We start from the raw sequence: 72,089 nt of genomic DNA, 5'->3' as shown, positions 1-72,089 counted from the left end.
GATGTAAAAGTTAATTAGCAACAATAATAAATTTGCTAAAATTTTCACAAAAGAAAAAAGAATTTTGGTGACATCCCTACCTAATTAATTAATTGGTAATTGGTAGTAAAATATAATAGTTGAACAATTTTAAACCTAATTTATAGGAATATAAAAGTTAATTTGTAATAATAACAAATTGCTAATTTTTCAAAAAAAGCTTTCTGAGATAGACTCTAGCTACTATGTCTGACTCTACTATGTCCGAACCCAACGGTGGCGGAGATAGAATTTAGTTGTGGGTAGGATTTGAGACAGACTCTACTATGTCCTAACCCAAACACTAAGCAACAGCTTGGGTAGTCTTGGGTTAATTTATGAACTCCTAGTTAATTAACAACTTGTATATATATTATAGTTTGATTACGATTAGGGTTCTATTCTATTTATAGATCGATCAGATAAGAGTTTGTGATCAACCCACATTATCTTCGATCTTCTCATTATCTTCTTCTTCTTCTCCTTCTTCTTCTTCTGTCTCTATCATCTTGTTGACCTTTAAATCTTTATTAGCGGATATATATAACAATGGAAAGAATAACATGGGTAAACGACGAAGTGAGGGAGCTACCAGTGGGCTTCAGGTTTGCGCCCACCGATGAAGAGTTAATAACTGGCTACTTGGCTGAGAAGATCAGAGATCCGACGCTAAGAATTCATAAAATGACTGAAGTCGATATCTATCAATTCGATCCTGAGGAGCTGATAGGTACGTACGTAGCTTAATTTCTTTATAACAGTTTCTTTGTTTTCTTTGTTACGTTAGTTCTTTCTTCAATTAATCTACCGTTTTTCTTATTTTCGTTGTTCTTCTGCATATATTTGCGTCATCTCTAATTTTAAAAAATCTTCATGCGGGCATGGCCTAAAAGTAGGCAAAAAGAAAAAGAAAATCAAGGTTGAACCAGCAGTCTTGGGTTGGATCGATCGATGTGTGGTTCATACTATGCATGCATATCTTTCTTTATTGAAACCTTAATCTTTCAACTTTGGGGCATAATGGGTTCACCTTGTTTGACCGACTGCACTTCCTGATGAAAAGTTTAAGCAGAAAACTAATTAATTAATGGAGTTTGATGGGTTATATATCCGGCAAACCCTCCCTTAGAAAAAGGGAACTGTCCACCTGTATTTTAATCAGCAAAACCACCATGATTTGCTTCATGGATTAGTTTTCACATCACTAAAGAAATATTTTGCTTCTGTTTTGCCATGCATTGTACGAATTAAGCTTAGATAATAAAGGATTACAAACCAGATTTCTACCCACAGTACCAAGCTGCTTCGGTTGGGCAGATTACCAAACCTTAACCCCAATTCTGAACCAAGCCAAACTAGTTTCACACAATAACAATAGAGCATTAATTGAGTGCTCAATTAAGTGTTCTTTCTAGCTCGTTGCAAAAACTAGGCACATACAAGTAACTTTGAATGATGATAACATTTTTGCCACTTGTATATTTTGCAGCAAAATACAGATACACAGGAGAGAGAGAAGGGGAATGGTATTTTTTTACACCAAGGAGTCGAAAATATCCCAACGGTAGCAGGCCAAGGCGTGATACAACCAATGGACACTGGAAAGCAACTGGAGCTGACAAGCCTATCAAGGATAAAAATAAAAATGATATTGGTGTCAAAAAATCTCTAGTATTTTACAGTGGGTCATCATCCCAGAAAGGAAGGAAAACTAATTGGGTTATGCATGAATATAGGATTTCTGAACATCAAAGAGCTGTGAACAATGAACCAGATCGCATGAAGGTATATATGCAAATCTGGACCTTTACTTATATTTGGGATCAAGATAGAAATTAAGTCTATTATATATGTACCAATAATATTTATATATACTCCTAAATTAAGCTAAATTTTTTAGTATGAACTTATTATTGTTGCAAGAGTTTCCGTTGGGTGTTTTAATCCTAATGGATGCTTAATTCTTTCCTCGTCTAATAATAAATGTTCTTTTTTTGTTCTCCAGTTCGACGACTATGCGTTGTGTAGAATATATAAACATAATCGTGGCAATGGCAAAGGGAATGATGCTTCTTCAACTGTAGCAGCTCATCAGAGTGGTGAAGCTAGGGTTGAGGTTGAATGGGAAGGACAGGAGAGAAATCAAGGGCAATGTGAAGCAGAAAATAAAAAGGAAGAGGAAGACTTATATGAATCTCTCGAGAAGAGGATGAGTTATGATTATAAGAGATACTCGGATCCCTTAGAATCCCTTGAATTACAGTCAGATTGTGGTCCGTCTGAACCCAGGTTCTCAGACCTTAACTCAGCATATGCTTCGTTTGACATGGGCAACATGATTAAACCAGCTCCAGCAATGCCTAGGCATAATCTTCCTTCAATGGGCAACATGCTTGAACCAGTTCTTGTGATGCCTTTGCAGAGTTTTCCTCCAACAAACACCTTGCCGAATGTGGAGTTTACATCAGAATTTGGGATTCCAATGCAGAATGTGGGTGAATCTTTTACTCCTAACACAAAGAAACAAAGAATCCTCTGAGACATGGGGATACATGCATGCCGGAGGGTCTTGTCATTGATCTCAGACTGCTTGATTAATTAGGGAAAGTTGGGAATCTCTGCAGGCTTATAAAAAGTGTGGTACTCTTTTTTATATGTACTTCAAACTTTAATTTATTGTGGTCTTTTTTCATCTGATGCTAATTATCTCACTGCATCTTTTTTGAGAACTGTATTGTATTTATAAAGCTGCATATTGTAAAAATGTAAAACTTGTATTTACATTGATGAGGTTTTATATCAACTTAAGATGTAGAATTCCACTCCATGCAAATGTCCATAAATTTAAATTGGAGTGTAATTTTACATCGATTTTAATTTACACTCCATCCAAACGCCAATAAAACCAAACCGACATAAATTTTCTTCGCTACTAAAATCTCATCACTAATTAAAGGATATCATCTTCTAGCTTATATTAAATTAGGGTATGCATGGAATTTGCTACTGTACAAGGTAGTCAACGGGTCTGGGTGGATCCGACAGATCAACCGAATTGAACCGACCCAATTATATGGATGAGGGTTAACTTTGGCTGTTGGGGCCCAACAGCATGGGCTGTTGAGACAGTTTCTGAGCTAGACACGTTCTTGGCAGTTCACCTATTCACGTCCATGCTTTGATTTTTAATAAAAATAAATTAATATGTAATTACTAATTTACCCGTTCTCATGATAATGTGGCATTTCCAAAAACTGTCTCAACAGCCTAGGCGGTTGGCCTCCAACAGCTAAAGATTTTCTGGTCTGGTCTACATTTCATGTCCATAAAATAATTCGATTAATACTGGATTTGATATTATGTCCCAGTTAATATAATAAGATTGAGATTGGATTTGATTGTTCCAAAACTAGTTAAGACACATATAAAGGAAATGGTTTATTCTATGTTTATGGTTGTTTTGGTCCGTGACCTTTTAGGCGTTTAGTGTTCAACCTTCTGGTCAGTTTGCATTGCCTTGAAACTTGAAAAAATAAAATAAAATAAAGGATGTTTTTCATTTGAGGTCCATTAATTTTTCCCTTGTATAGTGCCGAAACAACAAATGAGAAATGGGTTTACTTCTAGGTGACTCTCTTCAAACCTTGAAGATGAATCTATTTGAAAATTTCAAAAGTTCTTAATCTTCCATTTCTTTTTATTTTGCTGAATGTTCTGGTCAAGAAGATGAAAGAAAGCATTAATGAAGAAATTTCCATAATTATGGTTTCAATGGAATTGAAAAGAAAATGTTAGTCTTTATTTTATTTTTTATCGTTGTATATATTGATGGAACTACACAACGGGAGGCGTTAGATTGTTGTGTTTATTTTTCTTTTATAAATTTTCATTTTTCTATACATCTGTACCAAATAGCTGGATCTGGATGAATGGGGCCAGGTAAAGAGAGTATTGTGCATAAAGAGGACTGAGACTGACCAAACCAACTTAATATTTAGCATTTTATGCATAAAATGGTAGGGGTGCAAGTCGGGCGGGTTGAGTCGGGTTTATGGTCCACCCAGGCCCAGCCCTAAAACTTGGGCTTAAGGCCCGAGCCCGAGGTTGAACCCGATTTTCCCAATCTGAGCCCATCCCATACTGTAATTTGATGCATTCGAATTGGGCTTAGGTTGGTCAATGAACTCATTCTAAATTTATACATATATAAATCCACATCCAATCCAAATATTAATTGGATGTAAGTTTTAACATCCAAACTAGACCTAGAATTAGGGGTGAGCATTTAGTTTATAATCTCTTATAATCATCACTCATCATCTTATCGAGAGATTCATATAAGCCTTCTTCTTCCTTTTTATTTTCTGTTTCACGTTGCCCTTGAATTCTCTCCTATCCTTCCCATTCAACCTCAACCCCAACTTCACCACTCTGAACAGCTGCTACAGCTGCAGAAGCATCGTTCCCTTTGCCGCTGCCCATATCACACGAGGCATATGTTGAGTTAGGGGTCAGACGAACCACAATCAGACTGCAATCCAAAGGAGTCTATGGGAACCGATCTATCAGTCCTCATCATCTTATCGAGAGCTTCATATAAGTCTTCTTCTTCCTTTTTATTTTCCACTTCATGTTGCCCTTGAATTCTCTCATGTCCTTCCCATTCAACCTCAACCCTAGCTTCACCATTCTTAGCTGCTATAGTTGCAGAAGCATCGTTCCCTTTGCCACTGCCATATCAAACAAGGCATATGTTGAGTTAGGGTTTGAGAACCAGGGGTCAGACGGACCACAATTAGACTACAATTCAAAGGAGTCTATGGGAACTGCTCTATCAGTCCACACCATCTTCTCGAGAGCTTCATATAAGTCTTCTTCTTCCTTTTTATTTTCTACTTCATGTTGCCCTTGAATTCTCTCCTGTCCTTCCCATTCAACCTCAACCCCTGTTTCACCACTCTGATCAGTTGCTACAGTTGCAGAAGCATCATTCCCATTGCCATTGCCACGACTATGTTTATATATTCTACACAACACACAGTTGTTGAACTAGAGAAAAAAAAACATTTATTATTAGATGAGGAAAGAATTAAGCATCCATGAAGATTAAAACACCCAACGGAAACTCTTGCAACAATAATAAGTTCATACTAAAAAAGTTTAGCTTAATTTAGGAGAACATAGCTTAATTTAGCTTAGTTTAGCTTATATATATATATATTATTCGTACATATATAATAGACTTAATTTCTAGCTAGCTAGCTAGACTTAATTTTATATATATTATTTTATAAAATTTTTTAAGCTAGATGTTTAGCTTAGGTTTTTTGTTAAAGTCCTATGGAATGAGTTGGGTAACTAAGTGTCTATTTGGAGATAAGGAAAAGTGTGGGTTGCAAGATGTAGATTGCAGATATGAAACAAAAAAAAAGGCTAAGAGAAAATTAAAAAAAATAAATAGTAAAAAATATAAGAAAATAATGATAAAATAATAGATTGGAAGATTCGATAGTAAGATTTCTCTTTGGGTTGAATGGAATGTATAAAAATATCAAGAATATCAAGAATTTAACCTTAAATTAGTAACTGTGAGTGGGTGATGCAATGGTCATTAGAAGGGAAAATATCAAGAATATGTAAAATCCAACTATATAACTCATCTAATGTGCAATCAACTATCTATTCCAAAAGTAAATAAGCAAATAAACAACATCGTATCTCCATCTCAAGGGTTTCTTTGTTTCTTGCTCATATGTGTAGAAGGCTGATCCACGTTCTGTGTTGGCATCCCAAATTGTGGTGCAAGACTTTGCATATTTAGTGAAGTCTGTGTTGGAGGGAGACTTTGCAAGGGCGTAGCTAGAGGTGGTGCAAAATTGTTGCCCATGTCAAATGAAGTGTATACTGAAGTTGGTGGAAGACTCCATATGGGCATTGTTTGAACTGATACAAAATTATTGTCTATGTTAAATGAGGTGCCTATTAGAGGAAGATCTTGGTAATGCATTGCTGGAATTGGTTTATAGTCATTGCCTATGTCAAATGAGGTATATGTCGAATTAAGGCTTGAGCACGATTCACCATCTATGTATTCAAAGGGGTCTGGGGAGGCAAGTAACTGTCATAGCCAGAAGCCATCATCTTGTTGATGGCTCCAAATATGTCTTCTTTCGCTTCTTCTACACTCACATAAGCTTGAGATATGCCATTCCCCACTCTCTCCACACCTTCACTAGCTTGATATATAACTTCTTCCTCTTCTTCTTTAACTTCAAACCCATCACCTTCAACATCAACCTGATCAACTTCATCACTTTCATTAGCTTCAACTGTAGGGGCATTGTTCCTATTGGAATTGTCATGATTCTTCTCATATATTCTGCATAATACATAATTGTCCAACTAAAGAAGGAAGAAACATTTATTAGATGAGAAAAAAGCATTCATGGAGATGTGTTTTACAATGGAAATACTTAAAAAAACATGCCTTCAATGAATGGATAAATGTATTTTTCAAACCTACGATTTTGACTTGATTCAAAAGCCTGTTGAATCTATACAATGTTAGGTACTGATAGTGGAATGTTGAAAAGATTACAAACATAAAATGACTTAACTAACGAATATTATTAGTTTATAGTAAACTTTTTAGGGGTAAACACCCATCCCAATATATATATTTTTACTTCATTATTCAGCAATTTAGTTAGGTTTAGAGTTGCAAAATACTGAATAATGCATTTTCAACCTGTTCAGCATTTTGCATTAAGCCCATGTTTCAACAATTAACAAAGGCCGACCAAAACTGAAAAATAAATTACAAATGCCTAAAACCTATCAAAATATATACTACAAATCATGCAAAATTGAGTCTAGTTGAGTGGCTGAAATTTTTAATTTCCTAAATTTTACTAATTTGAGTCATCTAACTTTATTATAAAAAAAAACCCATATACTTAAATTGAACCTCTAATAATTTGAATTTATCTGGTTAAATTCTGGGTTGGTTCATCCGATTCAAAAAATTCACATGTTTTTATATTTGTTGTACTAAGTTATTTAATACTCTTTAATTTGAAAACCTAAGAATATATGGGATAAATGCATGACATAGTCCAGATTTACATACCTTCATGTGATCCAGTTCATCATTTATAGCCCTTTGATGTTCTTTAATTCTGTATTCAAGCTTGATCCAATTAGTTTTTGTTCCTCTTTGGGTTAATCCTCGATAAAAGACCAAAGATTTCTTAACACCAATGTTCTTTCCATTTCCATCCTTGATATCTTTGTCTGCACCAGTTGCTTTCCAGTATCCATTGGGTGGAGAACGCTTTGGCCTATTCCCTTTTGGATATTTACGATCCCTTGGTGTATAGAAATACCACTCTTGCTCTTTCACTCCCCTGTGTGTCTATATTTTTCTACAAAATAAGTGACAATAATATTATCTAATGTGACTTGGATAAAAAATAGATAACAAAAGCAATGATTGACACACTTTGGCTTGGGCTTAAAACATGCATCAAACATTCCAAAACAACCCAACTTTCTGCAATATGTTTACGATATACTATATATGTATAAGGCATGGACGGTGATGATGATGTTATATGTATTATTAGGACTATATATTAAATTAGGGTATGCATGGAATTTGCTACTGTACAAGGCAGTCAACAGGTCTGGGTGGATCCGACAGATCAACCGAATTGAACCGACCCTATTATATGGATGAGGGTTAACTTTGTCTGTTGTGGCCCAACAGCATGGGCTGTTGAGACAGTTTCTGAGCTGGATACGTTCTTGGCAGTTCACCTATTCACGTCCATACTTTGATTTTTAATAAAAATAAATTAATATATAATTACTAATTTACCCGTTCTCATGATAATGTGGCATTTCCAAAAACTGTCTCAACAGCCTAGGCGATTGGCCCCCAACAGCTAAAGTTTTTATAGTCTGGTCTGCATTTCATGTCCATAAAATAATTCGATTAATACTGGATTTGATATTATGTCCCAGTTAATATAATAAGATTGAGATTGGATTTGATTGTTCCAAAACTAGTTAAGACACATATAAAGGAAATGGTTTATTCTATGTTTATGGTTGTTTTGGTCCGTGACCTTTTAGGCGTTTAGTGTTCAACCTTCTGGTCAGTTTGCATTGCCTTGAAACTTGAAAAAATAAAATAAAATAAAGGTTGTTTTTCATTTGAGGTCCATTAATTTTTCCCTTGTATAGTGCCGAAACAACAAATGAGAAATGGGTTTACTTCTAGGTGACTCTCTTCAAACCTTGAAGATGAATCTATTTGAAAATTTCAAAAGTTCTTAATCTTCCATTTCTTTTTATTTTGCTGAATGTTCTGGTCAAGAAGATGAAAGAAAGCATTAATGAAGAAATTTCCATAATTATGGTTTCAATGGAATTGAAAAGAAAATGTTAGTCTTTATTTTATTTTTTATCGTTGTATATATTGATGGAGCTACACAACGGGAGGCATTAGATTGTTGTGTTTATTTTTCTTTTATAAATTTTCATTTTTCTATACATCTCTGCGAAATAGCTGGATCTGGATGAATGGGGCCAGGTAAAGAGAGTACTGTGCATAAAGAAGACTGAGACTGACCAAACCAACTTAATATTTAGCATTTTAGGCATAAAATGGTAGGGGTGCAAGTCGGGCGGGTTGGGCCGGGTTTATGGTCCACCCAGGCCCATCCCTAAAACTTGGGCTTAAGGCCCGAGCCCAAGGTCGAGCCCAATTTTTCCAATACAAGCTCATCCCATACTGTAATTTGATGCTTCCGGATTGGGCTTAGGTTGGTCTGAACTCATTCTAAATTTATAAATATATAAATCTACATCCAATCCAAATATTAATTGGATGTAAGTTTTAACATCCAAATAGACCTTGAATTAGGGGTGAGCATTTGGTTTATTCGGTTAAAAACCAAAAATCCAAGCCCAACCCAGCCCGAAGACCGAAAATCCAAGCCCATCTTGTGTAAAATTCCAGGCTGCGCCTGCTCAAATTGCACCCCTTTATAAAGGTTAATTTTAGACTCCAACTTACATTCTCACTCTTGTTAGCCGAAGATTTTACCATTTCATCAAGCTAGAAATTAGATGTGATCATTTCTAGCCCAGCCCAGCTGTAAATAAAGTGAAAGTATTATAATATATGCAATTTTATTGGTGTCTATACTACTTTAAATAAGTGGGAATACCTCCCCAAGGCTTTTAGATTTTTTTTATTTTCTTATAATTATAAATATATTAAAATTGACCTGGAAATGAAACATTTTTTTAAGAGGCAGGTAAACAATTCAATCATTTAGGTCAAACAGGTCAACTCATTATGCATAATTAAATACTAAAAATTTACATAATAAAAATACAAAAATAAAGAAAATGTATAGAATAAGAAGTATTAAAAAAATAAGTATGTTAAATAAGAAGCAGTTTTATTAATGATAGAAATAGAATATAAAATTTAAAATCAACTTATAAATGAAACCATTTTCCTATCTTAGTGATAGTGGTTCCACCATTCAAGTCGAACAATGCCATAATCAAATAGAAAAAAATTTTACAGTAGATAGATATAAAAGTTTAAAAATACAAAAAAAAAAATTAAACACATCTCTAATATTATATATTAATCATATTGAACAAAAATAAGTATGATAAAAAATAATTATTTTTATTATTGATGTAAATGAAACACAAAATTAACACTGATCTAAAAATGAAACTATTTTTCTATCTAGGTTCTTAGTTAGCTGTCCAATTATCTGAATCAAATTGGTCTACCCATAATGTCATAATTAAATAATAATCTATTTCTACTATATTAGAACAAATGAAAATTTTCTTTTTCCTTTTATAACTAAAACTTTTAAACTTTTTATTGAATAGAAAGTACCTCTATGAATTTAACCTATGGATGCATGGGAAGTAGAGATGCATGGGAAGCCCACTTCCAATTTGTTAAGGAAATATAACAACTCTTTGATCAACGATCCAAATTTCTTGGATTTCTAAGCTGATTGAAGTTTGAGGATTTAGAATATATGTGCATGGATTTTCAAATTCTTATTTGTGTAATTGTCTACATCTTTTTGTATCCACAAGAAGAGGAGGAAGAGGAATTTAGTCGTCCCACTGTTTCTCACATACTTGGTTTACTTTCTCTCAGTTTCTATTTCTTAATTGCGAGCATGTTTCTTCGTGTTTTCCTCTGTTCGATCATGTTGAATTCTTTTGCTTAGATTATCAAAGAGAATATATTCAATATATGTTTAAGTTTTAGAAAATTAGACTATATTGGTTAGATTTGTAAATCTAGGGTTCTACCACGGTTCATTAGAAATTTAACACCCCTATAAATTTTTGCCCTTGGAAACTAATTAATCCTTGCATGAATACGTATTATATTGGATAAACCTGCATGGATTTGGACGGATTGGATGGACCAACAAAATATATTGGATTGAACCCCGTCCAGTCCAAAATCAATTTGGACGGATTGGATGGACCAACAAAATATATTGGATTGAACCAATCCGGTCCAAAATATTTATTAGATTGGATTGGACCCGGTCCATCCGTAACAAATTTATATTGGATTGGGTTGGATTAAGCCAATATCCAGTGCATTGGTATAAGATAAGAATATGTGTCAATGGACCGAATTTGGATTGGACAGTCGAGTCATTGAATTGGACCAGTCTAAATTGGTCCAAAACATTCATTGGATTGGATACCTGGTCCATTTATAATGGACTCACATTGGACTGGATCGGATTGGACCAAATCAAGTACAATTGACACCCCTAGACAGAGTAATGCTAGCTTGTGTCAAAATTGCACTAGCAACTTTTGCAAATAAGTGGGGACCCATAAAAAGTCACTTACAGTTTAAGGCTATGTTTGGTTTTGAAGGAAAAGGTAGAGAAAGGAAGGGAAAGATAGGAAAACCCATACAAGGTTTGTAAAGGTTTCCCTACCTTTTTCTTCAAACCAAACACTGCCTAAAAGAATGTGATTTTGTATGTTTCACAGCTTCGGCATGCATTGCTTACGCAATTAAGCTAAGACTGCTAAGCACTCTTCTCAGGGTTTATTTCATAACAACTGAAATGGATAAATTGAGTAGCTTATTGCTTTGTAATAAGTTGATAAGATATCCCGCGGGTTGTAGCAGAGATTTGGAATAGAATGCCACCTGCATCTGGGTTGGGGGTTATGGGTTTGGGGAATGGGATACCCCCAATGTGCACATTGTGTTAAATTAACTCTCTCAAAAAATAAATAAGGCACCAAATGTGTATGAAAAGCTTATATATGTGTTACTTGTGATTGGTTACGGAACAAAAGATACATAGTCATACGAACAACAAATCCTTATGATAGCCATCTCATTAGGGTCTATATATGCCAAGAGAAGACTACTAAACATTCTTCTCGAAAGGTAATTACAACAGTTTTTGATAACCGTTGAAAAAAAAAAAAAAGAAGATGCAATTAGATAATTACCATCAGATGAAAAAAATAACGGACAAGTATCGATACACATGATACAGAATTCTGAATTCCAGCCCCCCTACTACTAGCCCCCTCCCCCCTATAAACCACATCCTGCCCGTGAATTTGGCATCAATTCACGGTCAGGATGCATTTCCCCTATACTTTGGGGCTATAAAATTCTGATCTGGGCTGATTCATCATTCTCCCAAAAAATAATAGCAGACCACAATAAATTAAAGTTTCGAATACATATAAAAAATAGCACCAAACCTTCTATAGGCCTGCAAAGATTTCCAACTTTCCCTAATTACGGTCTGAAAAAATCAATGACAAGGCCCATACAATACACTCCTGCATGCATGTATCCCCATGTCTCAAAGGATTCTCTGTTTCTTTGTGTTAGGAGTATAAGATTCATCCACATTCTGCATTGGAATCCCAAATTCTGATGTAAACTCCACATTCGGTAAGGTGTTTGTTGGAGGAAATCTCTGCAAAGGCATCACTGGAAGTACTGGTTCAAACATGTTGCCCATTGAAGGAAGACTATACCTAGGCATTGCTGGAGCTGGTTTAATCATGTTGCCCATGTCAAACGAAGCATATACTGAGTTAAGGTTTTAGAACCTAGACTCAGACGGACCACAATCAGACTGCAATTCAAGGGATTCTAAAGGATCCGAGTATCTCTTATAATCATCACTCATCATCTTATCGAGAGATTCATACAAGTCTTCTTCTTCCTTTTTATTTTCTGCTTCACGTTGCCCTTGAATTCTCTCATGTCCTTCCCATTCAACCTCAACCCCAGCTTCACCACTCTGAACAGCTGCTACAGCTGCAGAAGCATCGTTCCCTTTGCCACTGCCCATATCAAACGAGGCATATGTTGAGTTAGGGTTTGAGAACCAGGGGTCAGACAGACCACAATCAGACTACAATTCAAATAAGTCTATGGGAACCGATCAATCAGTCCTCATCATCTTATCGAGAGCTTCATATAAGTCTTCTTCTTCCATTTTATTTTCCGCTTCATGTTGCCCTTGAATTCTCTCCTGTCCTTCCCATTCAACCTCAACCCTAGCTTCACCACTCTCAGCTGCTATAGTTGCAGAAGCATCGCTCCCTTTGCCACTGCCCATATCAAAGGAGGCATATGTTGAGTTAGGGTTTGAGAACCAGGGGTCAGACGGACCACAATCAGACTGCAATGCAAAGGAGTCTATGGGAACCGCTCTATCAGTCCTCACCATCTTCTCGAGAGCTTCATATAAGTCTTCTTCTTCCTTTTCATTTTCTGTTTCATGTTTCCCTTGAATTCTCTCCTGTCCTTCCCATTCAACCTCAACCCCAGCTTCACCACTCTGAACAACTGCTACAGCTACAGAAGCATCGTTCTCTTTGCCACTGCCCATATCAAACGAGGCATATGTTGAGTTAATGTGTGGTACATATATAATAGACATATATATTATTGGTACATATATAATAGACATAATTTCTAGCTAGCTAGAGAAAAACAGACATCCCAAATAGAAGTAAAATCCTATGGAATTTCTAGCTAGCTAGACTTAATTTTATATATATTCTTTAATAAAATTTTTTAAGCTAGATGTTTAACAAAGGTTTTTTGTTAAAATTCTATGGAATTAGTTGGGTAACTAAGTGTGTATTTGGAGATAAGGAAAAGTGTGGGATGTAGGGTGTTGATTGCAGATATGAAAAAAAAAAGGCTAAGAGAAAATTAAAAATAAATAAATAGTAAAAAATATAAGAAAATAATGATAAAATGATAGATTCGAAGACTCGATAGTAAGATATCTCTTTGGGTTGAATGGAATGTATAAAAAATTTTAATAAAAAAATAGAAATAGGGTTCCTTCGAAGAAAATGATTAAAAATAATAAAAATGAAAACATAGCAAAAACGTAAATAAAAAAAAAGTGTGAACAGATAGTAAGATTTCTCTTTCGTAGTAGTGTTTTTTTAAAAGTACTTTCATAAAAGTACTTTTGTAAAAGTGCTTTTGTAAAACTTTTTAATAAAGTGATTTTCTAAAAGTTCTACCACAAAAGTGCTTTAGTAAAATTACTTTTACAAAAGTAATTTCATAGAAATGTTTTTATAAAAGTACATTCGTAGAAGTGTTTTAATAAAATTACTTTCATAAAAGTGTTTTTATAAAAGTACTTTCGAAAAGTACTTTAGAAAAGTGCTTTTATGAAAGTACTTTTGCAAATGAACTTTTCGAAACGTACTTTTGCAAAAGAACTTTTCAAAAAGTACTTCCATAGACTTATAAAAGTACTTTTTCAGAAGTGCTTTCGTAAAAATATTTTTATAACAGTGATTTTCTAAAAGTGCTTCCATAAAAGTGTTTACGTAAAAGTGTTTTTATAGAGAAATTCTATAAAAGTGTTTTCATAAAAGTACTTTGTCAAAGTACTTTTGTAAATGTGTTTTTATTAAAGTGATTTTGTAAAAGTGCTTTTATAAAACTTCTATAGAAGTGCTTTCATAAAAGTACTTTTGTAAAAATGCTTTTGTAAAAGTACTTTTATAAACGTAATTTCGTAAAAATAATTTTCATAAAAAGTACATTTATAAAAGTGCTTTTATAAAATTTTTTTTGTAGAAGTGCTTTCTTAAAAGTAGTTTCATAAAAGTGATTTTATGTTGTTTTCAATTTTGATTGATTTCAAATTGGACAAGAGTTTGGCCTCATGATCGGATTATTGGAAATTTAGTTTAGGTCTAATTCAAACCAATAAGAATATGGACCAATTAATTTTGGATTGGCCCAATCCAATAATTATAATGGACCATCCAAATGCAATTTGATAAGGTTTGAATTGGATTGGATCCAAACCAAAACCAAAACCAGTCGATTGACACCCCTACGGACACGCCCTTCAAAAAATATGAATAAAGGGGTTGTACAAATATCTAAGAAAAGGGGTAAAATGGTCCTACAATGCAAAGATGTAATTAAATTTAAACAAATTAGACTTGAATTTAACCTTAAATTAGTAACAGTGAGTGGTGACGCAATGGTCATTAGAAGGGAAAATATCAAGAATATGTAAAATCCAACTATAGAACTCATCTAATGTGCAATCAACTACCTATTCCAAAAGTAAATAAACAAATAAATAACATTGTATCTCCAACTCAAGGGTTTCTTTGTTTCTTGCTCATATGTGTTGAAGGTTGATCCACGTTTTGTGTTGGCATCCCAAATTGTGGTGCAAGACTCTGCATATTCAGTGAAGTCTGTGTTGGAGGGAGACATTGCAAGGGCGTAGCTAGAGTTGGTGCAAAATTGTTGCCCTTGTCAAATGAAAGGTACACTGAAGTTGGTGGAAGACTCCGTTTGGGCATTGTTTGAGCTGATACAAAATTATTGTCTATGTTAAATGAAGTGCCTATTAGAGAAAGATCTTGGAAATGCATTGCTGGAGCTGGTTTATAGTCATTGCCTGTGTCAAATGAGGTATATGTCGAATTAAGGCTTGAGCACGATTCACCATCTATGTAATCAAAAGGATCTAGGGGAGGCAAGTAACTGTCATAGCCAGAAGCCATCATCTTGTTGATGCCTCCAAATATGTCTTCTTTCGCTTCTTCTACACCCTCGTAAGCTTGAGATATGCCATTTCCCACTATCTCCACACCTTCACTAGCTTGATATATAACTTCTTCCTCTTCTTCTTTAACTTCAAACCTATCAGCTTCAACATCAATCTGATCAACTTCAACTGTAGGGGCATTGTTCCTATTGGAATTGCCACGATTATTCTCATATATTCTACATAATACATAATCGTCCAACTAAAGAAGGAAGAAACATTTATTAGATGAGAAAAAAGCATTCATGGAGATGTGTTTTACAATGCAAATACTTAAAAAAACATGCCTTCAATGAATGGATAAATGTATTTTTCAAACCTACGATTTTGACTTGATTCCAAAGTCTGTTGAATCTATACAATGTTAGGTGCTGATAGTGGGATGCTGAAAAGATTACAAACATAAAATGACTTAACTAACGAATATTATTAGTTTATAGTAAAATTTTTCGGGGTAAACACTCATCCCAATATATATTTTTTTACTCCATTATTCAGCAATTTAGTTAGGTTTAGAGTTGCTAAATACTGAATGATGCATTTTTATCCTGTTCAGCATTTTGCATTAAGCCCATGTTTCAACAATTAACAAAGGCCAACCAAAACTGGAAAATAAATTACAAATGCCTAAAACCTATCAAAATATATACTACAAATCATGCAGAATTGAGTCTAGTTGAGTGGCTGAAATTTTAATTTCCTAAATTTTACTAATTTGAGTCATCTAACTTTATTATAAAAAAAACACATATACTTAAATCTGAACCTCTAATAAGTTGAAGTTATCTGGTTAAATTCTGGGTTGGTTCATCCAATTGAAAAAAAATCACATGTTTTAATATTTGTTGTACTTAGTTATTTAATACTCTTTAATTTGAAAAACTAAGCATATATGGTGTAAATGGATGGCATAGTCCAGATTTACATACCTTCATGTGATCTAGTTCATCATTTATAGTCCTTTGTTGTTCTTTAATTCTGTATTCATGCATGATCCAATTAGTTTTTGTTCCTCTTCGAATTGAATTGGATCCAAACCAAAACCAAAATCGGTCGATTAACAGCCTTATTGACACGCCCTTCCAAAAATATGAATAAAGGGGTTGTACAAATATCTAAGAAAAGGGGTAAAATGGTCCTACAATGCAATGATGTAATTAAATTTAAACAAATAGGACTTGAATTTAACCTTAAATTAGTAAGAGTGAGTGGGTGATGCAATGGTCATTAGAAGGGAAAATATCAAGAATATGTAAAATCCAACTATAGAACTCATCTAATGTGCAATCAACTACCTATTCCAAAAGTAAATAAACAAATAAACAACATTGTATCTCCATCTCAAGGGTTTCCTTGTTTTTTCCTCATATGTGTAAAAGGTTGATCCACGTTCTGTGTTGGCAACCCAAATTATGGTGCAAGACTCTACATATTCAGTGAAGTCTGTGTTGGAGGGAGACTTTGCAAGGGTGTAACTAGAGTTGATGCAAAAATTGTTGCCAATGTCAAATGAAGTGTATACTGAAGTTGGTGAAAGACTCCGTATGGGCATTGTTTGAGCTGATACAAAATTATTGTCTATGTTAAATGAGGTGCCTATTAGAGGAAGTCTTGGAAATGCATTGCTAGAGCTGGTTTATAGTCATTGCCTATGTCAAATGAGGTATATGTCGAATTAAGGCTTGAGCACGATTCACCATCTATGTAATCAAAGGGGACTGGGGGAGGCAAGTAACTGTCATTGACAAAAGCCATCATCATGTTGATGGCTCCAAATATGTCTTCTTTCGCTTCTTCTACACCCACATAAGCTTGAGATATGCATTCCCCACTCTCTCCACACCTTCACTAGTTTGATATATAACTTCCTCCTCTCTATTTTGTACATTGATTGAATGTTGTTATGTTAATGAATGATAGTTGATCTGATGATTTAGCATTGCTATTTAAATTGATTGAAGCATAAAATTTTTTAAGCTATTTGTTTAGCTTAGGTTTTTTGTTAAAATCCAATGAAATGAGTTGGGTAACTAAGTGTGTATTTGGAGATAAGGAAAAGTGTAAGTTGCAGGATGTAGATTGCAGATATGAAACAAAAAAAGGCTAAGAGAAAAATTAAAAATAAATAAAAAGTAAAAAATATAAGAAAATAATGATAAAATAATAGATTGGAAGACTCGATAGTAAGATTTCTCTTTGGGTTGAATGGAATGTATAAAAAATTTTAATAAAAAAATAGAAATAGGGTTCCTTCAAAGAAAATGATTAAAAATAATAAAAATGAAAACATAGCAAAAGCATAAATAAAAATAAAGTGTGAACAGATAGTAAGATTTCTCTTTTGTAGAATTGTTTTTATAAAAGTACTTTCATAAAAGTACTTTTGTAAAAGTGCTTTCGTAAAAGTTCTTTCATAAAGTTATTTTCTAAAAGTTCTTCCATAAAAGTGCTTTAGTAAAATTACTTTTATAAAAGTAATTTCATAGAAGTGTTTTTATAAAAGTACTTTCATAGAAGTGTTTTTATAAAAGTCCTTTCATAGAAGTGTTTTTATAAAATTACTTTCATAAAAGTGTTTTTATAAAAGTAATTTCGAAAAGTACTTCAGAAAAGTGCTTTTATAAAACTACTTTTGCAAATGAACTTTTCGAAAAGTACTTTTGCAAATGAACTTTTCGAAAAGTACTTTTGCAAAAGAACTTCTCGAGAGCTTCATATAAGACTTCTTCTTCCTTTTTATTTTCTGCTTCATGTTGCCCTTGAATTCTCTCCTGTCCTTCCCATTCAACCTCAACCCCAGTTTCACCACTCTGATCAGCTGCTACAGTTGCAGAAGCATCATTCCCTTTGCCATTGCCACGACTATGTTTATATATTCTACACAACATAGTCGTCAAACTGGAGAAAAAAAAACATTTATTATTAGATGAGGAAAGAATTAAGCATCCATGAAGATTAAAACACCCAACAGAAACTCTTGCAACAATAATAAGTTCATACTAAAATGTTTAGCTTAATTTAGGAGTATATATATACTATTGGTACATATATAATAGACATAATTTCTAGCTAGCTAGAGAAAAACAGACATCCCGAATAGAAGTAAAATCCTATGGAATTTCTAGCTAGCTAGACTTAATTTTATATATATTATTTTATAAAATTTTTTAAGCTAGATGTTTAAGTTAGGTTTTTTGTTAAAATCCTATGGAATGAGTTGGGTAACTAAGTGTGCATTTGGAGATAAGGAAAAGTGTGGGTTGCAGGATGTAGATTGCAGATATGAAACAAAAGAATGGCTAAGAGAAAATTAAAAATAAATAAATACTAAAAAATATAATAAAATAATGATAAAATGATAGATTCGAAGACTCGATAGTAAAATATCTCTTTGGGTTGAATGGAATGTATAAAAAATTTTAATAAAAAAATAGAAATAGGGTTCCTTCGAAGAAAATGATTAAAAATAATAAAAATGAAAACATAGCAAAAACATAAATAAAAAAAAAGTGTGAACAAATAGTAAGATTTATCTTTCGTAGTAGTGTTTTTATAAAAGTACTTTCATAAAAGTACTTTTGTAAAAGTACTTTTGTAGTAGTGTTTTTATAAAAGTACTTTCACAAAAGTACTTTCATAAAAGTACTTTCGTAGTAGTGTTTTTATAAAAGTACTTTCACAAAAGTACTTTCATAAAAGTACTTTTGTAAAAGTGCTTTCATAAAATTTTTTAATTAAGTGATTTTCTAAAAGTTCTACCACAAAAGTGCTTTAGTAAAATTACTTTTATAAATGTAATTTCATAGAAATGTTTTTATAAAAGTACTTTCGTAGAAGTGTTTTTATAAAAGACCTTTCGTAGAAGTGTTTTTATAAAATTACTTTCATAAAAGTGTTTTTAAAAAAGTACTTTCGAAAAGTACTTTAGAAAAGTGCTTTTATGAAAGTACTTTTGCAAATGAACTTTTTGAAAAGTACTTTTGCAAAAGAACTTTTCAAAAAGTACTTCCATAGACTTATAAAAGTACTTTTGTAGAAGTGCTTTCGTAAAAGTACTTTTATAAAAGTGATTTTCTAAAAGTGCTTCCATAAAAGTGTTTTCGTAAAAGTGCTTTTATAGAGAAATTCTATAAAAGTGCTTTCATAAAAGTACTTTGTAAAAGTACTTTTGTAAAAGTGTTTTTATTAAAGTAATTTTGTAAAAGTGCTTTTATAAAACTTCTATAGAAGTGCTTTCATAAAAGTATTTTTGTAAAAATGCTTTTGTAAAAGTATTTTTATTAAAGTAATTTCGTAAAAATACTTTTCATAAAAAGTACTTTTATAAAAGTGCTTTTATAAAAAATTTTTGTAGAAGTGCTTTCTTAAAAGTAGTTTCATAAAAGTGATTTTATGTTGTTTTCAATTTTGATTGATTTCAAATTGGACAAGAGTTTGGCCTCATGATCGGATTATTGGAAATTTGGTTTAGGTCTAATTCAAACCAATATGAATATGGACCAATTTATTTTGGATTGGCCTAATCCAATAATTATAATGGACCATCCAAATGCAATTTGATAAGGTTTGAATTGGATTGGATCCAAACCAAAACCAAAACCGGTCGATTGACACCCCTACGGACACGCCCTTCCAAAAATATGAATAAAGGGGTTGTACAAATATCTAAGAAAAGGGGTAAAATGGTCCTACAATGCAAAGATGTAATTAAATTTAAACAAATAGGACTTGAATTTTACCTTAAATTAGTAACAGTGAGTGGGTGATGCAATGGTCATTAGAAGGGAAAATATCAAAAATATGTAAAATCCAACTATAGAACTCATCTAATGTGCAATCAGCTACCTATTCCAAAAGTAAATAAACAAATAAACAACATTGTATCTCCATCTCAAGGGTTTCTTTGTTTCTTGCTCATATGTGTAGAAGGTTGATCCACGTTCTGTGTTGGCATCCCAAATTGTGGTGCAAGACTCTGCATATTCAGTGAAGTCTGTGTTGGGTGGAGACTTTGCAAGGGCGTAGCTAGAGGTGGTGCAAAATTGTTGCCCATGTTCAACATACTCCTCATTTGACGTAGGCGATAAGTTTGCACCAACTCTAGCAATGCATTTCCAAGATCGTCCTCTAACAGGCAACTCTTTTAGCACAAGCAACAATTTTGTATTAACTCCAACAATGTCCATGCAGAGTCTTTCTCCAATTCCAACACACTTCATTTAACACAAGCAACAATTTTGTACTAGGTCCAACAATGCCCATGCAGAATCTTCCTCCAACTCCAACACACACTTCGTTTATCATGGGCAACAATTTTGTACCAGCTCTAGCAATGCTCATGTAGAGTCTTCCTCCAATTCTAACATTGACTTCCTTTAACATGGGCAAATATTTTGTACCAGCTCCAGGAATGCCCATGGAGAGTCTTCCTCCAACTCCAACGTACACTTCATTTAACATGGGCAACAATTTTGTACCAGTTCCAACAATGCCCATGTAGAGTCTTCCTCCAACTCCAGCATGCACTTCATTTAACATGGGCAACAATTTTGCATCAATTTGAGCTATGCCCTTGCAAAGTCTCCCTCCAACACAGACTTCATTGAATATGGAGAGTCTTGCACCACAATCTGGGATGCCAATGCAGAATGTGGATAAGCCTTCTACACATGTGAGCAAGAGACACATAACCCATTGAGATGGAGATATAGTGTAGGTTATTTGCTTTTGGAATAGGCAGATGATTGCACATGAGATGAGTTTTGTAATTGGATTCTACATATTCTCCGATTCAAGCAAAGTTGATATTCCTCTTTTCATACAAGGTTGTTTGATATTTTCTCTTCTAATGGCCATTGCATCACTGTGTCATTAATTTAAGGTTGAATTCAAGCCCAAACTGTTCAAAGTTTTGAGAGAGGAAGGAAAAATATATAATGTCAGAAAGACATGATACTAAAAAAGGTTTTGACCAATCAAAATCCCCATGATTTTTTTGGAAAACCACTTACTTTCCACTATGATGTTGGTTGATTGGTGTTATAAGTTTTTCTAGTGTCATGTATTTTTGTATTATAGTTTAGCCCATATATAAAAATTATATAATACATTCTATATTTATAAACATTTCTATATAAGTGTAAGCTAAATAACTTTTTTTAATTCAGATTAAATCCAAAATTGAAAATGTCAGACTGGATTCAGATGTAGCTGAATACAAGACAAATTTGATCCAATTATAGCCCTATTCTATATGTCATATTCGTTTATGTTTTCTAACTTAAATATAGAATTCAATATTGTGCAAAATAAAAAATAGTAGCAAAGAAAAAAGTGAAAAGTTTAAGCACAACTTAATAGAGTTTATATATTTTTTAAGATCTATTTTATTTTTAATCTTTTGGTTAGGGTGGGGTTGTGGGACTAAACTAGAATGTTCATAGGATTGGACCATTTGATTTTAGATTTATCATTTAAACTACAGGTTGGCCAGGTCTGAGCCAACATGGGTTTAACCAAGGTTCAATATATCACTTGGATTAGTTTGCACATTATTAAATAGAAATTTGTTTATGTTTTGCCATAAACTTTGAAATAGTTGCATCCGAGGATTTTAAAATAAGACCGGATAGGGAACCATTCTGGGGACCATTCCCGGGTTGCATTGTCAAACAAACAGACCATTCTAACTTAAAAAAATAAAAAACAACCAAAAACATTGTCTAGGTTGATAGTTTAACTGCCCAGGTCAGTGGGTCACTGACCAAATCAATGGTTTTTAGCCAAAAAGCGATTTTGGGGTAAAATGGAACCGGTTACCAGACTAGTTCCTAATTTTCCAATCTGGTCCGATGGTTGCATCACATCATGCTTAAATAAGGATTATCAACTCAGCTTTGTAGCCTGCTTACCAAGCTTCTATAGGGCTGGTTACCAATCTTTATCCCCAATTTTGAACTAAACAAAACTAGTCTCTCACAATAACAATAGAGCATTGAATGCTAAATTCACCCTTGTTTAGTGCCTAGATATTTTTGGCACACTCTTCACATGAAACACATGATTTTTTTATTTATTTATTTTTGGTGATGGGGACAATAAGGCTCAAAACCTTTTACCATATAACATCATAGTTGTTGCTATTAGTAGGGATGAGCAAATGGGTAGGTTCTAGCCGGAACCGAATGGAACTGATCTCGAATTGGCCTTGAATTGACCCTACCCAATCTATTTCAGAGTAGGGTCTGGTTCCAAATTCTTGGAATTAACCCCCAAGGCCACTTCCAAAGTCTAGGAGTTTACCTTACTCGAACCGACCCAATGAATCAACCTTAGTTGGCCTTGGTGGAACCGGCCTTAGAACTGAATTCTTATTTAAATAAACCCCAAAATATTTTTAAGGATTTGGAGATTTGAGCCCAAGCACTCATGATTTGATCATTTGTTTTCATTTTAATATTTTTATGTGTATAATAAATAATGTAAAAGGTAATACTTACAAAATTTAAATCATAATGACAAATTTTCAACCATATATTAATATATTGTCATAATCTACATATTAAATTGCTCAATTTAATCAATAAGATAATATAAGTTTTAAACGATATATTGTCATTATTGAAAATCAAGATTTTGAATGACATGTATTTCATTATTTCATTTTTTTCTTGAAGGGGGCGAGTAAAGAAAGAACAAGTTCTACATGTAGACCCTAGAAACGACCTCGGAACCGCCAAGGCCAAAACCAACCTTCACAGGGTAGGCTCTAGTTCCAAAAACCTGGAACCTACCTTCTGCCATGGAACTGAACTAAAACGACCCATGCTTACCCCTAGCTATTAGTCCTATTGGTTCCATTTGGTAGATCCAACAAACTTCTAGCCAATTAATATGCAGATTTGGCACTAAATTTCCCATTTTTTATTGATAACACACTAAAGTTCACATTCTTGTTGTGAGACCAACATGTTTCATCCTTTTTGTCACAAGGGGAGAAGTAAACCTTGCTAACCTCTTGATGGATTGAACTAGAACAAGGTCATGAATCATTTCATTATTCATGATTGTTTCATTTCGAATCGAATCAACAACTCTTTCAAGAGAACAATTAGTGGGTTTTGGGATAGTCATTTGATTCTAATATTGTACAACTATATTTCATATGGACAACAATTCAAAGCTTTGTGGTTGAATATATAAATAGAATGAGAGATAGGCATAAACAAAGAATTTATATACATACATAGGATAAACATATTACGGAATGATGGATTGCTTTGGGATGCTTGATGCCTTAACCCAAGCCCAAGACAAAGTGGGTTTACCTTTGCTTTTGTTATCTATAATTTTATCCAAGTCATATTAGATGATATTCTTGTCAATTATTTTGTAGAAAAATATAGATACACAGGAGAGTAAGAGCAAGAATGGTATTTCTATACACCAAGGGATCGAAAATATCCATAGGGGGGCATGCCAAAAGCATTCTACAAGCAATGGATACAGGAAAGCAATTGGGGCAGACAAAGATATTGATGAAGGATGATTTGACCTGACCCATGAAACAGCGACACGTGGATGCTGACTCAGCGTAAGCGATAACTCAGCATTGTGGTCCAGTACAACTAAGTAATGGGCCCATAAAGCAGCTCGCTACATGGTAGCGGGATAAAGGAGGGGCTCGCCACAACGCGAGCTCCGGGTTCCCCGAGCTACCTCTAAAGGGATATTCCGAGGCAAACTTTAACATGCGAGCTAAGAAAATCAGCTCGCTCGAGCTCCCGAACAAGACAAGTCATCCCGAGGACCAATTCTACTAGGGGTACTTTTGAAGTATTCGAAGCTCGTTGCAAAGTAGCTCGCGAATGGGCCGCACGGGCATTCCTCAGGAAGGTTCTATTTAACAAGCCGTACCAGTCAGACTGGGCCACGTCCCTAACTGACGGCGCAGTCCCTATCCTTTCGAGAGTCTGCGCCCACGTCTCTCAGTAGGTAGAGGCATGCCTGTCACTTTGGGGATGTGTCATTCACCCGAGTAAGGAGTACGTCCCAACGGCCACCTGCGCAACCCTGGCAGGTAACGGTTGTGGCAGGGACCCAATGGCGGTTATGCCCGATCTCGCAAGAGCGCTCCTATAAAAGCCCTCAGGGCAAAGGAGAAACTTCTTCTTTGAGACCTCTAATCTCTCGAGTATAGTGATAAAGCACGACCTCCACTCTTAGCCTTTGTTTCTCTCTTTACTTCCCACACACAGTACTAACTTAAGCATCGGAGTATTCCCACCAGGCAAATCCCCGGGAATCCTTCCTTTCATCTTCTCAGGTGCCGCTCGTTGCCAATAAGGAGCCAGTCAGCAGCCAGCTAGGAGTGCCCGGATCGTGCCACATCATTTGGCGCTGTCTGTGGGAATCGCTTCAAAAGGCCTTTCCCTCTAAACTCTTTCAGTTCCTTCTTCTTCCTTGAAACAATCCAACGCTCATGGCTTCCTCTAGCAACGTCAGATGAAGCACGGAAATGGGTAACTCCAGGGAACAACCCCAACTTCCTACTGTCTATATCGGACAGTTCACCGTCCCTCTCTTAGCGGACGAAATCCCCAGCTTGAACGTGCCTCTCACAATGGCACCTGTCATCGCCCCACTCCCTGCTATAGTCGGAACGACATTCACCGAACCTTTGGTCGTGCCCCCAGCGGCCAGCCCGAACCAGCTAGAAGACCTGATGCAATGCATGAGGGCCATGCAGGCCCAAATGCAATAGTTCCAACAATTTCAGCTCTATCAACAGCACATGTTGCACTAGGTCTCCCATTACCAGTATCAGCAGCAGTTCCCCCAGCTGCCCCAACCTTAGCTTCAACAGCCTCAGCTCCAGCCTCAGCACCTGGCCTCGTAGCAAGCTAAATCTCACCGCCAGAGCGAGCATTCCGGCCGAGGAGAGGCCTCCCAAAATCTCCCAAAAAACCAGGCCTCCCCCCACGGCAGACGGGAGAGGCTGGCTACCCGATCTTGCCACGGGTGGACAGGTCAGGAGGACCCCGGCTTGGCAGGTCAACATCGCCTCAACAGTCGAAGTTCGGAACCCCGATCCTTGAAAACTGGTTCGAGATCCTGGCAACAGACACCAAGCAGGCCCCTTCTGTCCGCAGCCATCACCAGCAGACCGGGCTACTCTCGGTGCAAACCATTCTGGACAGCACGGAGGTGAGCAGCACGAACGCCGAGCCCACCAAGAAGCAGAGACGCCGCCACCGAGCTCGCCGATCTGTCACCCGTGATTTTCCCGAGCTTGTGGGTAAAGAAGAGGTAGGCTCTTTCGAAGCCAAGGCTCCCCTCCTCTAGGTTCTGTCCCCCCTGTCTCCCGAACTCTTGGCAGTCCCGATGCCTAAGGATTTCAAGCTCCCCCCTCGTGACAAGTATGGCAGGTCGTTCGACCCGAATGATCATGTAGATGCCATTCAGTCACAGATGCACCTGGCGCGAGATAGCAAGTTGTGCATGTGCGTGGCCTTCTCCACTACTTTTAGGGGAGCAGCCCGCACGTGGTACTGAAACTTGGCGCCCGGGTCAATAAGAAGTTGGACGCAGTTCGCACAAGCCTTCACGTCCCACTTTGTCACTAGCAAATGGTGCCCGCGGACTGAAGAAAGCATCTTCAACGTAGCACAAAGAGAGGGAGAGTCCATCCGAAGCTATATCAAGTGGTTCAACGACGCTTGTATGCAGATACCACGCCTGGACCCCGCCATACGCCTTGCAGCAGCCAAGAAGGGTGTGAAGCACAAAGAGTTCAAGTGTCACATGGTCGTCAACCAACCCGCGACCATAACCGAGTTTCTAAAACTTGCAGATAAGTTCATAGCCACTAAAGAGGAGATCAATCAGAAGGGTGAGGGCGCACCCGAAAAAAGAAAGAGAGAAGGAGAGCCTTCTAGTCAAGAGGACACCCAAAGAAAAAAGGAAACAGCTCGGGGAGCAAAGCCAGGTCAGTTCTTCCGAGCTCCTGCACCAGACCGAACTGATTACACCCCACGGAATGCAAAGCGGGCCGAAATCCTGATGGCAATCAAGGACGCCCTGTACGTGAAGTGGCCACCCCGTTTGAGGGGGAATCCCGAAAGAAATAAGAGTCTGTATTGCAGTTTTCACAAAGACCACGGTCATAGTACGAGAGTTGTAAAAACCTCTGCGATGAGATAGAGGAGCTCATCCGTCGCGGATATTTGAGAAACTTTGTACAAAATAATAATAACAATAATAATAGTAATAGAACAGGTTGGCAAGGGGAGCACGGTAAAGACGCTCCCAAGTTCAGTAGCAAGCCAGCCGAACAACCGTAGAGGCAGGCTCCAGAGGAGAGGCCAGTTCGGGGGACCATCCACATGATAGTGGGAGGTTCGATCGTTGCAGGTTGCACCTCAGCAGCAGCTCAGATGTCGGTTCACGAGGTCACCCGGGAGGAGCAGAACCTCCCAAAGCGGCCGAGAACAGAAGAGCCAATTTTCTTCACAGAAGACGATGTGCGAGGGGTCCATTACCCCCACGATGATGCGCTCGTAATAAAGCTGAGAATCAACGACTTTGAGGTCAGGCACATACTCGTCGACTCAGGCAGATCGACCAACATACTCTTCAAAGCTGCATTTGACCAGCTCCAGTTGTAGAGAAGCGACCTGAAGCACGCAGACACTCCTTTGGTAGGCTTCAGCGGAGAAGAAGTCCGACCCCTTGGGAAAATAACAGTACCTGTAGAGATCGGCACATGGCCTTGTGTGGTCAGATTCGAACACAACTTCTTGGTTGTAGCGACCCCCTCTCCCTACAATGCCATAGTAGGTCGACCAATCACCCATGTCCTACGGGCAGTGGTCTCCACTTACCACTTGGCTATGAAGTTTCCAATAGACTTCGGTGTGGGAGTAGCACGGGGCGACCAACTCAAGTCCCGCAAGTGCTACGTTGCCGCCCTAAAGGGGAAAACCAAGGTGGCCGATGACCTTGAACTGAAACGACACACGGAGCAAGGCGAAGAACGAGCCGCGCCCATGGAAGAAACAGTCGCGGTCCCGACCTCAACAGCAGACCCAGCTCGGACGCTCCAGATCGGCGCTTCCGTCCAGGAGCCCCTACGATCCGAACTGGCAAATTTTTTACTTCAAAATTTAGATATTTTTGCATGGTCCGTGGCAGAAATGCCTGGAATAGACCCCGAACTCATAACTCACAAGCTTAACACTGATCCTGTAGTTAGGCCCACTAGACAGAAGAAACGCAACCTAGACCCGGAACGGTGGAAAGCGGTCGACGAGAAAGTCGAGAAGCTCCTCGCGGTAAATTTCATAAGAGAAGTCCACTACCCGAGCTGGGTAGCCAACCCCGTCCTGGTAAAGAAGGCCAACGGCAAGTAGCGCATGTGCGTCGACTACACCGACCTGAACCAGGCTTGCTCGAAAGACTGCTTCCCACTCCCCAGAATTGACCGTTTGGTGGACGTGACCTCAGGGCACGAGTTGCTATGTTTCTTGGATGCCTACTCGGGCTATAACCAGATCAAGATGGACCCGGCGGACGAAGAAAAGACTACCTTCATCACTGAATTCGGCCTGTACTGTTACAAGGTTATGCCCTTCGGGTTGAAAAATGCAAGGGCATCTTTCAAAGGCTTGTAAATAAATTGTTTGCGCCGTTAATCGGCAGAAAAGTAGAATGCTATGTAGATGACATGGTCGTCAAAACCTAATTCTCACATGATTTAATACAAGACTTGCATTCTGTTTTTGAAATTTTGCGTAAGTTTAATATGAGATTGAATCCAAACAAGTGTGTGTTCGGTGTAACCTCGGGTAAGTTCCTAGGATACATCGTTAACCGGCGCAGCATTGAAGCCAACCCAAATAAGGTTAAGGCCATCTTAGACATGAAACCACCCCGGAAGCCGAAGGAGGTTCAGCGGTTGAATGGCCGGATAGCTGCCCTAAGCCGTTTCATGTCTAAATTGGCGGACCGTTGTCTGCCGTTCCTTAAGGCAATAAAGAGCAAAGGGGTCGAATGGACCCAAGATTGCTAGCTTGCGTTCGACGAGCTCAAGGAATACCTTACTAGCGTGCCGACCCTAACTCGGCCCGATGAGGGTGATGTTTTAGAACTCTTTCTCTCGGCAAGCGATGAGGTGGTCAGTTCGGTACTAATAAAGGAAGTAGATTAGGTCCAACGACCCATCTATTATGTTACTAAAGTATTGCAGGGAGCAGGAACGAGATACCCGGAGATGGAAAAGCTAGCATACACATTGATAATTGCAGCTTGGAAGCTCCGCCCGTACTTCCAAGCTCATAATGTTATCGTCCTTACCGACAAACCTCTGAGGCAAGTATTGCTTAAGCCCGAGGTCTCCGGTCGGTTGACGAAGTGGGCCATTGAGCTCAGTGAGTACGACCTCTAGTACAAGCCGCGAATTGCCATTAAGGCCCAAGCCTTAGTAGATTTCATAGCCGAATGCACATTCAGCTCCGAAGTTCCCAGGCCGGTTGAGCGCGAGGCTCCCACCTCGGGTGATCCCAAAGCTCCCGGGTCGGTCGAGTCTGAACCCCATGAAGTAGTAGCCAGTGTGACACCTCTCCTAGCTCGGCCAACCGCGAGCTGGGATGAGGAGCCCTGGATCCTTCACGTAGATGGCTCCTCGAACCAACAGGGCAGCGTGCCAGAATAGTTTTGCACAGCCCATGCAGCATGAAACTGGAATACGCGCTATGCTTCGAGTTCGAGGCATCTAACAATGAAGCAAAATACGAGGCGTTGATAGCCGGACTAGCCTTAGCCAGAGAAGTAAAAGCCAAGCACATCATTATCTGCAGCGACTCCCAACTCGTGGTCAACCAGGTCACGGGAGAGTATGAAGCTCGCGAGCCGACCATGGTCGCCTACTTAGCCAAAGTCAAAGAGGCCCTGCTCAACTTCCAGTCACACTTCATCAGACAGATCCCTAGGTCGGAGAATGCCGAGGCCCTGTCCAAGTTAGCCAGCACTAGCGACATCACCATGAGAACCGTGTACATAAGGACCTGTCTCGGCCTAGCATTCTCGGGGGGGCAGAGGAGGTTGCTCCCGTCGTTCAAGCAGAGCCGAGCTGGAATGACCCACTCATGAGCTTATTGTTACACGGGACCCTCCCTGCAGAGCGCAATGTAGCCAGAAGGGTTCAACGCCAAGCAGCTAATATGTCATGATAGACGAGCGGCTATACAGGAGATCCTACATGCTCCCCTACCTGCGTTGCTTGCGACCTACCGAAGCTGAGCTCGTACTCCGCGACACTCATGAGGGTCTGTGCGGTGAACACTTGGGGGGCAGGGCCCTTGCCCAGAAAGCGCTTCGACAAGGGTATTATTGGCCAACAATGAAGGCAGATGCCATTGAACTCATTAGAAAATGTGAAAAATGCTAGAGACATGCCAATATTCACCACCAACCCGCTGCCAACCTCAAATACCTCACCAGTCCATGGCCCTTCGCACAGTGGGGCATCGATCTACTCGGGCCATTCCCACCAGCAACGGGTGGAAGGAAGTTCTTAGTGGTAGCAGTGGACTATTTTACCAAGTGGGTAGAAACCGAACCCCTCGTAACGATAACAACCCGAAATGTCCAAAACTTCTTTTGGAAGAACATCGTATGCCGCTTCGGATTACCTTGGGTATTGATTTCCGACAACGGCAAACAGTTCGAGGACATCAAATTTCAAGACTGGTGCCGAGACATGGGGATCCAACAGAACTTTACTTCAGTCGTGCACCCTCAAGCAAACGGTCAGGCAGAAGTCACAAACAAAGCCATCCTCCGCGTACTAAAGGCACGGCTGGACCGAGCTAAAGGATTGTGGGCAGATGAACTACCCAATGTCCTATGGGCCTACCGGACCACGAAGAAGACCGCCATGAGAGAAACACCCTTCAATCTCACCTACGGCACCGGAGCAGTGATCCTCGCAGAGATCAAAGTACCTACGTTGCGCCTAGAAGCATACAGTGATTAAACAAACGAAGATGAGCTACGCACCAACCTCGACCTACTCGACGAAGTAAGGGACCTCGCGTACATTAGGACCGCAGCCTACCAGCAGAGAGTACTTGGTACTATAACGCCAGGGTCAAGAAGCGAAACCTCCGCGTTGGCAACCTGGCCCTTCGTAAAGTTATGGTGCCTGAGCCCGGCACTAGCAAGCTCGGGTCCAACTGGGAAGGTCCTTACCGAGTGAAACGAGTGCTCGGGGAAGGAACATACGAGCTCGAGACCCTCGAAGGGAAACAAGTACCTCGAGCATGGAATATTGTCAACTTGAGGCAATATTATCTGTAAGAAGCGAATAAGCCACGAGCTACTCCCAAAGCCTAAGGGCCAGAATACCGAGCTAACATGACCTCGGCACAAGAAGACCCCAGTTGCCACTTCGGCCTGGGAGAATCCAGGAGCGGACTACGGGTCCCTCCCTAAGCCTGAGGGCCACAAGAAGACCCCAATTGCCACTTCGGCCTGGGAGAATCCAGGAGCGGACTACGGGTCCCTTCCTAAGCCTGAGGGCCACAAGAGGACCCAGTCGCCTCTATGGCATGGGCAAACTCCGAGAGTGGGCCACGAGTCACTCCCAAAGCCTAAGGGCCAAAACACCGAGCTAACAAAGACCTCAGCATGAAGAAAGAGCCACTTCAGTGGCGAAGGCAAGATATGAAATATTAAAGGCGTAAGCAGCTCCGGTTCAAACCCTACGGAACGTAACTCGTCTCGATACGTTGGTCGAATTGAGGAATAACCAACCAATGCTTAGTTCGGACATACATAGTAATCACTTCGCGGTATACCACAGAGGCCTTAAACGTGACAAAGAGTCCTACTTCGGGTATGTAACTTCTATAGCTCAAATGATGAGATCGCTTTAGCTAAAATAAAGGGAGTTCATCATACTCGGAAGAAGGAAGAAACTTTCATTGTCAAAAAGAAGAAAGAGCAGAAAAGGAAAACAACAAGTGCAGTAACCGAGCTAAACAGCTCGGGAAAGGTTTGATCATCACAAGTTACAACCGCCCAACTGAAAAACTTGTGAAAGACCGGGTTTACGGCACCCGGAAGCCACAGAAGCCCAAAGAAACGCCACCTCAAGGATCTGCCTCCTCATCCTCCGGAGAGTCAGGTTCCTCTTCATCCGCTTGGTCTGCTATCTCAGGGGACAGACCCTTCATAGTAATGCCGTCGAGGTTAAGCCCAGAGAACTTCTTCCAAACCAGCCACCGGCAGAGCTTAAACTCTGAGCGGTACGAACCCGAACCATACTCCGCCTGGAGGTCATGAAATTCCTGGGATTCTTTAAAATCCCAAACCGCTTTCTCTCGCTCAGCCTCCACTATCTAGTCAATGTTTCGGGTCCGATTCAGAAGAGTGGACTCCAAGTCCCGCACCTATTGCCTGAGGAGCTCCCTCTCCCCCGCCATCCTCGACGATTCCTCCCTATAGCGTGCGCTCTCTTCAGTAAGCCGAGCGATTTGAGCATCCTGGTCGTGAACGAGCAGCTCCTGAGACTCACTCCCCTTGCGAGTGTGATGGAGCTCGCCCCGGATCCGGTTGAGCTCGACCTAGAGCTTCTGGTTGGCAGCACGTTGGTCGAGGGCGTCGACGCGATGGATGCGTGTCTGGAGAGCCATGGCATGGATGGCGTAATTTACCTATCGATGAAAAAGATCAGAAGACAGCGGAAAAGGGAAAAACGAGAGGGAAAAAGGGAAAAAGGCCACTTACCACCATGCAGTGGGCAGAGGCGAACGCAGAGAGATCCCCGGGCTCCATGTTTCCCCACTGAGCGATCTCATCATTATTGATTGCCTTCTGACTCCTCCGGCGAGCTACCAGATAATCGTTTACCCCTTCCCAGTTTCCCACTGGGAATCGGGGGTAAGGACGGGGCTGAAGGGGGTTAAAGGGGGCCTCCCCCAGCTGAGGGGGCTCGCTTCCCCCAGGGTTAATCCCACTAGTCCCCTCAGGAGGGGGCATTGGAACCTCGGGCGGAGGAGAGGGCAGGACCGGCTCGGCAGACCCGAACTCAGTGCTCCCCGAAGGAGGGGTCCGGTCGGGGCGCATCCTCTTCACCTGGCGTCTCTGGCTACCCGAGAGAAGGTGGCGCGAATCGGCACTAGACATGAAGGCTGCCAAAAGACCACAAGATATTAGTCCAATAGGAAGCAAAATGCATGTGTACACAATAGTCACAAGACACTACGTGACCTAAAAGGCCGACCTACCCGGGCTCAAGCCTGCCTGCACGAGCTTCTCCTCAGCCAAGTAGTCCGAGCAAAGGAAGCCTACTAACACCCAGGACAGCATTGTTTTCCGAATCTCAGGGTTGAGCTCGGCCCCGGGGTCCTAGATGGCGCCCCTCCAAGCGGTGGGAAAGGGCCACCCCTTGGGGTTATGGACCACAAAGTAGTCCCGCTTCCAGGCAGGAATCTTATTCGGCAGCTCGTACAAGAGCTTATAGTCGTGACGGGGAGAGAGGTAATAAAAGCGCCTCTCTGGAGGAACCCCAGGAGCAGCATTCTTTATACAAAGGATAAAGACGAAAATGTCAAGGTCCAAAGGGAGGCAGTACTCGTGACACAGGGATATAGTCCCAACCATGTTTCGAACAGCGTTGGGATGAAGCTAGGCAATAGTGACGTTGAAGTGATTCAGCACCTCCACAATCAAGGGTGCAGGGGAAGACGCAGGCCAGCCTCAAGCTGTTCCTAAAAGATTACTATGTCATTGGGACCATGCTCCCAGGGTAAGTTGCCAGTAGGGAGGCTGTAAACCAGGTCCCCAGGAAGGCGAAAGTAGCGGATCAGAGACCTGAGTCTCTCCGCTGTCATTAAGGAAGGGCCAAAGGTATCAGGCTCCCTCCCCCTAGAAGTGGACACCATGTCGCCAGAGGCCTCCCGAGCCTCCGAAATCTGCTCCCAGGCTCCCCCCAAGCTTGAGGGAGCATCATCATCCTGGCTATCGCCCCTGTGATAGGAATGGTGTGGGTACCCAGACATGGCTGACGGCGATTGGAACTCACCAGAGTAGACGGAACGGAGCGGACTGAGGAACTTGAGTAGACTAGGCGAAGTACGCGACCTTAGAGTTCAAAGCAAGATGGCGTGGAAGGAGATAGGGCCGAGGGGGCTCCCTATTTATAGCCCTCACCCTTTCAAACTGACGGTCCGGATCAAAGCAGATCCAACGGTCTGCGGGCGCCTTGACTGCACGCTTTCTGAAAACCGAAGGCGATTGGCGGCACATCTTCCACGATTAAGGTAGTCGCAGCCGCACGACATTCGGAATTAAAGGCCACCTCAGCACGTTTTTGGAATCCGAAAAGTCAGAGAAGTCAGAGGATCTCTTGATTCCTGCAAATGCGTTTAATGGGGATAGTCAATCAAGTTTGAATTTTGGTCAAATCAGTCCATCGCGCTTCATTAACTCCCCGCGCTAAGGCAATACTCTTAGCCCGAGGAGTGGGGGGCAATTGATGAAGGATGATTTGACCCGACCCATGAAACGGCGACACGTGGATGCTGACTCAGCGTAAGCAACAGCTCAGCATTGTGGTCCAGTACAACTAAGTAATGGGCCCATAAAGCAGCTTGCTACATGGTAGCAAGCTAAAGGAGGGCTCGCCACAACGCAAGCTCCGGGTTCCCCGAGCTACCTCTAAAGGGATATTCCGAGGCAAACTTTAACTTGCGAGCTAAGAAAACCAGCTCGCCTGAGCTCCCGAACAAGACAAGTCATCCCGATGACCAATTCTACTAGGGGTACTTCTGAAGTATTCGAAGCTCGTTGCAAAGTAGCTCGCGAATGGGTCGCACGAGCATTCCTCAAGAAGCTTCTATTTAACAAGCCGTACCAGTCAGACTGGGCCACGTCCCTAACTGACGGCGCAGTCCCTGTCCTTTCGATAGTCTGCGCCCACGTGTCTTAGTAGGCGGAGGCGTGCCTGTCTCTTTGGGGACGTGTCACTCGCCCGAGTAAGGAGTTCGTCCCAACGGCCACTTGCGCAGCCCTGGCAGGTAACGTCTGTGGCAGGGACCCAGTGGCGGTTATGCCTGATCTCGCAAGAGCGCTCCTATAAAAGCCCTTAGGGCAGAGGAGAAACTTTTTCTTGAGACCTCTAATCTCTCGAGTACAGTGATAAAGCGCGACCTCCACTCTTAGCCTTTGTTTCTCTCTTTACTTCCCATACACAGTACTAACTTAAGTATCGAAGTATTCCCATCGGGGAAATCTCCGGGAATCCTTCCTTTCATCTTCTCAGGTGCCGCTCGTTGCCAACAAGGAGCCAGTCAGCAGCCAGCTAGGAGTGCCCAGATCATGCCACATCAGATATCAAGCATGGGAATGGAATGAACATTGGTGTTAAGAAATCTTTGGTCTTTTATAGAGGATTAACCCAAAGAGGAATAAAAATTAATTGGATCATGCATGAATACAGAATTAAAGAACATTAAAGGTCTGTAAATGATGAACTTGATCACATGAAGGTATGCAAATGGAATGAACATTGGTGTTAAGAAATCTTTGATCTTTTACAGAGGATTAACTCAAAGAGAAATAAAAATTAATTGGATCATGCATGAAGACAGAATTAAAGAACATCAAAGGTCTGTAAATGATGAACTGGATCACATGAAGGTATGCAAATTTGGACTACGTCATCTATATACACCATATATGCCCAGTTTTTCAAGATAAAGAGTATTGAATACCTAAGTACAACAAATATAAACACATGTGATTTTTTATTTATTTTGAATATGATGAATCAACCCTTAATTTAACCAAATAACTTCCACTAATCATAGATTTAGATTTGAGCATATGGGTGCATGTTTTGTATAAAGTTAGATGACTCAAACTGGTAAAGTTTAGGAAATTAAAATGTCAGTCACTCAGCTAGAGTCAATTCAGCATGATTTGTAGTATATATTTTGATAGATTTTAGGCTTTTGAAATTTATTTTTCAATGTTGGGTGGCCTTTGTTAACTGGTGAAACAGGGGCTAAAAGTAGAATGTTGAAAATGTTACAAATTTAAAAATGCATCATGCAGTATTTTGTAACTCCGAACCTAACAAAATTGCTGAATAATAAAGTAGAAAATATACGTATTGGGATGATTGTTTACCCCTAATAAGTTTACGATAAACTATTAAAACCCCTATCTTAAGGCATTTTGAGTTTGTAATCTTTTCAGCATTCCACTTTTAGCACCTAACATTGTATAGATTCAACAGACTTGAATCAAGTCAAATTATTAGGTTTTAAAAAATACATTTATCTGTTCATTAAAGCCATAATTTTTTTTAAGAATTTGCATTGGAAAACACATCTTCATGGATGCTTATTTCCTCATCTAATAAATGTTTCTTCCTTTTTTAGATGGACGATTATGTATTATGCAGAATATATGAGAAGAAACGTGGTAATTGCAATAGGAATAATGCCCCTACAGTTGAAGCTAATGAAAGTGATGAAGTTGAGGTTGAGGTTGAAGATGGGTTTGAAGTTGAAGAGGAAGAGGAAGATCAAGGGCAAGGTGCAGCAGCAAATAGAGAGGAAGAATGCATAAATAAAGCCGGTGAAGGTGTAGACAGAGAAGAAATGGCATATCTCAAGCTAATGTGGGTGTAGAAAAGGTGAAAGAAGACATATTTGGAGTCATCGCCCACATGATGAATTCTGGCTTTGATAGCTTCTTGCCTCCCCCAGGCTTTTTTCATTCCAATGAAGATTACCTTACTTTCGGTGCTCTAATCCAAGAACAGAAGAACCCTAGCTTGGACTTCAGCAACTCACCTAAGCCTTTGGACACATATGGCTTTAATAACACAAATGATGGTGAATTGCATTCAAGCCGATATTCGACATACACCTCATTTTACGTAGGCAATGAGTTTGAACCAGCTCCAACAATGCATTTCCATGATCTTCTAATAGGCACTTCATTTAACAAAGCCAACAATTTTGTACTAGCTCCTACAATGCCCATGCAGAGTCTTCCTCCAACTCCAACATACACTTCATTTAACATGGAAAACAATTTTAAACCAATTCTAGCCATGGCCTTGCAAAGTCTCCCTCCAATGCAGACTCTACTGAATATGGAGAATCTTGCACCACAATTTGGGATGCCAATGTAGAATGTGGACCAGCCTTCTACACATGTGAGCAAGAGACACAAAACCCATTGAGATGGAGATACAATGTAGGTTATTTGCTTTTGGAATAGGTAGTTGATTGTACATGTGATGAGTTCTGTAATTGGATTTTACTTATTCTCTAAATAAGGAAAAGTTTATATTCCACTTTCATACAACGTTGTTTGATATTTTCTAATGGCCATTGCATCACTCTGTCATTAATTTGAGTTCAGATTAGCTGAATGCCCCTCGTTGTTTAGTAGGCTGTGGGGCCAATTATAACAAGACACGTTAGTTCAACATGTTCAAGCCATTCCCATGTGCAAGTCTCTCTAATAAAGATTGATGGGAGTGTTTCACATTCTTTACAGTTCTCTTCTTTTCCTTTTATTTTTATTTTTTTGCTTTCTATCTTTTATGCCCTAACCCTCTCCTTCCCCTCCCCTTTTTTCTCCTGCCTCCACCCTCTACCCTCTCTCTGTCGGTTAGCTTCAGTAGTCCTCGTTGGAAACCTTCAACTTCCACCACTAGCTCTCTCTCTCTCTTTCTCTCTCTTTCTCTCTCTTATTCTACCACAAAGATATTGCTGTGACCATTGCAAATTTAAGCAACTTATACACATGACGGCAACGGCACAAACCAAACAAGATGTAGAACCTTCAAACTTGTTAATAGCCCAAGCTCTGCTTTTTGGTTATTATTTCCTATGGCTATCAGAAATTGATTTAAGTATATTTTCAAGAAGCCAAATCTCAGAGTTTCAAGAACCACCCTTAAACATGAAAATGGAGTGGCAATCTTCTATTGTTGCTTTTCAGAAACAAACTTACAAAATTCAACTGATTGGCAAGGTGGGTTTTTCCTTGTTGAAGGACGAATGTTCTGAAAATCTGTTGTATTTCATAATTTCTTTAATGAACCACTGAAAACAGTTTATATCAAAATATAATTACTTTTGTTTATTGGACACATACATAAAAGCAAATCCCCTTAATTGGAATTCAACAGCAAAGTAGTGACATGTTCTAGGCGAGAGAGAGAGAGAGAGAGAGCAAAGGAGGAAGGAGACAAAGGGTGGACGCAAGTGAGATGTGAGAAAGGTGGACCAGGGGAGGATGGAGGGGATCAGGGTAGAGAGAAAAACAAATCAAAATAAAACAAATATAAAAATTCTAAACAATTCTCATCATTATCCACTAGACGAATTTCTAGATGGTGGGAAAACGACCCAACTTTTTCAAGAAATCCATGATGTCATAATTGAATAACAAATATTTAAGTTTATTTTTAATCATATTGTTACCTTTGTTAATTTTCAATTTCTATCTTTTTTTTGATGAATATTAATTACTTGAATTTTAGATATGCCATAGTTAAGATAAAAATTATATATATATATATATATATATATATATATGTATATATGTGTGTTAATATGTATGCAAATATGTATGTATACATGTAAATATATATCTATATGTGTATATATGGATGTGTATAATCATGTTGGGCCGATTCTTAAGAGCTAATCAAACTAGTCACTCCGTGCCAAAGGACCAACAACAAGCTACTCCCTTCGCTGAACTGACTTCAACTTGGAAGTGGGGGCAATTGATGAGGGCAGGTTTGGCCCTCCACTGACATCATGACACATAGCATCTCAGAACAATTGGTTGACACCCTGGCACCACCTAGGCGATGACTTGGCTTAGCCAAAATGATGGAGTCCCACCTGGCGACCTACCTTCGCCGACTTGGCGATCTTGTCCACAACTCGGGCACCCCAACAGGGCGGCTAGCAACACCTCGTCCAGGGCCGACCTATGGTACTTCGTCAGTACTGGTGGAAGTGACCTCGATGTGAGGAGCAGCCTCCCTCGATGGCTTGTCAACTTGATTGAGGTCCAAGTGGTGACCTGCAAAACGTGCTCACCGACCAATTTTACATGCATCTCATCACTCCCAGGTCTCTCGAAAGTTGGCTTCCACATGAATGTTCTAGAAGAAACCGAATAAGGCGCAAAGACAGGCCTACGTGCACGACTTCCTCCGAGGACTTTGGACCGGTTAGGCACATCTTCCTAGAGGTCTCAAATGCGATGCGTGAAGCCCACGCCAAACAATGCTTATATATAAGGGCCTTAACCCCCAACCTCAGAAGGTATGCACAATTTAGCTCTCATAACTCTCTAGCTCTCTAAAAATCTCCGCATGCGCTGACTTAAGAATCGGAGTGCCCACCCCGGGTAAAGTAACCCGTGCACTCTGACATTGTTTCCTTGTAGGTCGCCCCAATAAACTATACAGCTCGTCACTGTTCAGCCAAGAATCCAAGCCACCTTCCAACTAGGAACCGCTCAGTTGGGCATCCGAGACACCTTCCATGTAGGAACTGTTCAGTTAGGCATCCGAGCCACCTTCCAGCAGCTACGAATTGTCCAGCGTGGCGTCTAAACTGTCATCCAATAGGGAGTTGTCGAAATGTGCATCATCACGAAGCATACAAATAAAAATATATGATTAATTAAGCAAAATAACAATAAAGAAAGTGACCTATAGGCATGAACCAACACAAAAGAAATTATTTATTTATTTATTTTATTATATTTCCTTTTTCCTATTCTAATAATATTTTTTTTACCTATTTGTTCACACTTTTTACTTTTCGTTGCTATATTTTCATTTTTATTATTTTTTAATCATTTCCTCTGAAGGAGCCCTATTTCTATCTTTTTGTTAAATATTTTTTTACCTTGTTAGGATTCATTGTGGAGTATTTGGACTTCATAAAATGGATCAATTCTTTTCTTTTGGATTAGAAATCACAAGGTTTTTTTTAATAACGTAAGGGAAATCACAAGGCTTCTCCTTTGCTTGCCAACCAGTCCGCTGCAGCATTGCCCTTTGCTTGTCATCGTTTTGAGGGGCTTCAACTGAAACCGGGGAAACCAACGATGATTCGATGCTTCCGAGACTCTGCTATTTGCTGACCCGAAAACCAAATTGATCGAAAAGAATTTATAAAAGATGATGATGTGGTGAGCGTGGATCGAACACGCGACCTTCAGATCTTCAGTCTGACGCCTTCCCAACTGAGCTATCCCCGCAACAGTGGCGTCGCCCGGACTCGAACCGGAGACCTTCAGTTTGTTAGACTGACGTGATAACCAAATACACCACGACACCGTTATAAGGAACCCGATAGCCAACAACTAAAGTAGTATTGCATCAAGAAACAACCCGAACTAATGTTTTCAACCATTAACCATTAACCACAAACCATTTGTGCTTTTCATAGTTTTCAACAAACACGAACTAATGTTTGGGAAGGGTGAAGCGCAGTGGCAGCTTCTGGCTTTTAAAGGTGAGCCCCACATGGACAGGTAAATCGAATCTTCAGCTGAACTATACTCTCCCATAGAAGGGCTGTCCCCTTCAACCTCTTTGAATAGTTTATGGGGAGTGCAGAGTGCTTCAAATCAGCTGAACAGACTTAGTAGAATCCTCAGATGTACCAATATATTCCAAATTCAAACAGGTTGGGGTTAGAACTCAATAAAATAACATCCAAGATGGTGGATCATGCTTTATATGCTAATTTAAATTGTTATGGCAGTTTGGTCAGTCCATTTTTAGAACATCGAGAATCTTTTTTCCTGTGTGGATGTGTAACTATCAACTGACATTGTAGTTCTTCTAATTAAACAATGTTTTCGAATCGCCGTTGACTCGGGCGGTCACACCGTTCGGCCCGAGAAACGTCCAGGCAACCGGTTCCATTTTACCTAAAACCCGAAATCTGGTCAAAAACCATTGACCCGTTCAACGGTTCTTGACCATTTTTTTATTTTTTAATTTTTTTAATTTTGACATCAGAACGGACCATCCGTTCGAACCGGACAGTCGGACCATTGACCCGAAAACCGGTGCCCAAAATGGTTCCGTTTCTGGGTCATTTTTTAAAACGTTGTAATTAGAGCCATTGTGCACTAAAGCTACGTTTGTTTTAAAGGAAAAAATAGGGAAGATCAGCGCACTCGGTTTTGCAACAATTTTTCTGACGCAACTGCACTATTAATGGATGACAATGGGGCAAATAAGTGCAAATTTTGCATCAAGTAAGAGTGTAAATTGTTAGACAATGTATGGCATTAACTCCAATCAGAATGATGTACATTATGATATTTAATGTAAATGAATAAAGTACATATTTGATTCATGTTGTTATGGTGTGTTTCTGTGTAATACCCTTAAACTGGACACATGAGACTTGTGTTAGTTTAGAATTTTCATAGCCGTTGGAGTGGCTTGTCTCAGCTGCCAAGGCTGACACTGATGTGCTGCCAAGTTGGTTGGGGTGGCTTGTCTCAGCTGCTAGGGTGAGACCTGAGGTACATGCAGTGTGGGTTTTCTTGAAACCCTGAACCGGACTAGAATTCCAATATTGCCCTGGACCTTGGAGATAGATGGATAAAACTGGAATGTTACACCTGACCCCTAGACTCGATTATGATACTACACTAGGTGTTGGATTGGGCTTTCTTTGATATGCCATTCAGTGAGATCCTTAGAGGGGGTCAAAACCTGGGTATGTTGGGACAGTCCGAGAATTCATCTGAGTGGGTGATCATAGTGATAGGATCAGCCCCTTTGTCGGACAAAGTGAATGGTCGGGGATGCACTCTCTCTGATGGAAACCAAAACTGCTGGTAGTCGATTTCAACCGTTGAAATTTGTTTTGCAAAATATATTTATATAGAGATATACATATATATAAATATATATATTATGGTTTCAAAATGTTTGCAAAAGGTTTTAATTCCCAGGATCCATATGAGTAGAGAGTGCAACACTATTCCTTGTAGCCGAGGGAGACGTCCTCTCTTGTCGGGTAGTGTTTGATCATTATGGGCTGAGAGGTTAAGTGTAAGACTATTGAGGGTAATACTTGATGGGCTAATCTTGCATTTGCCCACAGTCCTTGCGATTTTATAAGGTGGCTTGACCCAAGGACCATTTAGTGTAAATGTTGGGCCCATTAAGAGCCAATGGTTATGGACTCAGGGGTTCACTGTCTCCTACAGTGAATTCGGCCAGGCCTTGTAACAGAGGCTGGGCTGAACCCAATGTGGCTGATGTGTAGATCAATGTTTAGGTCCCACGCCATACAAAGATAACCAACTGAGTAGCATTTAAGAGGCTAAGTGAGCAGATGGACTTAATGGGCCTAAAACCCAATTCAAACTGGCTTAATGAGATTAATTAAAAAGGGGTAGTTCTGGGATTTAGATCAATAGATAGGATAAGGGATTATCCCTATCCACTAAGAGAGTCCAGATCCAAATAAAGATTTGGATCAGGAAACTCCTAATTAGATTAGGAGGGTTGATCTTTATCTGCAGATAAGATAAGGGATTATCCTTATCTCTTAAAGAGAGTGTAGTCCAAATAGAAGATTTGGATTAGGAAAGTCCTAATGGGATTAGGAAAAACTCTCGTTAAGGCTATAAATTGGAGAACAGGGCGAACCCTTAGGACACAACAAAAATCATCTGAGTAACTGTTGATTTCCAGAAAGAGACAACATAGTTTGACTGCACCGTCTTCTTTTCTCCCGCTCTTGCCGCCATACCAGTTTGATCTTCACCTGTGGAAGCAATCAAAAAGAGTTTTTGATATTACCTTTTAGCAGAAAAGGTAATCTGAAGTCGTGTTCACTATCCCTCCATCAGATTCTTGCTGAAGAATCCGGTTCTTGCTGAAGAACCATCCTGCTGATTCTGCTTTATCCTACACTGTGTCATCTTCATTGGAGGTTATTACTACTTCGTATCAGGTATATCCCTCCACTCCCTTTTGGTTTCAGATCTGTTCTGGTTTGGGTTCAAGATTGATCCTTGAAAATGTAGTTTTCTAAAAGAGGGAATGTGATTCCCACATGGGAGAGAGAAAATTTTTGAAATTTCACCCAACCTACCTGCAGGGTTTGGCCATCCATATGATGGATCTCTCATCCCTTCATAAATCATAATCACAAATAAATGGATACAACACTAAATTGGCTGCAAAATAAAGTTTTAAGTTCTTCCCTACTTATCGGTAGATTATGAAATCTTTAAGGGTTGAAGGCAATATATTACAGCATGTGTGTTGATTGAGCCCTAACAAATAAAAAATAATAAAAAAACTAGTATATAACCTACAAAATAATTTTTTAATTAACTTAATAATATCTTATGATATATCAAAAAGTAAAGAATATAAAAGTATTTCATAGCAACATGTACAAAAATTTGGTAGGTGATGCCATGCCTTGTCACTTGGGTACCACCTTAACAATTATGGGTTCAGATTTGCATTGCAAATAAATGCAGTTTAGGCTGAGTTTGGAAGGAGTACAAATGCAAATATGTAGAGTGCAAAACCTTATATTTTATATTGTTTTGTATGTATTTACATTGTACATATTTGCATTTGTACTGCTTCCAAACTAAGCCTTAAGGCTGCGTTTGAAAACGATGCAAATAAATGCAGCTTAAGACTATCATTTCTCCACCGCCAGAACTCTTCAACCCAATGAAGGCTGTTAAGAACAATAAGTCAATAACGCCTCCTGGGGCCTGGTGGGCTAGTTCTTGAAAACATGAAAACACTAGGCACTAGCTTTCCAACTATTTCAATAGGATATAGCCAAATAGGGAGTTGTTGACCATCACCTCGTCTTGTTGAATTAGAACTTTAGTTTTATGTTTAGGCTGAATTTGGTAGAGGTGTAAATCTAAATTTACACCGAGGGATTATCACACCAATGGGTTCATGAGAGTGTAAAATGGGAGTCGGATGTTTGTCCCATTTAACACTCTTCTTGTTTGTAAATCATTGAGGTAAAAGTCCACTGCAATCGAGATATTGCAGTCCTTGCTAGTCGACCAAGAAACAAAGCACCGTGAGCGCCGATCCCTCTTGTGCCACCATTGGAGCAGGAGCCAAACACAACCTTAAGGTTCAATTTGAAAGGAGTACAAATACAAATTTGTAGAAAAGTAAAACCTTGTATTTTGTTTTATTTGTACTGTACATATTTGTATATTTGTACTTGTATTCATTCCTTTCCAAACTGAGCCCAAAAAGTTTCAGTTTTGTACAAAGAGGAAATGGTAGTGATAGCTATAATTATATAACCCTAGCAAGTGCGCTAGTTATTAGTATAAAGATATCATTCCCACGAGGTTAACAAAACAAATATTAGAACTATAGTCTTCCTTAATTATTTGGACAATCGAATTTCAGATCTAACACTAAGAACTATTGAAAATTAAGAATAGAAGAAAAAGAAATAAAAATAAGGGCAATCAATGACAAAACTTGCAACGATCTAATTAGAAGCGCTAGGACTGTTGGTCCACCTAACCATTCCAATGGATATCAATTTATTAGATTAACCCAGAGAATTTATTATTTTCATAAGCTGAAGTTTTTCCAAAATTATTTAATATTCCCTCTTAGGATATATCAAATCTACCTCTATCAAGTAACCCATCGATCTCTCGACTAGAGTTCTCGTGATAGAAATGCATTAAGTTCTATAAAAAACTTATATCATCAGATGAATCATGTATATATATCTCTATATACCATTCAATTCACACTATGAATTATTCAATCGATTATGTTAATTCCTCTCTCGATTCATTCACATAAACCAAATCAATTAAGAGGTGGTCAAGCTCTTAATCGCATTATACATAATAACTCATAGACAATATGAAAATAACAATCTTGGATAAATCAGAATAAAAATCAATTCATTGTCATGGTTAGGCTTCCCACAGTCCTAGTTACAAATAAATTAATTTATGATAAAGGAAATAAAACAAACAAGGGGTAAGAAAGAACTCATGATGTCGCCCTTGAAGCTGAGATTTTGTCTTCTCCTTGCCGCCACCTCCTCCTTGAAGCCTTCTTGCCTTGCTGATCTCCATCTTGAAGCTTTCTTGATTGTCTTCTTGATTGCTTCAGAGAGAGAGCTTGAATTCTTGATGCCAAAAGCTTTCTTGATTGAATTCTTGATTGCTTCAGAGAGAGAGAAGCTATTCTCTAATTAGGATTGTCACACTGACAACTTGACATGCAATCCGATTATTATTTGGATTTGGATATTAAAATTTGCATCTATTTGGTAATTGGAAACGATGTGGATTTGAGTCCTTACAATGCCATAAAATTTGAGCCCAGTTTATATAGTCCTAATAATACATATATCATTATCATTATCATCCATGCCATATACATACATATATATAGCATATCATAAAAATATTGCCAAAAGTTGGGTTGTTTTGGAATGCTTGATGCGTTTCTTATGCCCAAGCTAAAGTGGGTCTATCATTGATTTCTTTATCTATTTTTTATCCAATTCATAATACATGATATTATTATCACTTATTTTGCAGAAAAATATAGACACACATGAGAGAAAGAGCAAGAGTGGTATTTCTATACACCAAGGGATCGAAAATATCCAAAGGGGAATAGGCCAAAGTGTTCTACAACCAATGGACACTGGAAAGCAAATGGTGCGAACAAAGAAATCAAGGATGGAAATGGAAAGAACATTAGTGTTAAGAAATCTTTGGTTTTTATAGAGAATTAAACCAAAGAGGAACAAAAAATCTAATTGGATCATGCATGAATACAAAATTAAAGAACGTCAAAGGGCTATAAATGATGAATTGGATCTCTTGAAGGTATGTAAATCTGGACTATGTCATACATTTACACCATATATGCCTAGTTTTTCAAATTAAAGAGTATTAAACAACTAAGTACAACAAATATAAAAACATGTGATTCTTTTTAATTAGATGAACCAACCCAGAATTTAACCAAATAACTTCAACAAGATGATGACTTCTGGCTATGACAATTACTTGACTCCACCAAACCCCTTTGATTAAAATAGATGGTGAATCGAACTCAAGCCTTTATTTGACATACACCTCATTTGACATAGGCAATGAGTTTAAACCAGTTCGAGCAATGCATTTCTAAGATCTTCCTCTAATAGGCATCTCATTTAACATAGGCAATAATTTTGTATCAGCTCGAACAATGCCCATACAGAGTTTTTTACCAACTTTAGTATACACTTCATTTGACATGGAAAATGCAAAGTGTAGTAAAACTGTGAAAAGAAATGATTCCCAACAAGGAAAGTGATCAAGTAAAAAATGACAATTAAGTTAAATCGAATCTATTGAGATTATACTTTTTAAATTTTTATCATATTTTGCATCTACCATGTTATTGGCATTCTCAAATTTTCAATATTGTCATCATTTTCATCATTTTACACAATATTTTTTTCCGCTATTGCACATAAATTTTTCCACCATTACATAATAATTTTTCCGCTATTGCACACGAGTTTTCCTCTATTGCATATGAAATTGTCTACTATTGCAAATGAGTTTTCCATCTTAGCACATGAATTTTCCGCCTCTAGTACAGAATAAATCAAGGTTTTCCATTATTGCACAATTATTCTTCTGCCATTACACATGAAGACTTTTACTGTTGCATGAGTTTTTGTCGTTGCATAATAATATTTTGACTATTGAATATGAGTTTTCCACCATTGCATGTAAATTTTCCACTATTGCACACGAGTTTTTCCGCTCTCTAGCACACGAGTTTTTCAACCGCTGAAATTTGTTTTACAAAATATATTTATATAGAAATATACATATATATATATATAATTTTATATATATGTATATTATGGTTTCAAAATGTTTGCAAAATGTTTTAATTCCCGGGATCCATGTGAGTAGAGAGTGCAACATTGTTCCTTGCAGTCGAGGGAGAGGTCATCTCTTGTCGGGCAATGTTTGATCATTATGGACTGAGAGGTTAAGTGTAAGACTATTGAGGGTAATACCTGATGGGCTAATCTTGCATCTACCCACAGTCGTTTGGTTTTTATAAGGTGGCTTGTCACAAGGACCATTTAGTGTAAATGTTGGGCCCATTAAGAGCCAATGGTGATGGACTTAGGGGTTCACTGTCTCCTATAATGAATTCCGCCAGGCCTTGTATCAGAAGCTGGACTGAACCCATGTGGCTGATATGTAGATCAATGTTTGGGTCCCACGCCATACAAGGATAACCAACTGGGCAGCAGTTAGGAGGCTAAGTGTGCATGGACTTAATGGGCCTAAACCCAATTCGAACTGGCTTAATGAGATTAATTAAAAAGGGGCGGTTCTGGGATTTAGATCAATAGGTAGGATAAGGGATTATCCCTATCCACTAAGAGAGTCCAGATTCAAATAAAGATTTGGATCAGGAAACTCCTAATTAGATTAGGAGGGATGATCTTTATCTGTAGATAAGATAAGGGATTATCCTTATCTCTTAAAGAGAGTGCAGATCCAAATACAAGATTTGGATTAGGAAAGTCCTAATGGGATTAGGAGAAACTCTCTTTAAGGCTATAAATTGGAGAGCAGGGCAAACCCTTAGGACACAACAAAAGTCATCCGAGTAACTGTTGATTTCCAGAAAGAGACAATACAGTTTGACTGCACTGTCTCCTTCTCTCCTGCTCTTGCCGCCATACCAGTTCGATCTCCACCTGTGGGAGCGATCAAGAAGAGTTCTTGATATTACCTTTTAGTAGAAAAGGTAATCTGAAGTCGTACTCACTATCCCTCCATCAGATTCTTGCTGAAGAATTCGGTTCTTGTTGAAGAACCATCCTACTGATTCTGCTTCATCCTGCACCATGTCATCTTCGGTGGAAGCAGTCTTTGGATCTTTCCTTGGGCGTGAACTCCTTCATTAGATTTTATTACGATTTCGTATCAAGTATATCCCTCCACTCCCTTTTGGTTTCAAATCTGGTCTGGTTTGGGTTCAAGATTGATCTTTGAAAATGCAGTTTTCTAAAATAGGGAATGTGATTCTGACATGGGAGAGAGAAATTTTTAAAATTTCACCCAACCTACCTGCATGGTTTGGCCATCCATATGATGAATCTCTCATCCCTTCATAAATCATAATCACAAATAAATGGATACAACACTAAATTGGCTGCAAAATAAAGTTTTAAGTTCTTCCCTACTTATCGGTAGATTTTGAAATCTTTAAGGGTTGAAGGCAATATATTACATCATGTGTGTTGATTGAGCCCTAACAAATCAAAAATATTAAAAAAAACTTGTGTATAACCTACAAACTAATTTTTTAATTAACTTAATAATATCTTATGATATACCAAAACTCTTCAACCCAACGAAGGCTGTTAAGAACAATAAGTCAATAACGCCTCCTAGGGTCTGGTGGGCTGGTTCCTAAAAACATGAAAACACTAGGCACTAGCTTTGCAACTATTTCAACAGGATATAGCCAAATAGGGAGTTGTTGACCATCACCTAGTCTTGTTGAATCAGAACTTTAGTTTTATGTTTAGGCTGAATTTGGTAGAGGTGTAAATATAAATTTACACCGAGGGATTATCACACCGATGGGTTCATGAGAGTGTAAAATGGGAGTCGGATGTTTGTCCCATTTAACACTCTTCTTGTTTGTAAATCATTGAGGTAAAAGTTCACTGCAACTGAGATATTGCAGTCCTTGCTGGTCGGCCAAGAAACAAAGCACCGTGAGCGCTGGTTCCTCTTGTGCCATCGCTAGAGCAGGAGCCAAATCTGATGAGCTAGACCCATGGTGTCTCGGTGACAACATGACCACAGTCATCTTCTCTCCCTTTTGGCAGTTCTCCTCAGTTCCGTTGATGAAGTAGAACGGCCCCGACCAGGCGAGCTCAACCTTGGTGTTCCCATCCTTGTAGGCAACGATCAGGCTCGGCGTGTTGCAAGCTGTGTACGCCTCCTTCGTCACTTGTAGAACCGAGTCCTTCTGGGTGTCGTACTTCCAAACTGCAGAAAAAGAGAAGACATGAAAAAAATCAAAAGAGAATCCAAATGAGGAAATGCCTCAAAAAGTTCTGATTTCAGATGGAGAGGATCACCGAGAGAGTCTCCGATTCTGAAACGAGTAGCTGCAGCCCACAGACTTAAGGATGTGGGCGACAACCCCTTTTCCAGGCTCAGCAGATTCATTTTCTTCTAGTAGTGGGCTTAGCGACGACCCCTTTTCTGCAACAAGCTCTCATCTTCAGATTTGAAACAAGGAAAAGGAGTAAGGAAACCCTAGAATTCGATAAGTTCTCCAATGAAGGGCTCGAGTTGTTTCTTCACGGTTGGGCTCATGACGGCGTGGTACTCGTTGAACATCGGGGTTTTGTTTCTTAACAAGTACCTCCTCAGCAACTATGGCTTCAAGGATCAAGGAGATCAAGGTAAAGACCATGCTCCCACCACCTCCTCCGCTGCGGCAACCATCAAAGCGGCGGTCATGGGGAAGGCAACCCACAAATGTTCTCGTCACCGCCTGTTTGTTCTCGTCGGAGGAAAAGAGAAGGAGAAAAGAGAGAGAGATAGATAGATAGATAGAGAGAGAGAGAGAGAGAAAAGAGAGAAGGAGAACCTTGTATTTTGGATTTGGAAGGACTACAAATACAAATTTGTAGAAAAGTAAAACCTTGTATTTTGTTTTATTTGTACTCTACATATTTATATATTTGTACTTGTATTCATTCCTTTCCAAACCGAGCCGGAAATGGTAGACAACGGCTTTGATGAGCCCCTTGTTTGGGGGACCAGAACTGCCCACGACAGCAACCTACAGAATGAGAAGCTATTCTCTAATTAGGGCTGTCACACTGACAATTTGACATGCAATCCGATTATTATTTGGATTTGGATATTAAAATTTGCATCTATTTGGTAATTGGAAATGATGAGGATTTTATCCAATTCATAATAGATGATATTATTATCACTTATTTTGCAGAAAAAATATAGACACACAGGAGAGAAAGAGCAAGAGTGGTATTTCTATACACCAAGGGATCGAAAATATCCGAAGGGGAATAGGCCAAAGTGTTCTGCAACCAATGGATACTGGAAAGCAACTGGTGCAAACAAAGAAATCAAGGATGGAAATGGAAAGAACATTAGCATTAAGAAATCTTTGGTTTTTACGGAGGATTAACCCAAAGAGGAACAAAATCTAATTGGATCATGCATGAATACAAAATTAAAGAACATCAAAGGGCTATAAATGATGAATTGGATCTCATGAAGGTATGTAAATCTGGACTATGTCATGCATTTACACCATATATGCCTAGTTTTTCAAATTAAAGAGTGTTAAACAACTAAGTACAACAAATATAAAGACATGTGATTTTTTTTAATCGGATAAACCAAGCCAGAAATTAACCAAATAACTTCGACTCATTAGAGGTTCATATTTAAGTATATGGGTTTTCTTTTATAATAAAGTTAGATGACTCAGATTGGTAAAATTTAGGAAATTAAAATTTCAGCTACTCAACTAGACTCAATTCAGCATGATTTGTAATATATATTTTGATAGGTTTTAGGCATTTGTAATTTATTTTTCAATTTTTGGTGGCCTTTGTTAATTGTTAAAACATGGGCTTAAAGCAGAATGCTGATTCAATATTTAGCAACTCTAAACCTAACTAAATTGCTGAATAATGAAGTAAAAAAAATATTGGGATTAGTGTTTACCCCTAAAAAGTTTACTATAAACTAATAATATCTATTAGTTAAGTCATTTTATGTTCGTAATCTTTTCAGCATTCCACTATCAGCACCTAACATTGTTTAGATTCAACAGACTTTTGAATCAAGTCAAATTCATAGGTTTGAAAAATACATTTATCTATTCATTGAAGGTGTGTCTTTTAAGAATTTGCATTGGAAAACACATCTCCATGAATGCTTCTTTCCTCATCTAATAAATGTTTCTTCCTTCTTTAATTGGACTACTATGTATTGTGCAAAATATATGAGAAGAAACATGGCAATTCCAATAGGAACAATGCCCCTACAGTTGAAGCTAATAAAAGTGATGAAGTTGATTAGGTTGATGTTGAAGGTGATGGGTTTGAAGTTAAGAAAGAAGAGGAAGGGCAAGGGCAAGGTGAAGTAGAAAATAGAGAGGAAGAAGTTATATATCAAGCTAGTTAAGGTGTGGCGAGAGGGAGGAATGGCATATCTTAAGCTTATGTGGGTGTAAAAGAAGTGAACGAAGACATATTTGGAGCCTTCAACAAGATGATGACTTCTAGCTATGACAACTACTTGCCTCCGCCGAACCCCTTTGATTAAAATAGATGGTGAATCGAACTCAAGCCTTTATTCGACATACACCTTATTTGACGTAGGCAATAGATGGTGAATCGAACTTAATCGAGCAATGCATTTCCAAGATCTTCCTCTAATAGGCACCTCATATAACATAGGCAATAATTTTGTATCAACTCGAACAATGCCCATACAGAGTTTTCTACCAACTTCAGTATACACTTCATTTGACATGGGCAACAATTTTGCACCAACTCTAGCTATTCCCTTGCAAAGTCTCCCTCCAATACAAACTTCACTCAATATGTAGAGTCTTGCACCACAATTTGGCCAGTATAGAATGTGGATCAACCTTCTACACATATGAGCAAGAGACAAAGAAACCCTTGAGATGGAGATACAATGTTATTTTTTTTTTGTTTATTTACTTTTGGAATAGGTAGTTGACTACACATTAGATGAGTTCTATAGTTGAATTTTACATATTCTTAATATTTTCCCTTCTAATGATCATTGTATCACTCACTCACTACTATTAATTAAGGTTGAATTCAAGCCCTATTTGTTTAAATTTGATTATAACCTTGCTTTGTGGGACCATTTTACCTCTTTTATTACATATTTATACAACCCCTTTATTCATGTATTTGGAAAGGGTGTGTCAACACTTGATTTTTGCTCGATTCGCCCCTGAACCCAAATTTACCCCAGATTCCTGATCAGACACTCTCGATCTCTCCAAAACACATGAAAACCGAAGAAACCCAAATTTCACCCCAAGAGACCTCAGATCCACCGTTAAACCTACCCAATACCTATCCTATGACCTTGATCGACCCCCACTTACACCTTAACTATTAAATCAGACACAACCATCAGACCCAGAAGCTCCAAAGACACCTACCCACGAAATTTGAACTCAAGATTCCTCCGGTCACCCGTCCATCAAGCAAAGATTCTATTTCAACTTATCTCGTTAGCCTAAACACCCAAAACCCAGATTACCTTGATCTTGACACATCTGAACAAATCACACTACACCTTTAGACTCCGGGCATACCATAACACCTGCTCATAAAATTTCACCCCTAAATTTCCCCATTTGCCCGTCCATTAAAGAAAGATTCCATTCCAAAGCATCTCATTGACCTAAATTCCTACAATCTTGACCCTTTAAGACAGATCAGACCTTATTATCAGATATCGGACACCCCCAAATACCCACTTGTGAAATATCAGCCCAAAATACCTTTATTTACCCTTCAATTGCACCATGATTCCATTTCAAGGTCTTAGATTGACCGGATTACAAATCTGCCTGATCCATGCCCAGTTGGCTCAATCTAACCTTACCAATCACCTCAAACTACCCAAAAATCCTACCCTATGAAATTTCATCCAAAACAAAGCTTGTTTGCCCCTTGATCACACAAAGATTTCATTTTGAGCCCTCAAATTAATCGAATCGAGCCCTTTCTAGATTTGCCCAATATGGGCCTAGTTGGGCCAATCTGACCCCACCAATCAACTCCGAATGTCCAAAAACCCTACCCTAACAATTTTAGCGAAAAATACCCTCATTTACCCTTCCATCTACAAAGATTCCATTTCTGCTAATCTTACTTGCCCGCACACATAGAGACCTACTCTGTGGTTAGACCCATCTCAATCCTCCTCTCTTTCTTACCGTTCGGGCCAGTGGAAACTACGACACTCCCTCCCATGTTCACCTTCTCTATAGCAGTTTTAGAGTTCCTCTGTTCATCAAACGGTTTTAGGCCAAGACAGATTCAAACTCTCTAGCAAGTCACAAATCAAGTCCATTGTGGAAGGAGATTCAGCCATTTCACTCTTGCACACCACAGTCATTGGCTTGTATACATGGAATTCAGGACATCACCTAGGTAATCTGAACTCAACCTCCTCTATATTTTCTTTGGCAATGAAGATTTGAGGTTGGGGAGTAGATCGATGGAGTAGGTTCCATCAAACTCATTCTCGTAGATCTCATCCTCAACCCAATCTGATCTGAACTCTGTTGTTTGTTTCTTTGCATCTACTAGATCTAAGTGTAGCATTGCTAGAGATTATATTAAGTTTGCTCTTCTTCTCTGCTATACATTTTGAAATCAATTTTATTCTCTGATGAATGTTGTTATGTTATTGAATGACAGTATGATTTAGCATTCCCATTTACGTTGATTGAAGCATAAAATTTCTTTAAGTAGGATGTTTAGTTTAGGTTTTTTGTTAAAATCTTATGGAATGATTTGGGTAACTGGGTGTGTATTTGGAGATAAGGAAAAGTGTAGTTAGGGGTGTAAATGGTATCGGATTATCCGATTCCGAATTCAATATCCGACATAATTGAATCGAATTCGAATGGTTCGATAAATTTAACGATCGAATTCGAATTTATACATTTTATCGATTAGTTTATCGAATTCAAATTTGTGTTGATCCGATTCCATAAAAACTTGAATTCGATTAATTATATACATTTAATATATATTAATAATAAATATAATAAAATATAACGGTTATATCAATTTAAACTTAAAGTCTTAAAGAGGGGTCATGTCTATCATAAAAAAAACTGACATCTTATATTGCAATAATGTCACCTACTGACCTAATCGAGTGGTCATTCTCGATAACCCTCCCCTCTCCTCTCTCCTCTCTCTCTCTTGTCATTTCCTCTCCCTCTTTTAATTTCATTCTTCTTCCTCTTATCTTCCTCTCTCTCCCTCCGTCTTTTCTATTTGCACTCGTCTTCTCTTCCTCTCTCTCCCTCCATCTTTTTTATTCAGAATCTTTGCAAGCTGTGAGAATCAACGACGACATCAGTGATAGAAATCAAGCATCGATCACCGGCCACTACCATCTCCTTCACCTCTGCTCAAGCTCAAGTTCAATGCCTCAAGGCCTTCAACCGTCCAACATCACTGGCCATTGTGCTGCAACAGTCCAGCATCACCGGCCAACACTGCTCACTAGTCACTACCATTACTTTGCACCGCTAGGAATCCATGACTGTCGCTGTCACACACTCACACTTGGACCACCGCTAGAAACCCATGACTGTCTCTAGCAATCCCCTGCTTTTTTTCTCAACCTAATCATTTGCTTTTCTTTGCAAACTTAGTCATTTAAGATTTTAGGCCTTAGGCCGGTCAAATTCAAATCAAATTGAATCGAATTCGAATTGAAACACTCAATATCCGTCGGATATCGAATCGATCGAATATTGTTTTTTATAATCGGTTTTGAATTTGAATCTATCCGGATTCAATTCGAATTCAATATGTTTACACAACTAAGTGTGGTTTGTAGGATGTTGATTGTAGATATGAAACAAAAAGAAGGCTAAGAGAGAATTAAAAATAAATAAATAGTAAAGAAATATAAGAAAAATAATGATAAAATAATAGATTGGAAGACTCTATAGTAAGATTTCTCTTTGGGCTGAATGGAATGTATAAAAAAATTAATAAAAAAATAGAAATAGGGCTCCTTCAGATAAAATGATTAAAAATTAATAAAAATGAAAATATAGCAAAAAAATAAAAAAATAAAATGTGTGAACAAATATGTGAAAAATATTATTAGAATAGGAAAAGGAAATATAATAAAAGCAATAAATAAATAAATAATTTCTTTTGTGATGGATCATGTCTATAGGTTACTTTCATTACTGTTATTTTGCTTAATTAATCGTATATTTTTATTTGTATTCTTGGGATCCCATGTGGGCCCCTCCTTTTGGACCCGGGAGAGGGGTTCCTAACCCCTTCCCTCACCCATTTGAGTCTTACATAGACTGGTGTAGTCAATGCCTAGGCTTTGGAGTCACTATTAGACAAAAATGATTTTCGATGTAGATCTTGAAGGTCCCATCACCTTCATTTCACATAATCTGATGGGTGGTGACTCCATTCCTAGCCCAAGTGAGTTGTTTTCCCGATGCTCATAGATTGTCGACTCCGCTGAGGAGTTCTTGGACTATAGATGGGGGCCCACATGGGTCCGTTTGGCTTTATTGCCATTTTTGTATAATTGCATGCTTATTTGTTAAAATAATAACTGCTTATCTTTATGTTTGTTAGATAGTTCCTTATTACTTTTTATCTACTATTTTTCTATCTATTTATGCACACTCTACACATCATCCCACATTAGATTCTAGAATCATATTGTCCTATTAGGTGAGGGTTGGATGCCTAAGCCACGGGATCTAAGTACCTATTGGTCGAGCTGATGGTTCTCCAACCTAAGAAGCCCATTTGTCCGAAGGGTGGAGGTTTGAAGGCTGGCAATCTTGTTAGAGCCGTTTGAGTCTAGGTGTCAACCCACCCCTCATGCATTACACTTCACGTGTTAGCCTAGTCATTTAGGATGTTTGCCACCTAGCTTGTTTTACTCGTGTACTCCTAATGGGGCCAACATCAAAATGATAGCATAAAATAAAAAAAAATTAAAAACAAAAAATAATTAAAATGTCAAGAGTCTAATAAAACTAAAATAGAAATAGAACAATAGGATAAAATATATGTAGATAAAAAAACAAAATAAAATAATAAAAGAAAAAATTAAATAAAAGACAAAAATCATAAAATAAAGAAAAAAAAAGGGATAGGAAGGCTAAGCACAAATACACCAAGAGAAAATCAAAGAAACAAATAAAATAATCAAAATTAAAACAATCAAAATCCCCAAATAAATTAAAAACCAAGTAAAAAGTCAAAAACAATATATCATCATAAATTAAAAAAACAAAAGGGAGAAAAATAATAAGAAATAAACATAAAGGGCAAGTTTAAAGAAAAAGAAAAAAAGAAAAAAAAAGTAAAAAAATTGAAATAAAAAAGGGGGTAGTAAGGTTTACTTTAAGCATAGATACACATAAAAGAAAATTAAAAAAACAAACAAATTAAATCCAAAAAATGAAATAGAAAGGAGAAAAAAGGGGTAAAAAAAGAAAAGTAAAAACAAAAAATATTAAAATAATCAAAATTCCCATTAAAAAATCAAAACGAAATAAAGAGTCAAAAAACATATGATATTAAATCAAAAAATGAAAAATTAAAGGGAAGGGTTTTAAAAGAAAAAAGTAGAAAAAGAGAAAATATATAAAAAAAATAAAAAGGTGTAAAATAACAAATTTCTGAAAAATTCAAAATCAAATTGTTCAAAAACAAAATAAATTAAAAACAAAAAATGAAAATACTTATCAAAGAAAATTAAAAATAAAAAACAATAAAATAAGGAATTAAAAATAAGCAAAAATAGAAATACAAAAAAATAAAAAAGAAAATAAAAAAGGATAAAAATAAAAAAACAATAAAAATATTCAAAACAAAAAACTATAATGAAAATTGCTAAAAAATGAAAAATATGAAATAGAATAATAAAAATCTAAAAACTAAGTAAGAAGAAAAAAAAGGAATCAACTATATCTATTTTGGAAAATTAATTATAGAAAAAGTAAAAAATCAATCAAAATTAATCAAAAAAATGAAGAAAAAAAAAAGAATAATAAAACACATAAATACAAAATTAATAAAAATTAGTTGAAGTTAATCAATAATTAAAAGTTGAAAAACTAAAAAAAGATAAGTAATGATTGATAATTAAATAGTAAGAAAATCACAAATAGAAAATCCAAAAGTAATAAAAATGAAGAAAAATGAATAAGGAAATGATTTGACCCGACCTCCTAACCAGGTGACATGTGGACATAACTCATCGTAAGTGACCGCTCGGCATGACAGCTTGGCCACAACTCGGCATAATGAACTCGCTGAAACCCTAGCAGAACCGCTCGCTATAAGATAGCTCGCTACGACTCACTATAGCCCGCTACAGTACGGCTAGCTGCAAGGCAGCTCGCTATTGGAGCTCGTGACGAAAAAGTCTGCTACAAGGGAGATTGCTATAAAGGAGCTTGCTACTGAGTAACCCGAAGCCTTTGGGAAACTTCTTATCAGACAAGACCGTGCTTGTCAGACTGCTCCCACGTCTCTTGTCTGGCGGCGCAACACCTGCCAGTCTAGAGGACTGTGCCCACGTCTCACGTCAGGCGGCGTCATGCACGACAGCTCTACATAACATCCCTCAAGTGACAGGACCATACACTTCAACGGATACCTGCGCCAATCAAATAAGCCTGACGAATAACGACTGTAGCAAAAGAGTCAAAGGCGGTTACACTCGAATTGGCAGCACATTAATATATAAGGGCTCTGACCTCCAAGGAAAAAGGTAATTGAATTTTTGGTAATTGAGTAGTATGCATCTCCACTCTTAGCTCGTCATTACTCTCTAAGCTTCTCTCTCAGAGTTCTAACTTAAGCATCGGAGTCCTTCATCTTCTCCTTTTCAGGTGCTGTCCGTTGCCAGCTAGGAGCAAAGCCCCTGCCAGCTAGGAGTGACCAGATCACGCTACATCATTTAGCGTCGTCTGTGGGAACGCTTCAAAAAGCCTTCCACCAAAACTTTGCAAACTTCAGTTCTCATGGCTTCTTCCAGCAACGCAACACGCAGTGCAAAAATGAGCACCGCCGGGGAGCAACATCAGGTCCCAGCGGTGTGTATTGGACAGTTCACCGTCCCACTCTCCGTGGATGGAGTTCCCATTCTGAACGTGCCTCAGACAATGGCACCCGTGAATACTCCACTCCCTTTCACGGTTGGAACAACCTTCACTGAACCCTCCCTTGTGCCCCCCGTGACAGCCCAAAACCATCTTGAAGACCTGATGCAATGCATGCAAGCCATGCAAGCTAAGATGCAGCAGGTCTAGCAGTTCCAACTATATCAGCAGCAAGTGCTGCACCATGTATCTCAGCATCACTATCAGCAGTAGTTTCCTCCGCTGCCTCAGACCCAGCAGCCCCTTCCTCCTCGGCATCCGGCCACGCAACAAGTCCAGCCTCGCCATCAGAACGAGCATCCTTCTCGCCGGGGAGAGACCTCCCAGACCCAGAATCCTCTCAAGAGTCAAGTTTCATCCCACGGGAGGAAGGAAAGACCAGTCACCCCTGCCTCGCCATGCGCAGTCAGGTCGGGAGGGTCCTAGCCTACCAGGCTTGCATCACCTCAGCTTTCCGAGTTCATGGCCCCGCTTGTTGAGAACTGATTCGAGGTCTTGGCTGCAGACTCCAGGCAAGATCCCTCTATTCGTAGCCATCACTAGTAGTCCGTCCCCCTCCCTGTGAAGACTGTGCCCGACAATACCGAGGCCAGTAGCACCAATGCGGAGCCCGCAAAACGGCAGCAGAGACGTCGCTGAGCTTGCTGAACTACGACACACAACCTGCCCGAGCTCAAGGGTAAGGAAGTGGTAAGCTTGGGTGAAATAAAAGCCACTCCGCTCCTCTCTGTACCATCCCCTTCGTCTTTAGAACTCTTGGTCGTCCCAATGCCCAAGGACTTTAAACTACCTCCCTTGGACAAATATGACAAGTCGTTCGACCCGAATGACCATGTTGACGCCTTCCAATCACAGATGCACTTGGCAAGGGCCAGTGAGTCCTGCAAGTGCGTGGCTTTCACCACCACTTTCAAAGGAGTGGCCCGTACATTGTATAGGAACCTCGCGCCCGGATCAATAAGAAGCTGGGCGCAGTTCATGCAAGTCTTCACTTCCCACTTCATCCCCAGCAAGCGGTGCCCGAGGACCCAGGAGAGCCTCCTTGGCATAGTCCAGAGGGAAGGAGAATCTATCTGAAATTACATCAAACAGTTCAACAGCGTACCCGACCTAGACCCCGCAGTTCGGCTTACCGCGGCCAAGAGAGGCATCATGCACAAAGACTTCAAGTGGCATGTGGTTGTTAATCGGCCCAAGACGGTAACCGAGTTCCTCAAGCTCGCGGAGCAGTTTAGAGGGACAGAGGAGGAAATCAACCAAAAGGGTGAGTAGATCCTTGGAAAAAGAAAAAGAGAAGTCGAACCCTTGACCCAGGGGGACAACAAGAAGAAGAAAGACCTAGCTCGGGGGGCAAGGCCGGGTCATCCTTTCCGAACTCCACCAGCAGAGAGGATAGATTACACGCCTTTGAACGCGAAGCGGGCCGAGATCCTCATGGTGATCAAGGACGCCCCATACGGGAAGTGGCCACCTCGGCTGAAAGGGGACCCTAATGTAAGGAATAAAAATTTGTATTGTAGCTTTCATAAAAATCACGGTCATAGTACCGAGAGTTGTAAAAACCTCCGCGATGAGATAAAGGAGCTCATCCGTCGCGGATACTTAAGAAACTCTGTACAAAATAATAATAATAAAGTAGGTGGCAGGGGGAGCAAAGCAGAGATGCTCCCAAATCCAGCAGGCAAGCAGAGTAGCCGTAGAGGCAGCCCTTGGAAGAGAGACTAGTTCGGAGGACTATCCATGTGATCGTCAGAGAATTGATCGTCGCGGGCAGCACCTCAGCTGCAGCTCGGACATCAGCTCATGAGGTCGAAAGGGAAGACCAGAACCCCCCGAAGTGGCCAAGGACAGAAGACCCGATCTTCTTCATGGAGGATGACGCGCGAGGGGTCCACTAACCCCACGATGATGCGCTTGTCGTGAAGATAAGGATCAACGACTTCGAAGTCAAGCGTCTCCTCGTCGATTCCGGCAATTCGGCGGACATTCTCTTCAAGACAGCGTTCGACAAGCTTCAGCTCCAAGAAGGTGATCTCAAGCCCACAAATACTCCCTTGGTGGGCTTCAACGGAGAGGAAGTCAGTTCCCCAGGGAGAACCTGTACCTGTGGAGGTCGGCACCTGGCCTAGCATAGTGAGACTCAACCATGACTTCCTGGTGGTCGCAACTCCCTCCCCGTACAATGCCATAATAGGTCGGCCCATCACCCACGCCTTGCAAGCGGTGGTCTCCACCTTTTATCTGGCGATGAAGTTCCCTATGGACTTTGGAGTTGGGGTGGCACAAGGCGATCAGCTTGAGTCTCGCAAGTGCTACGTCGCCACCCTCAAAGGGAAAGCCAAGGTGGCAGACGACCTCGACTTGGAGCGACCTGCGGAGCAGTGCGGGGAGTGAGCTGCACCCACAGAAGAGACCATCTCCATCCCAACTTTGATAGAGGACCCAACTCGGACACTCTAGATCGGCTCTTCAATCAAGGAGCCTCTACGATCCCAACTAGTAAGTTTTTTACTTGAAAATTTAGATGTTTTTGCATGTTCCGCGTCAGAGATGCTTGGCATGGACCCTAGCATCATCACTCACAAGCTGAATACTGATCCTGTAGTTAGGCCTGTTAGACAGAAGAAACACAACTTAGCCCCGTTGGAGAGCAGTTGACGAGGAGGTCGGGAAGCTCCTCGCAGCTGACTTTATCAGGGAGGTCCATTACCCAAGCTGGGTGGCCAATCCCGTTCTGGTAAAAAAGGCTAACGGTAAATGGCGCATGTGCGTCGATTATACCGACCTGAACCGAGCTTGCCCAAAGCACTACTTCCCACTCCCCAGGATCGACCGCCTAGTGAACACGACCTCAGGGCATGAGTTGCTGAGTTTCTTAGATGCCTATTCGGGCAACAACCATATCAGGATGGACCCTGCTGATGAAGAAAAGACATCCTTCATAACCGAGCTCGGCCTGTACTGCTACAAGGTCATGCCCTTCGAACTGAAAAAAGCCGATGCAACACTCCAAGGACTTGTAAATAAATTGTTTGAGCCATTGATTGGCAAGAAAATAGAATGTTATATAGACAACATGGTCGTCATGACTCAATTTTCAAGTGATTTAATACAAGATTTGCATTCTACTTTTGAGATTTTGTGTAAATTTAATATGAAGTTAAACCCGAACAAGTGTGTTTTCAGTGTCACCTCGGGTAAATTCCTAGGGTACATTGTTAACCGGTGCGGCATTGAGGCCAACCTAAACAAGATTAAGGCCATCCTAGATATGAGACCGCCCCGGAAATTGAAGGAGGTTCAGAGGCTGAATGGCCGCATAGCCGCTCTGAGCCGCTTCATGTCCAAATCGGCAGATCGCTGCCTGCCTTTCTTTAAAGCAATTAAAAGCAAAGGCTTTGAATGGACCAAAGAATGCCAGCTCATGTTCGATGAGCTCAAAAAGTACCTCGGTACTATCCCAGTCTTAACCCGATCCGAGGAGGGTGATGTTTTGGAGCTATACCTCTCTGCAAGTGACGAGGTGGTCAGCTTGGTACTAATAAGAGAAGTAGATAGAGTCCAATGACCTATCTACTATGTTAGCAAGGTGTTGCAGGGAGCAGAGACGAGATATCCAGAGATAGAAAAGTTAGCATATGCTCTATTTATTGTAGCTCGGAAGCTTCGGCCATATTTTCAAGCTCATACTGTCGTCGTCCTCATCAACAAGCCTTTGAGGCAAGTCCAACTCAAGCTCGAGGTCTCTGGTAGGTTGACGAAGTGGGCCATCGAACTCAGCGAGTACAACCTCCAATACAAGTCACAAACTGCTATCAAGGCCCAAGCCTTAGCCGACTTTGTCACGAAATGTACTTCAGCACCGAAGTCCCCAGGCCGGTCGAGCCCAACGTTCTCAGGCCGGTTGAGCTCGAGCACCGTGAGGTAGCAACTAGTGTGGCTTCTCTCCAAGTTAGATCAAACCCAAGCTGGGATGAGGAGCCCTAAATCCTTCACATAGATGGCTCGTCCAACAAATAGGGCAGCGGAGCTGGAATCGTTCTGTATGGGCCGAGCGGGGTGAAACTAGAGTATGCGCTACGCTTTGAGTTCGCGACGTCCAATAATGAAGCAAAGTACAAGGCGTTAATAGCCGGGCTGGCTCTAGCAAGCGAAGTGAAAGCCAAACACATTATCATCTGCAATGATTCTCAGCTCGTGGTCAACCAAGTTACATGTGAATATGAAGCCCGCGAGGCAACCATGATCACCTACTTAGCCAAAGTAAGAAAGCCTCTACTCAACTTCTAGTCACACTTCATCAAGCAAATCCCGAGATCAGAGAACGCTGAGGCCGACGCCCTGTCCCGGTTAGCCAGCACCTGTGATAATACCATGAGGACCGTGTACATAGAGAACTTGCCTCGGCCTAGCATTCTCAGGGGGGCAGAGGAGGTCGCTCCTATCATTAAAGCAGAGTCGATCTGGATCGATCCGCTCGCGAGCTTCCTGCTACACGAGACCCTCCCTGAAGAACGCAATGCCGCTAGAAGGGTAGAGTGTCAGGCGGCCAAATACGTCATAATAGACGGACGGTTGTACCGAAGATCTTACACATTCCCCTATCTCCACTGCTTGCGACCTTTCGAAGTTGAGCTCGTGCTCCGCGACACTCATGAGGGCCTATGCGGTGGACACTTCGGGGGCAGGGCTCTCACCCAAAAAGCGCTATGATAGGGATACTACTGGCCAACAATGAAGGCATATGCGATCGAGCTCGTCAGAAGATGTGACAAGTGTTAGAAGCACACCAACATCCACCACCAGCCTGCCGCCGACCTGAAGTATCTAACCAGCCCGTGGCCTTCTACATAGTGGGGGATCGATATACTCGGACCATTTCCACCAGCGACAGGACAGAGGAGGTTCTTAGTGGTGGCAGTTGATTATTTTACCAAGTGGGTAACCCTCAAGCAAACGGTTAGGTGGAGGTCACGAACAGAGCCATTCTCTGCGGACTGAAGGCACGGCTCAACCGAGCTAAGGGACTCTGGGCAGACGAGCTACTCAGTGTACTATGGGCTTATCGGACCACGGTAAAGACCGCAACAGGCGAGACTCCCTTCAACCTCACTTATGGCACTGAAGCAGTTATCCCAGCCGAGGTCAAAGTTCCCACGCTACGTCTGGAAGTGTATGATGACAAGGCAAATGAAGACGAGCTACGCACCAACCTCGACCTACTTGACGAAGTACGGGACCTCGCATACATTAGGACCGTGGCCTACCAGCAGAGAGTAGCTCGATACTATAATGCCAGGGTCAAGAAGCGGAACCTCCGCATCGGTGACCTGGTCCTTTGTAAAGTTATGGTGCCTGAGTCCGGTGTTGGTAAGCTCGGGCCAAATTGGGAAGGACCCTACCGAGTAAAGTGAGTACTTGGGTAAGGAACGTATGAGCTCGAAACCCTAGAAGGGAAACAAGTACCTTGGGCATGGAATATTGTCAACTTAAGGCAGTATTACCTGTAATCGCCGAGCTGAGTGGACTGTAGTCGCTCCTAGAGCCTAAGGGCCAAAACGCCGAGCTAACGAAGACTTCGGCACTATAAGACCCAGTCGCCTCTTCGGCATGGGTGAACTCCAGAAGAGGGGTGGACTGTAGTCACTCCCAGAGCCTAAGGGCTAAAACACCGAGCTAACGAAGACCTTGACACTATAAGACCCAGTCGCCTCTTCGGCATGAGTGAACTCCAGAAGAGGGGTGGACTGTAGTCGCTCCCAGAGCCTAAGGGCCAAAACGCCGTGCTAACAAAGACCTCGGCATTATAGTACCCAATCACCTCTATGGAACGGGTGAACTCTAGGAGAGTGGACCATAAGTCACTCCCCCAGCCTAAGGGCTAAAACGCCGAGCTAATGAAGACCTCAGCACCGCATAAGACCTAACCGCTTCGTCGGCATAGGCTAAGTATTAATACCAAATGCGCAGGCAGCTCGGGTGTGGATCCTATGATGCATAGCCCACTCCGATATACAAGTTTGACCCTCTAGGGACAACTGACTTCAACTTAAGTAACCCAGGTGCATACAGGTCGGGCATATGCTCACTATGTTGATCACCTCGGTGTACATTATAAAATCATCCCTACTAAGTACGGGGAGGTAGCTCGGGATGACGATAGTCAGGAAACCCCACTTCGGGTGCTTATCCCTAGTAGTTCGAGTAAAATAGTCACTTCGGCAAAAGAAAGAATTGCACAAATACTTAGCAGGAAAAAGAAGCATTTCATTACTAGTTTAAAAAAAAAGGAAACCGGGCCTAACAGCCCGAGAGAGTACATCAGCAAAGCAGAAAGAAAAGAAAGAGAACCGGGCTCAGCCGCCCGGGAGCAACCACTTCAAGAGAATCATTTTTCAAAAGATGAAAAAAGAGAGCAACTAACCTCAAGGCCCCACCTCCTCTACCTCTTTGTCACTCTCCTCCAGGGAGTTGGGCTCCTCCTCCTCCTCCTCCACGGAGTTTAGCTGCCAATAGAAAGCTGAAGTAAGTAAGGGGGGAGAAAGAAAAGAGAAGGGAGGGAGAAAAAGGAAAGAAGCAGACACTTACCACCATGCAGTGAGCCGAGGCCAGCTTGGCGAGCTCCCTATGGTGCATCTCGGCCCAGCTCGCGACCTCATCATGAGTGATCGCTCGCTGGCTCCTCCGCGAGGCCACGAGGTAGTTGGTGATGCTTTCGTCCCTTCCCTCGGTAGGAAACCATGGGAATACGGTGGGGCCGGACCACATGGCTGAAGGGTACTGCTCCTGAGGTGGGACCTCTGGCGGTGGAACAAGGGCTGGGTGCACAGCCTCGAACTCAGTGGTTCTAGAAGTGGACGCTTGGTCAGGGTGCGACCTCTTCACCCTCTGCTTCTGGTTGCTCGATAGCAAATGGCGTGCATCTACACCAGACATATCGGCTGCAAGAATCACAAGGCATTAGTCCAACTCAAAAAAAAATGACTTAAGGGTGACCTACTGGGGCTCAAGCCGGCCTATACGAGCTTGTCCTCAGCCGTGTTCACAGGGATAGTTACCGGATGGGAGGCTGTAGATGAGATCCCTGGGGAGGTTATAGTAAGAGACTAGGGCCCAAAGCCTCTCCATTGACATGGAGGAAGGGCCGAAACTATCAGGCTCCCGACCCCGGGAAGTGGATGCCACATTACCAGAGGCCTCATGGGCTTTCGAAGCCTACAGACTCATATAATATTGGATTTACTTAACCAATCACGAGTAGTAGACTTGTTTATAATAAGTCAGGCTTTGGGCTTAGGTTTGCACTCTTTTAATTTCGGTCTTTCACTGAGCCCTTTCAAAAAAGCCAAACCCAAGCCCAACTCATAACCAATCACGAGTGAAGACACAAGGGTTTTGTTTACATTGAACCTATATATAGTCTGAACCCATGTGAAATCCACATGTAAATGAAACACCGACAGGTTCGCTGATGATTGCTAACATGACCCATCATATTGGTTTGTGCCTACAAAATTCGCAATTGCCTAGCCATGGATAGAGTTAAGGGTGTTAATGGACTGGTTTTGGATTGGACCCCATCCAGTCCAAAATCAATTTGGACGGATTGGTGGACCAACAAAATATATAGGATTGAACCAATTCAGCCCAAAATATTTATTGGATTGGATTGGACCTGGTCCATCCGTAACAAATTTATATTGGATTGGGTTGGAATAAGCCAATATCCAGTCCATTGGTATAAGATAAGAATATATGTGTCAATGGACCGGGTTTGGATTGGACAGTCCAGACATTGAATTGGACCAGTCTAAATTGGTCCAAAACATTCATTGGATTGGATTGGACTGGACCTGGTCCATTTATAATGGACTCACATTGGACTGGATCGGATTGGACCAAATCAAGTCCAATTAACACCCCTAGACAGAGTAATGCTAGCTTGCACAAAATGTCAAAATTGCACTTGCAACACTTTTGCAAATAAGTGGGGACCCATAAAAAGTAACTTACAACTGAAGGCTGTGTTTGGTTTGAAGGAAAAGGTAGAGAAAAGAAGGGAAAGATAGGAAAACCCATACAAGGTTTGTAAAGATTTCCCTACCTTTTCCTTCAAACCAAATACAACCTAAAAGAATGTGATTTTATATGATTCACAGATTCGGCATGCATTGCTTATGCAATTAAGGTAAGACTGCTAAGCATTCTTCTCAAGGTTTGTTTCATAACAACTGAAATGTCTAAATTGAGTAGCTTATTGCTTTGTAATAAGTTGATAAGATATCCCGCTGGTTGTAGCAGAGATTTGGAATAGAATGCCACCTGCATCTGGGTTGGGGGTTATGGGTTTGGGGAATGGGATACCCCCAATGTGCACATTGTGTTAAATTAACTCTCTCAAAAAATAAATAAGGCACCAAGAGTGTATGAAAAGCTTATATATGTGTTACTTGTGATTGGTTACGGAACAAAAGTTAGTCATACGAACAACAAATCCTTAAGCTAGCCATCTCATTAGGGTCTATATATGCCAAGAGAATTTTGGGTGTGGTATTGACAACGGTTTTTGATAACCGTTGGAAAAAAAAAACAAAAAGAAGATGCAATTACATAATTACCATCAGATGAAGCCCCCCCTACTACTAGCCCTCTCCCCCCTATAAACCACATCCAGCCCGTGAATTTGGCATCAATTCACGGTCAGGATGCATTCCCCCTGTACTTTGGGGCTATAAAATTCTGATCTGGGCTGATTGATCATTCTCCCAAAAAATAATAGCAGACCACAATAAACTAAAGTTTCGAATACATAATAAATAGCACCAAACTTTCTATAGGCCTGCAAAGATTCCCAACCTTTCCTAATTTCGGTCTGAAAAAATCAATGACAAGGCCCATACAATACACTCCTGCATGCATGTATCCCCATGTCTCAAAGGATTCTCTGTTTCTTTGTGTTAGGAGTATAAGATTCATCCACATTCTGCATTGGAATTCCAAATTCTGATGTAAACTCCACATTCTGTAAGGTGTTTGTTGGAGGAAATCTCTGCAAAGGCATCACTGGAAGTACTGTTTCAAACATGTTGCCCTGGAGATGGTTTAATCATGTTGCCCATGTCAAACGAAGGATATACTGAGTTAAGGTTTGAGAACCTGGTTTCAGACGGACCACAATTAGACTGCAATTCAAGGGATTCAAAGGGATCCGAGTATCTCTTATAATCATCACTCATCATCTTATCGAGAGATTCATATAAGTCTTCCTCTTCCTTTTCATTTTCTACTTCATGTTTCCCTTGAATTCTCTCCTGTCCTTCCCATTCAACCTCAACCCCAGCTTCACCACTCTGAACAGCTGCTACAGCTGCAGAAGCATCGTTCCCTTTGCCACTACCCATATCAAACGAGGCATATGTTGAGTTAGTATTTGAGAACCAGGGGTCAGACAAACCACAATCAGACTGCAATTCAAAGGAGTCTATGGGAACCGATCTATCAGTCCTCATCATCTTCTCCTGTGTATATGTATTTTGCTGCAAAATATACAGGTGGCAAAAATGTTATCATCATATGACTTGGAAAAATCATTCAAAGTTAAACTTATCATCAATGTTGCAATAAAGAAAGATATGCATGCATAGAACGAACCACATCCAACCCAAGGCTGGTTCAACCTTGATTTTCTTTTTCTTTTTGCCTACTTTAACGCCATGCCCACATGCATGAAGATTTTTTAAAATTAGAGATGACCCATATATATGCAGAAGAACAACGAAAAGAAGAAAAATGGTAGAATATTGAAGAAAGAACTAACGTAACAAAGAAAACAAAGAAATTGTTATAAAGAAATTAAGCTACGTACGTACCGTACCTATCAACTCCTCAGGATCGAATTGATAGATATCGACTTCAGTTATTTTATGAATTCTTAGCGTCGGATCTCTGATCTTCTCAGCCAAGTAGCCAGTTATTAACTCTTCATTGGTGGGTGCAAACCTGAAGCCCACTGGAAGCTCCCTCACTTCGTCGTTTACCCATGTTATTCTTTCCATTGTTATATATTATATCCGCTAATAAAGATTTAAAGGTCAACAAGATGATAGAGATACAAGAAGAAGAAGGAGAAGAAGAAGATAATGAGGAGATCGAAGAAGATAATGTCAGTTTATCACAAACTCTTGTCTGATCGATCTATAGAATAAAACCCTAATTGTAATCCAAATATATAATATATATACAAGTCGTTAATTAACTAAGAGTTCATAAATTAACCCAAGACTACCCAACCTATTGTTTAGTGTTTGGGTGTCCTACGGACAACTAAATTTTATGACGGTTGAATAGCTGGGTCCCAGTGAGCACAGGCGTGTTCAACCGTGATAGGTAATTCAGCCGACTGTGTCTCTTTCAACAGTCAAAGTTAACCCCTATTCAATTATTCATGCATGAGTTATTAGCGCACTCAAATTCAGTTTTTAATTTTAATTTATGAAAAATGTTAAAAATTGGAATTTGTTGCCAAAAAAGGGTTTGTTTTTTTTGACCGAAACAAGGCACCTATCGCTTCTTTTGCAGTACATAAATCTCCAACACTTTCCCAAAATCAACATAAATATCACCCCAATTAGACAACCAATTGTAAAGTTATGGAACTCAGAAGTTTTCATATTGATTTAATATACATGTAGGAATGGCAAGAGAGTGGGTTCAGGGTGGGTTTGGGGTGGGGATCAAATTCCTTGTCCCCAACCCCAATTCTGAAATTATACCCCATCCCTATCCTCAATCCCCACTGGGATAAAATTTGTCCTGCATCCCCAATCCTCAGCAGGGATGGGTTCCCCACGGGGACCCAAATTTCCAAAATTTTTTTAGATAACAGTATTTTTTGAAAAATAAATTTACTTAAAATAAATAAAATTATTAAATTATAAATAATGTTTTAAATATGTTTTGATATATATATATATATATAATATAATAATATATTTAAAAAAATAACATTTAATATATATAATTGGGGTCGTGGTAGGGCGGGGACCTCAATCCCCATCCCCGACCCCAATCGGGGATTCCTATTAATCCCCGTCCCCTTCCCCACCTACCAAAGCAATCTGCATCCCCGATCCGATGGGGTCTGGAAGTTGGGTCCCCTTCAGGGATGGAGAAATTGCCATCCCTATGTACTTATGATCCGGTGACCGGGTTGAACAGGTCAACGGCTCAACTGCTCAAGTCAAATGGATTTTGACAAAGTTAACAATTTTTGGTGAAATCAAGGCTTTTAGCAAAGCCAAGCCCACAAACAAGACCAAGTGATGGTTTAGAGGTTTGACAATCTGAGTCAACAGTGGGTTGAAAATACTGAATTGTGATAGGTGTTACAAATTTTTCATTTGTTTTTGAGATATAAAATTTGCACCACCAAAGAATGCAAATGAGAAAAAGTACTAATTTTGTATCAGATAATAGTACAAATCATAATCACGAACAAACGGATGCAAGATTGAACCTATCCAATTCAGATTTTGCTTTCCAAACAAACATAACCTACATTCTGCATAATAAAAAGGTTCAATACCCAATAATGTTGGGTCCTAACAAACACTTACCAAAAATAAAAGGGTAAAATATAAAAACCTTACCTGAAGTTTCTGACAATCATAAAAACCTCCCCTATAGTTTTACTTTAGCAAAAACCTCCCCTAAATTTTTAAAGATCTGGACAAAAAGCTCCCTTCCGTCATTCATTCAGATGGAAAACCAATAAAATTATGAAATTGCCCCTAATTAATTGACAGAGTTAATAAAATATTTTAAAATGTCAGAATTGCCCCTGCTTCCCCTTCCTCTCGCAAAAGAAGCCTAGAAGGGAACGTCATGAAATACTTCCCCCGATCTCCCCTCACTGTCTCCACTTTCTTCCATCAAGTCAATTGAGTCGAAGCAACCAAAAGGTGTTCATCTACTTCATGGTAGCAGCAAATAGAGTTTCAACAACTATTGACAACGACCTCCTTGAAGCTGCTGCCCAACACAAAGCAATAGAACTGAGTAGTGAACGAAAAAGAACTTGCAATTGGTAGCAATGGCAATGAGTCCATCAATAGCGAAACCCTTACAAGACGAGAGAACCAAAACACTAAAATTCTTAAACAAACACGAGATCAGTTCCAACACCTCATCAGTCACCACCATGCGCTTCAAATTCAACTCCTCTAACCACGGGTAAGCTTCAGCCATGGACGAGATCCAGGGGTACACATACCCTCCCCACCCCTCTGGCATGAAATTGAAATCAGCAAAATGTGGTTTCCCCTTGAGCGACACAAAGCAGACCTCCGGGAACCGCTTGATCAGTTGTAGAGGGAGCTTGTCCTTTATCTCAATCTCTCTCCTTGTTGAATGGATCAACGTATGATTTGATTTCCGTTATCACGTCTGTCATTTCCCTAATATCTAAAATTTCTTAAATTTCATTCTTGTTCAGGTTGGAGTCATCTTTTCTCTCCATTTGTCTGCGTGTTTTTTTGCTTTCCTTTCTACATCTCTTATGGGCTTCAACTTTCAAATTAATCTTGTTATTGCTTTTTGGGTTTATTGAGTTTACCCTTTACCAATTTTGATTCGAAATTGGTTGTCTTGCTCTTGGTTTTCATAAAAAATGTGCAAATAGTAGATTTCAGCGGTCAATCACCTCAGTTTCAATACATTCTATTAGAAACACAATTGGCAATTTTGAGTATATGAATCAATCCTTCAAAGTTCTTTCTTCTCCTGAATTATTCATTGTTTTTTGTTAATCCAAGTGCATCATTTGCTCTGGCTCAATCAACTCAATAGAAGAGAGTGGGGACGGAGAAGAGAGAGAGAGAAGAAGAAGAAGAAGATGAAGGGGCAGTGAGGGGGAAGCAAGGGAAGCAATGAGGGGTGATCGGGGAAAGGATTTTATGTTGTTCCCATCTATTGCAAGAGGAAGGGAAAGCGGGGGCAATTCTGACATTTTGAAATATTTTATTGACTCCCTGACAATTAATTAGGGGAAATTTCATAATTTTATTGGTTTTCCATCTGAATCAGTAACGAAAGGGAGGTTTTTGTCGAGATCTTTACAAGTTTAAGGGAGGTTTTTGCTAAAGTAAAACTATAGGGGAGGTTTTTATATTTTACCCAAAATACAAAAAACAATTAGTAGAAATTTATGAAATTAAAAGCAATAATTAATGAGCCGGTAATTAACTAGTCTCAAAGAAAACATTTTATCAATTGTAAGTAGGGGTGTCCATCAAAAACCGAACCGAACTGCAAAATGCGGTTAACCGAACCGATCGATTCGGTTTCGGTTCGGGATTTTTGAAAAACCAAAGGAACGGTTCGGTTTTTGGTTAACCTAGAAAAAAACCAACGGTTAACCGAACCGACCGGTATATATATTTTTATATATTATATATATATTTTTAATATATGTCACATATTTTCTATGTATTATATATAAATATATATAAATATACACTTATATTGTATTTATAATGATCTATTTATAAATATATTATATATATTATATATTTTTCAAATATTTATAATATATTAGATATCATTTATTATTTATTATATAATATTATACATATATTTGTATAATATATATTATCAATACAAAAAACCGAAGAACTGAACCGATTAAAAACTGAAACCTGCAGGCCGGTTAACCGGTGGTACCAGTTCGGTTTCGGTTTGGAGAATTGGAAAAACCGGTACCACCAGTTTGGTTTACAAAAAAGTGCCATGGTTCAGTTAACCGAACCATGGACACCCCTAATTGTATGTACAACTTTTAGTAAAAGAAAGAAACCAAGAAAGCAAGAGTTCTACACAATATCTTTATGTTCAATGTGTGCTTTCTTTGCCCAATCTTCTCCGCCTTCTCGCAACTGATTCTTTAGTTCTTCAAAGTATCCCCGTATGGTTAAAGAGCGAAGACTGGCAAGCAACCCATACTCCGGCAAGGGCTTGATATTTTCACATTTGTTGATGAATAAATACCCAAGAAAGGATAAGCATGGCAACCACCTTGGCAACGATTCCAGTTTCTTACATTTTATGATGTTAAGACACTGGAGGCAATAGGATAGACACATCTCCTCAAGAAACGACATGACTCTGTTACATGCTTCAACTGTAAATTCCAACAAGAATCAGCCCATCTTCTTGGGCATGAACATTTCTTTTGAATGCAACTTAGGCAATGACTTGAGATTCTTAGATCCAAATATTTTTAAGTATCTAAGCCAAATGGGCAACTCTAGTTCTATCTATTCCTCCCCTCCATCTTCTTCTCCTCCACTCTCTCCCTCTTCCTCCTCACCTTAATCTTCTTCTCCTTCAATTATATGGTTTATATCATAATCATCAAAAGCATTATAATAATCTTCATCATCATCATCGTCACCATCATCAAAATCTTCTTTCTTCTTCTTCTTCCTCTTCTTCTTCTTCTAAAAGACCAAGTTACATGGATTCCCACCTTTGATTATCAAAACTTCCAAAAGACCAAGATTGTGCAATAGTCCCTCAGGAAAGGTTGTGAGACAACAACAACAAGTTATTTCCAAATTGAAAATTCTTCCACTTATTGGCAACACTGTCGCCATCAGCCTAAGAAAGCCAAGGTTGACATTCAGTTTACAAAGTGTTTGTTCCAGGCCCTGTAGAGTTGCTGGGCCTAATGATATTGAATCTTGAAAACCAGAAATATGACAGGGCGCCATTGAAGAAGTACCTTGACGAGCTGGCTTTGATAC

At 39.7% G+C, this 72,089-nt stretch overlaps 2 non-coding genes and 1 pseudogene across 2 annotated transcripts; all 3 read right to left on the bottom strand.

Annotated features, from left to right (window-relative positions):
• Positions 1-39,427: 39,427 nt before the first annotated feature.
• On the bottom strand, positions 39,428-39,500 carry TRNAF-GAA (transfer RNA phenylalanine (anticodon GAA)). Its single transcript has one exon. It is a non-coding gene; the product is annotated as a tRNA-Phe (tRNA).
• A 5-nt stretch (positions 39,501-39,505) lies between these two features.
• Positions 39,506-39,579, bottom strand: TRNAV-AAC (transfer RNA valine (anticodon AAC)). The gene has a single exon. It is a non-coding gene; the product is annotated as a tRNA-Val (tRNA).
• An 8,409-nt stretch (positions 39,580-47,988) lies between these two features.
• On the bottom strand, positions 47,989-48,518 carry LOC148802483 (early nodulin-like protein 13 pseudogene; annotated as a pseudogene).
• Between the last annotated feature and the right edge of the window lie 23,571 nt (positions 48,519-72,089).

Source organism: Nelumbo nucifera, chromosome 2, assembly GCF_055504915.1.
Source record: "Nelumbo nucifera cultivar China Antique chromosome 2, China Antique-T2T, whole genome shotgun sequence".
Classification (NCBI taxonomy): Eukaryota; Viridiplantae; Streptophyta; class Magnoliopsida; order Proteales; family Nelumbonaceae; genus Nelumbo; species Nelumbo nucifera.
This window is presented reverse-complemented; position numbering and strand designations above follow the sequence as displayed.